General features: G+C 44.8%; 1 protein-coding gene across 3 annotated transcripts; it reads left to right on the forward strand.

Annotated features, from left to right (window-relative positions):
* Nucleotides 1–23,597: 23,597 nt before the first annotated feature.
* KEL (Kell metallo-endopeptidase (Kell blood group)) lies at nt 23,598–58,200 on the forward strand. Of its 3 annotated transcripts, none has more exons than XM_073312597.2 (18): nt 23,598–23,947; nt 32,671–32,860; nt 34,493–34,696; nt 35,550–35,674; nt 36,613–36,759; nt 39,132–39,197; nt 41,617–41,805; nt 42,464–42,609; nt 43,054–43,180; nt 43,976–44,086; nt 46,581–46,679; nt 47,262–47,339; nt 47,840–47,943; nt 48,594–48,704; nt 50,839–50,906; nt 51,282–51,448; nt 52,588–52,683; nt 54,016–58,200. In XM_073312597.2, exons 1-18 carry the CDS (start codon nt 23,702–23,704, stop codon nt 54,190–54,192), a joined length of 2,451 nt encoding a protein of 816 aa, XP_073168698.1. In that variant the 5' UTR covers nt 23,598–23,701; the 3' UTR covers nt 54,193–58,200. The 3 variants fall into 3 exon arrangements, with proteins under 3 accessions (XP_073168698.1, XP_073168708.1, XP_073168717.1); XM_073312607.2 differs by having other exon boundaries at nt 23,858–24,096; XM_073312616.2 differs by lacking the exon at nt 23,598–23,947 and having other exon boundaries at nt 32,724–32,812; nt 34,493–34,542; nt 41,617–41,826.
* The last annotated feature ends 13,670 nt before the right edge of the window (nt 58,201–71,870 follow it).

Consider the following 71,870-nt stretch of genomic DNA (forward strand, 5'->3'; position numbering starts at 1 on the left):
TCCAGATGTGGCCTTACCAGTGCCGAATAGAGGGGAATAATCACTTCCCTTGATCTGCTGGCAGTGCTCCTACTAATGCAGCCCAATATGCCGTTAGCCTTCTTGGCAACTGGGGCACACTGTTGTCTCATATCCAGCTTCTTGTCCACTGTAATCCCCAGGTCCTTTTCGGCAGAACTGCCGCTTAGCCAGTTGGTCCCCAGCCTGTATCAGTGCATGGGATTCTTCCGGCCTAGCAGATCTGTCCCTGGCAAGCACGGGCCAGCTGAGTGAGATGCCTTTCAGTGAGTGTGAAGGCTGCAGGGGGGAGTTCTCCAGCTCAAGTAGAAAATGCAATCAGTAATTGAAGACATCAGGCTGTCTCTGCAGTTCTGAGCTGGCAGAGCTCCAGAACCATAAACAGACCAGAAATTCTTCCACAGTTCAGTCTCTAGAATCCTTCAGAATTCTGTTATAAAGGAATGCAAAATTATAGCCTGGTCCGCAGTACAAGGATGGATGTGCATTGTAACCAGGCTGTGGCATTCTCATCTGACCTGCTTATAGCAAATGCAAGCAAGCAGCACCCACACAGCAGCAGCTTTTCTAACCTTTAACTATGTGTAAATGATATTTGTGTGTCTACATGCACCCCACTGACTAAAAGGGCATGTGTCAATGTACCCTGGGACAACCTGGGTACAATCCTGTAGTGAGCAGGGAGTGCACAGAGGACAGCACCAGTACCATATGGAGCAATACACTCTGGGATGTCTTCCTACTCATGCAGCAGGGTAGAGCTGGTTGGGAAATGCCTTTTTTCCACTAAACATTCTGACAAAAACACAATTCTTCAAAATGTAAAATTTTCCTTTTTGTTGAAAAGCTGTTTTTGACCAAAAAAATTTTGATGAATAAATTTCGACCGGCAGCAGGGATGAGATAAAGGAAAATCAGCCAAATAGGTTTCACAGACACATTTTGTGTGTGTGTGTGTGGGGGGGTCCATTAACACAGCAAAATAACAATGTGATGAGCCATTTACAGGAAGAGACATATGCCTCCTTCTGCCTCTGCTGTCCTTGCTTCTATCCCCCCCACCTCTGACTTGATCTCCCTCTACTCCCCTCCCCCCCCCCCCCCGTTGCCAATCCCTCTGCATTTCAATCATGTTCTTTCCTCCTTCTCTTCCTCGCTGCCAAGGTGCCAGAAGGGAGTCACTGAGTGCACAGCGGAGACAGGATCCCTAGTCTCCATCCCCGCATCTAGCCCCACAGCAGCCACAAGGACCAATTACAGGAAAAGTCCTGCTCGGCCCCAGGCTAAAGCATGCTCAGTGAGCTCTGGTGAGGAAGAAGGGTAAAAGAAGTTTTGCGCCAGAATGCTGTCAGCCTCTACCCAGCAGGAGTGAGCCTCCCAGCCCAGGATGACAGACTCGGGCTGATGGGGTTTGCACTAACTCTCTAAAAATAGCTGTGTAGACAATGCTTTGAAGTTGCAGGCCAGGTTGGAGTTTGGGCTTTGAAGCCAAACCCCTGTTCCTAGGCTTCAGTGCCTGAGCCACAGCCCAACTCACAACTTCAAAGTGCTCTCTACAAAGCTATTTTCAGAGCACTAGCATGAGCCCTGCTAGCTCAAGTCAGTCAACCCAGGCTGCGAGGCTCGCTTCTGTAAGCTGTGTAGATATATCCTAAGAAACCACATGTGCAAATGATGGTTTCCAGAAGTGTTTAATTTGGGTGGATTTTCACAGGGCTAGCAAAAAGCAAATCCTTTTCACTATATTGACCCCTTTCCTGCTACCTAATTTCAAATCCCTGCTTCCAATTGGGGATTAATTGGGGATTGGTCCTGCTTTTGAGCAGGGGGTTGGACTAGATGACCTCCTGAGGTCCCTTCCAACCCTGATATTCTATGATTCTATGAAAGCATGGAGGCTACTAATTTTACACCAGTGTAATGCCCATGTGTCACTCCTGATTTCCAACAGTGTGAGGGCAGAATCAGGCCCCATTCAAGGTAAATTCAATAATGCCTGTAAAGTTCTTTGAGGTTCAGAGGTGCTATAGAAACACCAGTTGTTATAATTAGTAGTAGTAACTTCTATGGCTAAGTTTCCAAGGTCTCTGTAACTCTGAGAGCAGCCTAAGGACCCCAGGCTGAAGAGCCAGACCACAGAGCCAGATAACAATAAGTCAAGTTACTTCCCACAGCCAATACTTTGCATGAGACATTGGCTGTGGTCACAAGCCACTACATTGGGGGTGACTGCAGAGCTGAATGGCAGGAAGTCAAGAGATTGTCCAGCACTCGCACTCTGCAGTGGTGACATAAGCCGCACTAACTGTGGTCCGGAGTCACCTGCTCACACATCTCCTCTCCTGGGGCACCGTGAAGAATTAATTTGGATAATGATATCCACCTTGAGATTCCTCCTACTCTGCCTTCTCTCTGACGGGGACCTCATGGCAGAGGGTGAGTCTGCAGCTCTGATCAGCCAGTTACATTGAATGCAGATGGTACTGTGCTTGCTAGGGAAGCATGTTGACTTCTCTGGTTTCCTTTCAGAAAGGTGGGGAAGTTATAATTTTAGCATGAAAAATTCACATTGGGTGGGAAATGTGTCAGTTTGGAAGACAGTGGCCTTGTCTGCATGAGAAAGATCCCTGGGTTTAACTTAACATATAATTTAGATAAACCAATGCAAAGGGCTCTTATTTCAGTTTAAAAGTAGTTTATATTAGTTAATCTTAAATCAACTCTGATTGCTGAAAATCAAGAAAATGTCAGTTTTGGAAATTTTGTTGAGAACTCAAAAATTTGTGTAGCAAATTAAAAAAAATTGTAATAAAAAAGTTCATAGGGAAAAAACATTTCACAATCAACTGTACTGGACATACTCCAGTGTGAACACTGAACTGCCCTATTAAGCTTTTTATTGAAAACAAAGATGCATTCACTAAGCTTATGCTTCCTTATTCACTCAGTTCTAATTGCTTTTGATATTTTGACCTTTAAATAGTAGGGAATGTGCAGGGGTCCAGAAACTGTGGAAAATTGGAAAGAATTTTTTTAGGATATTATTATTTTGGAAAGACTCTATTTGTTACTTCTTAAAATGGCCACATCATTAATAATAATTCGGATTTGAGGTTTTTGTTGCCTTTCCTGTTATAGAGAAGACAATGTGATGGATTATATCACATTTACAATTTTAAGCTCGTCTTGTTTCTCTAACTTTTAGTGGCTTTTAAATCAGACAGTAATCGCCAACCCCTACTCTCTGGCCATGTTTTCCCAGACAACTGCTGGCAGATTGTGTCTGACTCCTAATTCTGAAGCTGTAAACTCAAGGTGAATGAAATGGAATCCATTAGAATCACAGAATCATAGAACTGGAAGGGACCTCAAGAGGTCATCTAGTCCAGTCCCCTGAACTCAAGGCAGGACTAAGTATTATCTAGACCATCCCTGACAGGTGTTTGTCCAACCTGCTCTTAAAAATCCCCAATGATGGAGAGTCTACAACCTCCCTAGGCATGCTCTTCTTTTCATCTCACTGATCTGTGGGAGAGATCTCTCTCTCTGCATATTAGGCTCTTACTACCACATTTAACCTTGCATACTGGTCACATAATAATTAATAATACTTTGCACGAGGGCTGTCAAGTGATTAAAAAAATATTGCATGATTAGTCACACTGTTAAACAATAACAGAATACCATTTAAATATTTGTTGATGTTTTCTACATTTTCACATATATTGATTTCAATTACAACACAGAATACAAAGTGTACAGTGCTTTATATTTATTTTTGGTTACAAGTATTTGCTCTGTAAACAAGCAAAATAAATTGTATTTTTCAATTCACCTAATACAAGTAGTGTCTGTGTCATTAAAGTTGAACTTACAAATGTAGAATTATGTAAAAAAAACTACATTCAAAAATAAAACAATGTACACTTTTAGAGCCTGCCAGTCCACTCAGTCCTACTTCTTGTTCAGCCAAGACTCCTTGGGGGAGAATTGTGTCACGAATTTAATTAATACATATTTTTTTTAAATGTGCATCATCAGCATGGAAGCATGTCCTCTGGAATGGTGACTGATGCATGAAGGGGCATACAAATGTTTAGCATATCTGGCATGTAAATACCTACAAAAGTGTCATGCAAATTCCTGTTCTCACTTTCTGGAGACATTGTAAGTAAGAAGCAGGCAGCATTATCGCCTGTAAATGTAAACAAACTTCTTTGACTGCGCGATTGGCTGAACAAGAAGTAGGACTGAGTGGACTTCCAGGCTCTAAAATTGTACGTTGTTTTGGTTTTGGTGCAGTTATGTAACAAAAAAAATCTGCATTTGTAAATTGCACTTTCATGACATTACTTGTATGAGATGAATTGAAAAAAATATTTTATCATTTTTACAGTGCAAATATTTAATCAAAAATATACACTTTGATTTCAATTACAACACAGAATACAGTACATATGAAAATGTAGAAAAACAGCCAAAATATTTAATGCATTTCAATTGGTATTCTATTGTTTAACAGTGTGATTAAAACTGATTAATCCTGATTAATTTTTTTTAGTTAATTGTGTGAGTTTACTGCAATTAATTGACAGCCGTACTTCATACCTATACAGGAGATTTTTTTACTTAATTTCAAAACATTTTACAGTAGTGGATAAACATAATTATCCCCATTTTCCAGATGCACAGAGAGGTTAAGTGATTTGCCCAAAATCACACAGTGATCGGAATGGAAGTGAGGTCTCCTGTCCACCAGTTTTGTGCCCTAGCCACTGGAGCATGGTGCAATAGTTTGAGATGTGTGTGAGCTTAAAAGGATGGGAGTGCAAGACACCAAGTGATCACATAGTGGCAGAAGACTGTAAGGGAATAATGAAAGGTGGCTACCAGCCCTGAGAACTACTTCAGTTCAGGTTACCTATATATAAACTGACAGGTCACTGGTACGTTGGAGAGTGTGAGAGAATTTCAGCCCTTGGAAAGGAGTACATTGACTCCTCTCATTGATTCTCTTCCCATAGATATTTCTAGTGTGCGACTGGTAGGTGGAGACAACCCCTGCACTGGGTGGTTGGAGGTACTGCATGAAGCCACCTGGGGCACAGTGTGTGATAAGCACTGGGATGCTCATGACTCTGCGGTGGTGTGCAAACAGCTGGGGTGTGGATCTGCATTGGAATCTCCATGGTTCAGCTTTGGACCAGGCTCTGGTCCTGTGTGGCTGGAGGCCACATTCTGCTGTGGTACTGAACAAAATCTCTCCGACACAGGGCCAGTCTCAATCTGCAGTACTTGTCCCCAACCTTGCCCTTTCTCCTGCAGATATCTCTGGTGTGCACCTGGTAGGTGACCAAGGCCCCTGTGTAGGGCGTGTAGAGGTATTTCTCCATGGCAGATGGGGCACTGTGTGCAGCCTGGGCTGGAGCACCGCATCCTCCTCCATCCTCTGTGGCAGTCTGGGCTGTGGATCACCTCTGGAGACATCATCTATGCCAGCATCAGGCCACTCATTGGCACTCCATGGCCTACTCTGTGGCCCTGCAGACCACAACATCTCTCAGTGCAGCTCATGGCTGTCAGAGAGGAAGCTCCACGCTGATGTGAATGCCGTGGTGGTGGTCTGCTCAGACCCAGGTATGACTCAAGGTCTTGTCTTGATCCCACCCCTGATCCCTGTGGTTGAGGAACCCCTTATTCTCCCCAGTCCAAGGCAAAGTGGGCTTGCAGAGGGTAATTGGTGATGGGGAGAAAGTGGGAATGATTTCCTGAGTCCATTAGCCATGAGGAGGGGAACATCACCAGGATAGTAAACCCTTGTGGGAGGCATGTCTCTCTCCTTCCTGCCTCCCACCAGTGGCAGAAAGCCTATGGATTTAGTGTGTAGGTGCTGAGTGGTGCTGGTGGTCTGTGATCTACAAATGGTCAGACAAGATGATCTGGTGGTCCTCTATGACTCTATGGAGGACTGTAGGGTAGCAGAGTAAGCCTGGGAGAGGGGAGTCTTTGGGGAAGGGATCTGAGAGCTGGGGGTGGGGCGAGGCAGGAGTTGTGGGATTGGGAGAATGGCTCTAATCTGGCTCTTCACAGCCCTGGAAACCCTGTGGTTTGGGTTCTTTGTGTGAAGCATGAGGAGGAGGGAGTTTTAAAGGAGTGAGGGCTGAAGGTTTGCCAGGGCTGAATTTTTGGATGCAAATTTTGAGTTGAGTGAGAAGACTTATGGGGGTAGTTGAAATTTGGGGTGAAAGGTCCAAGTTTTTGGAGTGAGAGTTTTGGGTTAGTTTATGCTTGCTTCCACCCTGTCCCTGCTTTCTTAGATGGAGTTTTCAAAGTGAAATTATTTAGCCTGTGTTAGTTTGCATGGAACGCTAACTGATGGCCCTTGGATTTGTCCTGCTGAGTCCTGTCCCGCTTCCTGTTTCCCCAGAGAATTTGTCAGTTGGTCCATCCCGCCACCATGTCTTCTTCTTTTGGAGCTCCTGGATTTTCCGTCTGTTGATCGTCATGGCTGTGTTTGTATCCATTCATCTTGGGACCCACCTGCTGCTTGTCTCCCAGAAACAGAATTAAGATCACAGTCAAGGCTCCTGGGGGGACTGGAAGCTCAGAACAGTCAGGGGATGGGATATGGAGCTTTTCACCTCTTGGTCCCCAGTTTCACTATAGCAGCGGGTCGGGAAGTCTGGGTATCTCAGTATGATTACGGAATGGAATATGACTAAACCATTTTGCTTTGAGTCATGGGACCCTAGGTTAGTAGAGCTGCACAGGGACTAGAATTTCTGCTCTGTGAAAAATTTGTTTTCATTCTAAATCAGAATTTTCCACAGAACACAACTAGATGTTTCATTTCAATAAAAATCAAAGTTTCATTCAAATTTTGACTTTTAAGAGAAAAAAATTTGATACAAAACACTATTCTAAATTAAAAAGTCAAAACATTTCATTGTAAAAATGCTTTTACATTTTATTAAAATGAAATTTTGTCCAAACTGACATGTTTCCACTGGAAGTTTCAATTTTGACAAAATAGCATTTTCAAATAGAAAAAATTCTGTTGGATAAGTTTTGACCAACTCTAATCATGGGTTAATTCCCTCAGCAGCCATTAGATTCCTATAGACCTATAGATACTGTGACCGGGATCCTAGTGGGGGCCAGCTGTGGTCACTCAATTAGGGTGGACTGCAAAGAATGGGGCAGACGATCCCCAAAAAGCTGGTGGATATTCCAATACTTAGATTTACCAAGCCAACATAAAACAGCTTCTTTATTACCTCACTGGTTACTCCAAAGTCCAAACACAGTTCTCTTAAAGTGACCCAGTCTCAGGCCTCCATCGAGGTACCTAAGTCAAACATGATGATTTCCGAAAAATCTTGTTTCATCAAATTAAAGAAAAGGTTCTACCAATCCCAAAGGATCGGACACATTACCTCCCAGGTTAATGCATGTTTCAGATCTTACCCAAATACATGCTACAACCAATTCTTATTAACTAAACTAAAAATTAAAAAACAAACAAGCAAGAGAATGGTTAAAAGATCAATATACGTACAGATGAGAGTTCAATTCACCGAGGTCCAGATTCACAGCAGAAATCTTCTACACTTTCCACAGTATGCATCCGATGAAGTGAGCTGTAGCTCACGAAAGCTTATGCTCAAATAAATTGGTTAGTCTCTAAGGTGCCACAAGTACTCCTTTTCTTTTTGCGAATACAGACTAACACGGCTGTTACTCTGAAAACAGCAGAAATGGTGAGCTTTGTAGTTTCAAAGAGCTCCTTTAGAATTCAGTTCATAGGTTATAATCCAATGTCCAAATATCACATTAAGGTCATACCAGCATAACTGGGACCTCAGTCTTGTGACTCAAAGATGAAGTTTAAGCAGATCTGAGATAAACAGGATCAGGACCCACGGGTCTTTTTATACAGTGTTCTAGCATCCTGGGTAAACAGGCTTTTGATGTAACCTTTTGCTTTCTAAACACCAGTAATTAGTTACACAAATTAACAAAGAGAAATTTATCCATTATCACAAACTTCAAAAAGACAATGACAATGACATATAGACAATGACATTATTTTACCCAAGATTCATCCAAATGTTAATATTCCCTTTTGATCTCTGAATCAGTAGTTACAGTGACAGACAGGAACTGTCTGTTTATGGGTAGCATCTAAGATACACACAATTAGTATTACTTCTAACAATATAGGTTTGCATTTCAAAGTTCTAGCCTATTTATGGCCCTAATTATCATTTGCATACCTTTCTAACAGGACTAAGTCATTCAGCCTGCAAGCTGTTTAACCCTTTCTATCCATGCGTCACACATATCATTAGCAAATATGAGGTTTTATGAGGCCAGCTGGAGGAAGCACAGAGTGAGAGAAGGCGGGATGTAGTTTCTAAAGATAAAGAAGGCTACTCCAGGAAGCCAAAGCCAAAGCGTTTTGTGTCTTTATCTTGGTTAGTAGACGAGACACAGGTTCTCAGAGCAGAGACTATGGCAGTTTTATTGAGCATGGCCAGATAGCCCAGTCTGCAGCATCACAGCTCTAGCAGCCCAGAATACTCCAGTGCAAGAGATCATTTTGTGCACTTTACATGGATCCTCACAGTCTTAGCTTATCACCTTTCTTTCCATGCAATACCATAGCTGCACATTTCTTCCTGACCACTGATGATGGTCAATATATGCCGAGAAGCATATACTGGTGGCCTTGTAATTGTTATCCTAGCTAATTTAACTGCAAGTGCTGTTCTTTCTAGGTTTAAAGAAATTTTGACTCTTCCTAAATTAATTGCCTCTCCTACTTTGAGTTCCTTCAGTACATTACATTAAAATTTTATTTCCTTCCCCCCCCCCCACCATTTTCACTGTTTTCTTTTCATTGCCAGTGGCATTTTACACTTTTGCTCTTTTTAATCTGTTAATCCTGACTCCTTTAAATCCCCCCTGACATATATATGCACATGCAAACATCTCTCATTTTTGTTGCCCTTCTCCAAGCCTGTTTTATTTCTACTATATCTACTTTTTATAAATGAGCAAGCCTGGATGAAGTAGTCAAAGGGTTTGACCCTAACTCCTTCCAAAGTCAATGGGCGGTTTGACAAGGAATTCAATGGGTGGAGGTTCCATTTTAAAGTCAGGATACATGCTAGTGAGGCCTGATTTTCAGTTTGCTCTTAAAAGGGCCAGTTACATTGGTGTCATTTTGTAGGTCACCTCCATGGTCTGATCCTGAGAGCTGGTGAGCACCCTCAATTCCCATGCACTTCCATAGCAGTTGGGAACACTCAACAGCTCTCAGGAGGCGGTCAACACCTTAGAATCATAGAATCATAGAATATCAGGGTTGGAAGGGACCCCTGAAGGTCATCTAGTCCAACCCCCTGCTCGAAGCAGGACCAATTCCCAGTTAAATCATCCCAGCCAGGGCTTTGTCAAGCCTGACCTTAAAAACCTCTAAGGAAGGAGATTCTACCACCTCCCTAGGTAACGCATGAGGGGGGATTTGATAGCTGCTTTCAACTACCTGAAAGGGGGTTCCAAAGAGGATGGATCTAGACTGTTCTCAGTGGTAGCAGATGACAGAATGAGGAGTAATGGTCTCAAGTTGCAGTCGGGGAGGTTTAGGTTGGATATTAGGAAAAAAAATTTCACTAGGAGGGTGGTGAAGCACTGGAATGGGTTACCTAGGGAGGTGGTGGAATCTCCTTCCTTAGAGGTTTTTAAGGTCAGGCTTAACAAAGCCCGGGCTGGGATGATTTAGTTGGGGATTGGTCCTGCTTTGAGCAGGGGGTTGGACTAGATGACCTCCTGAGGTCCCTTCCAACCCTGATATTCTATGATTCTATGATTCCAGTGTTTCACCACCCTCTTAGTGAAAAAGTTTTTCCTAATATCCAATCTAAACCTCCCCCACTGCAACTTGAAAACCTTGCAGAATTGGGCCCCAAATGAGTGACTTTCCCCTACAATTTTGCTGCACCCAGAAATCTCCACTTGCACTTGTTGAATCTCCACTTGCACTGTATGTATGTGCAACTGTTCAATCTCTGGGCCCAGTTCTCCTCTCAATGAGATCAGTATATCTGCTTTGACTTCAGCATTTATTCCTGATTTACACCTGTGTACTACATATCCTTTGTTTCCTACAGCATTGTTTTTCAGAATGTCTCAATCCAATTAGTTATACCAGAGTGTGACGGTTTATGCCCCTAGGGTCAGGGCAGTGAAGTCTAGTGCCAGAGTCTATGGAGCAGCCCTTATGTGTGTAGGGCTTGGGGGGATATTTTGGGGGAAGACATCTCCAAGTGGTCTCTTCCCTGATTCTTTGTTTAATCACTTGGTGGTGACAGCATACTGTTCAAGGACAAGGTGGAATTTGTGCCTTGGGAAAGTTTTTAACCTAAGCTGGGAAAAATAAGCTTAGGGGGTCTTGCATGCGGGTCCCCACATCTGTACCCCAGAGTTCAGAGTGGGGAAGGAACCCTAACACTGTGCATTTACCAATTTTCCAAAAATCTTTTCAAGGGAACAAGTGTTTCAAGAAAACAATTCTACTCTGAAAAATGATTCCTTGTAAATGGCATCATGGGGCTTCTTGTTTATTGGCTCTCAGTGACTCCAGATCCAATGGGCTCAGTTTACAGGTAAAAATATGTTTATTTCTGATGCCTGGGCTCTGAGAGTCAAACTGAGCTCTTTCCAGCTCAGACATCAGCACCACAAGTAAGGGGTCTGCAGGCTAAATTCTGCCCTGTCACCTGTGCAGCCCTTTTGCCTTCAATGAGTTTGCTCAGGTGGAACTTAATGAATAATTCTGTTCATAGAATCATAGAATATCAGGGTTGGAAGGGACCTCAGGAAGTCATCTAGTCCAACCCCCTGCTCAAAGCAGGACCGATCCCCAATTAAATCATCCCAGCCAGGGCTTTGTCAAGCCTGACCTTAAAAACTTCTCAGGAAGGAGATTCGACCACCTCCCTAGGTAACGCATTCCAGTGTTTCACCACCCTCCTAGTGAAAAAGTTTTTCCTAATATCCAACCTAAATCTCCCTCACTGCAACTTGAGACCATTTCACCTTGTTCTGTCATCTGCTACCACTGAGAACAGTCTAGAGCCATCCTCTTCGGAACCCCCTTTCAGGTAGTTGAAAGCAGCTATCAAATCCCCCCTCATTCTTCTCTTCCGTAGACTAAACATCCCCAGTTCCCTCAGCCTCTCCTCATAAGTCACGTGTTCCAGTCCCCTAATCATTTTTGTTGCCCTCTGCTGGACTCTTTCCAATTTTTCCACATCCTTCTTGTAGTGTGGGGCCCAAAACTGGACACAGTACTCCAGATGAGGCCTCACCATTGTCGAATAGAGGGGAACGATCACGTTCCTCGATCTGTTGGCAATGCCCCTACTTATACATCCCAAAATGCCATTGGTCTTCTTGGCTACAAGGGCACACTGTTGACTTATATCCAGCTTCTCGTCCACTGTAACCCCTAGGTTCTTTTCTGCAGAACTGCTGCCTAGCCATTCGGTCCCTAGTCTGTAGCGGTGCCTTGGATTCTTCCGTCCTAAGTGCAGGACTCTGCACTTGTCCTTGTTGAACCTCATCAGATTTCTTTTGGCCCAATCCTCCAATTTGTCTAGGGCCCTCTGTATCCTATCCCTACCCTCCAGCGTATCTACCTCTCCTCCCAGTTTAGTGTCATCTGCAAACTTGCTGAGGGTGCAATCCACACCATCCTCCAGATCATTAATGAAGATATTGAACAAAACCGGCCCCAGGACAGACCCTTGGGGCATTCCACTTGATACCGGCTGCCAACTAGACGTGGAGCCATTGATCACTACCCGTTGAGCCCGACAATCTAGCCAGCTTTCTATCCACCTTATAGTCCAGTCATCCAGCCCATACTTCTTTAACTTGCTGGCAAGAATACTGTGGGAGACTGTGTCAAAAGCTTTGCTAAAGTCAAGGAACAACACGTCCACTGTTTTCGCTTCATCCACAGAACCAGTAATCTCATCATAGAAGGCAATTAGATTAGTCAAGCATGACTTGCTCTTGGTGAATCCATGATGCTGACTGTTCCTGATCACTTTCCTCTCCTCTAAGTGCTTCAGAATTGATTCCTTGAGGACCCGCTCCACGATTTTTCCAGGGACTGAGGTGAGGCTGACTGGCCTGTAGTTCCCAGGATCCTCCTTCTTCCCTTTTTTAAAGATGGGCACTACATTAGCCTTTTTCCAGTTGTCCGGGACTTCCCCCGATCAGCATGGCCAATGGCTCTGCAATCACATCCGCCAACTCCTTTAGCAGTTTCGGATGCAACGCATCCGGCCCCATGGACTTGTGCACGTCCAGCTTTTCTAAATAGTCCCGAACCATTTCTTTCTCCACAGAGGGCTGGTTACCTCCTCCCCATGCTGTTGATGGTGCACAAGAAGGAATAGACTCCAGTTTCCTCTCATTGAGCTGTGCTGGCTCTGCAGGCAAACATGAGTAAAAAGCAGTAAATATCTGCCTTGTTATTAAATTCAGCAGATTTTACTCTGAATATCCCAAAGGAGCAGGTCTGTTGGGTAGGAAGGGAACATTTTTACCTAATCACTTTTCACAGCAAAACTGCACTTCAGATCATATATCATGTGATATTTTCTCTGGCCAGATGCAACTGTAATTGTAAAAAAAATAACTGGAGAGTAGACACTACCTTTTAGGACTGTGGGTAGCTCAGTTTCTAGCACATATTTGGGTAGGTGGTGTACTCTGGAGGACTAAGTATGCGGTTGCAAGGAAGGATTCCTGAGTTCTAATGCAGGTCTTATGACTGACTTGCTGGCCTTGGGCATGTCATTCACTTCTCTGCCTCAGTTTCCCTGTCTGTAAAATGAGGATAATTATTCTTACTTGCATACATCACAAGTATGTGTGTGTATCTTGAAATCATGATGTCTTTCGTTTCTGTGTAATGCACCTTTAAATTGGTGAAATCTGTGCATTATACAACAACATCCATTTTGTATTCTGAGTGATTCCAGCCTATTATAAGGGAGATACATACACTGTGCTTTCCTTTGCAGGGATCTTATTTTTGTTCTACCGTGTTTTGTTTTCCCATAATCTAAAATAAAAGTCGTTCAAGGTTTGCTTTTTTGAATAGGAAAGCAGCACCCCAGAGGAGTGTTGGCAGAATTTTATAGAATCACAGCTATCATAGAAATGTAGGGCTGAAAGGGACCTCAAGAGGTCATCAAGTCCAGCCCCATGCTCTGAGGCAGGGTCAAGTAAACCTAGAGCATCTCTGACAGGTGTCTGTCCAACTGTTCTTAAAAACCTCCAGTGATGGGGATTCTACAATCTTCTTTGGAAGCCTGTTCCAGAGTTTAACTGTCCTTATAGTTAAGAAGTCTTTTCCTAATATCTAACTGTAGTAATGCAATGCCTCACCAGTGCAGCATCTCCTGCTGCTGGTCCAGGAATTAGCCCTTTCCAGCCTTCGGAGCACCCTCTGCAGGCCAGTGTCTTGCCTCCCACTGGCCCCATGTCCCTCCCAGACCCCAGTGATCTTTACCCAGTGGTTCTGCCCCAACATTCTGGGTGTCCCCTCCCTGGGGAACCCCCAACCCTCTAAACCCACCTTGCCTCAGTGGCTACTGCCAGTCGTCATCTAGCCCCCGCTCACTGGGGCAGACTGCAGTGTAATGGCCACTCATCATTGGCAAGGGGTTAGGATCAGCTGCCTCTGCCTCTGCCTCTGCCTATTCCCAGGTTGCCTGTCTGCAGCCCCAGTAGGTAGGTCTTCACCAAGGCCTGCAGGTTGCCCTGGCTCTGGCCTAGAATAAGCCTCCTTCAGATCCTGGCCCCTAGCCTTCTTATAAGGGCCAGCTGGGCCCTGATTAAGCTGGCTACACCTGTGGTCAGCTACTCACTCAGCTTTTCCCAGCAGCAGCCCTCTCCAGAGCTGCTTTTAACCCCTTCAGGGCCGGAGCGGGGTGACCACCCCGCTACACTAACCTAAATCTCCCTTGCTGCAGATTAAGCCCAGTACTTCTTGTCCAACCTTCAGTGGACATAGAGAACAACTGATCACTATCCTCTTTATACTAGCCCTTAAGATAGTTGAAGACTGTTATCAGGTCCCCCGTCAGTCTTCTTTTCTAAGACTGAACATGGCCAGTTTTTTAACCTTTCCCCATAGACCAGGTTTTCTAAATCTTCTATCATTTTTGTTGTTCTCCTCTGGACTCTCTCCAATTTATCTACATTCTTCCTAAAGTGTGGCACCCAGAACTGGATGCAGAATTCCAGCTGAGGCCTCACCAGTGGGTAGAGCGGGACAATCAACCCCTGTGTCGTACCTATGACACTCCTGTTAATTCACCCCAGACTATTAGCCCAGAGGTCCCCAAACTGTGGGATGTGCCTCCCTAGGGGGGGCGTGAAGGAACATCCAGGGAGGATCGGTGGCGACTGTGCCAGCCCCCACAGGAGGTGGGGAGAGAGTGCCACGCAGCCCATCCCTGCCCCAGCTCTGCTCCGGTCCTGCCCCCAGCTGCGCCTCTGGCTTCTGGCCCTGCACCTGGCCCTTTCCCCAATCTAGGTGTGGTTCTGCTCCTGGCCCTGCACCAGCCCCCAACCGTGGCTGTTGGCTGCGGCTCTGTTCCCAGCCCATGGCCGAAGCTGGGGGAGAGGCTGGAAGTGGAGCCGCACCTAGCCGCAGGACTGGCTACCGGCCCCCACTGCAGCCCAACTGCAGCTGCGCTCCTGCCCCTAGCCTCGACCCCTGGCCGCAGCCAAGCTCCAAGCCCCATCCCCATCCCCAGCTGCAGCCCCAGCCTTAGTTCCCTTATCCCTGGCCGCATCCCACCTGCCCCAGAGCCACAGCCCTGCTCTCAGCTCCAGCTTTGGGGAGGGCGGGGGGAGGGCACAGACAGGTTTAAGGGGATGCAACCCTCAAAAGGTTGGGAACTGCTGTATTAGCCTTTTTGGAGCTGCATCGCGTAATTAGCACCTGAACACAAATAGCACTATACAAGCTCTAAGTATTATGATTAGCTTGAGTCCTTATAACGTCTTGTGTGAAAAGCTTAAACTCAGTATCACGTTTGCGAACTCATGTATACACAAACGAGAACTCAGTGGATCTAGCCTGAAGTGATGTTATAATTAAGTCAGATTCGCTCTTAGAAACCTTTCCCAATTCAGCAGTAAAACCAGGCATTAAAGTTACTCAGGCATTCTCAGTAGGCAGAATTACGCCCAGGGAAAATGACAATAATAGGAAGAGGTAGGTGCTTTACAATTTCTATCTAACACCTTCTCCTATTACCTGCACCTTTGATCTCCTCCCTGCCTCTTGGCTTTCAGCTCCAATCCTCTCTATCTCCTGCCCTCCTTTCCCTGAGGCCCTGAACACCCTGATTTTTCCTCCCTCCCCATGATTATCCACCCCTGCTCTCTTCCTGGCTCTCACATATTTCCTGCTCTTTTCTCTCTGCATCACCTTCCTTCTTCCTTTCCTCCTGTCTCCCCTTCTGCCTCCTTCCCTCCCCCCCCCACCATCCAACCCTCCAGTCTTGCCGCCCTCCAGTCCTTTCCCCTCTTTCCTGGCTTCCCCTGATCTCCCCCACCCCTCTCCATTTTCACCCTTACTTCTGGTTTCTCTCCTTTCCATGGATATCAGGCTCCCTGATCCAGCTTCTGCCTCTTTCATACAAACTCAGCTTCCTGGCCTAAGTGTGCTCTGGCTCCAGGCTGGATTGGCCATTTCCTTCTCTCCAAAGGGCCCACAGAAATGACACTATTCCACCCTCCCTGCCCTAGTCCTATTGTAAGCTTGTCTGCCACCTCCTCTGCTATGAGTTAGACTATCCCACTATCCCTCCTTGACTTGAATGCTAGAGTTTCCTTCCCCTTTTCCCTGCCATGGTTGGCTAAGTTTCCCTGCCATTTGAGCATGGGGAGCCTCATAGGCTTTCTGTCCTCATTCATGGTTGGAGATGAAGAAGCAGGTGGAGGAATGAAAGTAGAAGAGATAGTGTACATAAAGAGGGAGGGAAGGTATGGATAAGGGGTTAAGCAGGGTGCCAGCTGGGCGTGTCACTGAATCTCCATCAGCACTCTCTGCCACCGATGGGCTCTGCCACCTACTGGCTGGTCAGAATGGAGTGACAAAACCCTGAATCAGAGTAACAGTAAATTGGTTAGTCTCTAAGGTGCCACAAGTACTCCTTTTCTTTTTGTGGAAACCCTGAATGGCATCCTCAGTCCTGGCCTATTGGTAAGAGGTGAACTCACCCTGCCCATAGGGTCATCCTTCCACCCTCCACAGTTTGACAGCCTCATGCTGTCTGTGTGTCCTGACTCTCCTCACTCCCCCCACTCCTCCCTTCTCCAGATGACAATGGGATGGTCAGCACTCTTGCTAGCTCTAACAGTATTTGGTGTTTTGCGCTATGTCTCAGCTCCTAGATTCAAGCAATTACTGGAAAATCTCAGCTTTCATATAAAAATAGAAGGAAGTTTCTAGCTCTCATGGTTGCAGAGAAAAGTTTGAAAATGTGAACCCAGTGATCCTGAAAGGCTCCAGAACCAGAAGACAAAGAAACCAACATTTAAAAACAAACAAGCAAACAAAAAACCCTCCTGTTTTTTATGGCAAATTCATAATTTTGTTTCAGAGGAGCAGCCGTGTTAGTCTGTATCTGCAAAAAGAAAAGGAGTACTTACGGCACCTTAGAGACTAACCAATTTATTTGAGCATAAGCTTTCGTGAGCTACAGCTCACTTCATCGGTGGGAAGACTGCTGTTGTATTTCTGCTATCCAGGCCCTCATGCCAATGGGCCAACCCTTTCCCCTGACATGGACAGGCTGCAGCATTATAACAGAACAGAGAACATTCTACGATGTGTTATATTAGCATAATTCACACAACATGTGCCACAGTTTATTTTGCTTGCAGGACAGCCCTGCACTGCATCCTGGGGGCCCAGAGAAGGGATGGGAGAGGAAAGGAATGCAAGGCCTGCTTAAGAGTAGAGTTCTGTACATGGAAAAGGAAGAAAGCCAGTATTGCCATTTCTACAACTCCTGTCACAATCATGGGCCTCAAGGGTTCAGAGCTGTCCTCTGCAGCTCACAGATAAGCTGATAAATGTTCCTGTGACGTCCCCGCTCTGACACCTCTGCCTCCATCAGTGGCCATGAGAAAGTTTCCAGGGAAAAGCATTTTGTCTGCTCTTTCAGTAGCTGATAAGGTGTCTTCGAAGAAATTCATGAGTTAGCAGCAAAAACAACTTCACGTACACAGCACCTTTCCTCCTGAAGGATCCCAAGCTATTTGCAGGCTATATAGACAGTACAGGCATCACTCCTCCATCACAGTCACACTACACAACAGTATAGGGCATGAAGTGCAGAAGAGTTCAATATCCAGTGGAAATATGGACAGTTGAGAGAGATACATGGAGTTTGGCAAGGACACAGGGCTTAACATCCCCTACTCTTGGAGAAAAAACACCATTGAATCTTTAATTGCCAAGGGCCGCTTTATATCACATTTAGATGACTCACAGCACCTTCTTATTGAATTACTAATCACTCTCCCTGCAATCCAGGACTATGCTAGGGCACACACCCCTACTGAGTCACCCTTGGCAGTGCCCACTAACTCCATTCTGGGGCATTCGGGTCAGTGCTGACTCAGAGGGGAGAGCACCCCAAACTGAGCCACCCATACTGCTGCAACACAGCACCCTCTAGTGCCATGCTTAGTCATTGCAGTGAGCACTGACAGAGGGCTGAGTGGTCTCTGTTGAAGAAATGGCACTACTTCCTGAAGCACCCTAGATCTCCGTGGAGGTCTCCTATCCAAGAACTGTTGAAGTTCAGCCCTGTTTAGCTTGTGAGATCTGAAACAGCTCACAATCATCCAAAATGGTCTAGATACTGTACCACGGAGAATACATAGCAGGGTCATAATAATAGGAATTACATTTCTCCCACTGGTGGGGCATACGTTAAAAAAAGCCTATCAGTGCCTAGCATCTGGTTAAGAGATTAACTTAAACAAGTTAACTCCAGTCTCATTCTCTCATTGATGTTTTCCAATGTTGATTGTTGGCCAATTCACGTTTCATAGTAATTTTAAAACCAAATATGTTTGGGGCCTCATTTTCAGAGGGCCTGAGCTGCAACAGCTCCCAAGGACTTCCATCAAAGTTGCAAGGCTTAAATTCTTATAGATTATTTATCAGGGCCACCCCCCCACACACACACACACATACGATAAAAACTCCAAGGCCCATCAGGGATGGGGGCATGGTCAGCGCCCTTGGCTTCAGCTGCAGGCTTGTGGGGAGCTCAGGGCTTCTGCCCTGCGACAGAGTGGTGGGGCTAAGGGTTTCTGCCCTGAGGTTCAGTGGGGTTCTGGGCTTCAGCTGCAGGGCAGGGTGTCTCAGGGCTTTAGCCCCATAGGGGGTAGCACTGGGTCTCAGGACCTCAGCCCTATGAGAGACACTGGGCTTGGGGCTTTAGCCCTATGGGAGGGCGCTCTGGCTCGGGCCTTCTGCCTCATGAGTTTAAAAATTTTTACCGAAGCTCTACTCTGGACACCTCTGGCTGAATTTAAGCCCTGCAAAGTTGTAAATGTTCAGCAACTCCGAAAGCTTGACCCCTGCTTCCTTTACTCTGTGTGTGTTTTTAGATGGTTTTTGTTGGCAGCTATTCCTCCATCTGAGCTTTCAATGTACTAATCAAAATTTTGTTTTTCAAGGGTGTGGGTGAACTTCAAGGAAAGGAGATAAAATGTTATTTAAAAGATAGGGCCTAAACAAGCATCAAAATTTCTGGGTCAGGAAAGCTGAATCTAGTTTGCTGAATAGCAGGAAAATTGATCCTATTTAGCAAACCAAATTATTTTAAATTGTATCATGCCCAAAGCATTCTAGGCACTTTACATACAAAAACGGAAATAAGGTCTGCGCCTCAAAGAGCATACAAAGCCCAGCCCCTACTAACTGGAGAGAAGAGAGATAAATACTACTTTATGAGTACATTCCTTAATTTTAGGAGGCTCTCAGGTACCTCAGTTACAGGCAGCATTTAAGTAGCTAGCTAGATATGTAAACAGTTAGAATAAGTTTTCTTCTATCCTCTATTGATGAACCGGGGGAAGAGACTTTAGGAGCAGACTGTATTTGCATAGACACACCTGATTAGCAGAGAGACCTGCTTTGCGAAAGTAATCAATTTTGGCTGTTTTGGGTTAATATGCACTTTAATCTTGGACCTGGGGATAATGAAATGTTATTATCCTGATTGTATGATGAAAGGGCAGCAGAACTTAATGTGTCCTAATTGAGGGGGTTACCCTCACTTTAACCTCACTCTCTTACCTCGCTCATTAAGCAGGGAGTAGTGAAGCCAAATCCAAGGGAAAGTCAGAGAGGATTGGAATGGGTGTTCCTACTGGGTGATGTGGTGTTACTTAAAGAGCCTGTACCAGTTGATACTCCCCTCCAGTGTCTAAAGACAGAGCTGATCAGACTCAAAGGAGAGTCCTTGTCTCTGCTCACTAATTACTCACTAGAGGTGAAATCACTGATGGCAAGGTCTAGGGCAGCACTTCTCAAACTGGGGTCTGTGGACCCCTGGGGGTCTGCAAGGGTACTCCAGGGGGCTTGTGGGCCCCACTGATCAACTCCTCCCCCTCCCTCCCAGCGTCTCCTGCGAACTGGAGAACATCTGTTCAGTGGCGTGCAGGAGGCGCTGGTAGGGAGCGGGAGGAATGGGGACGGGGTGCACTTGGGGGAGGGTGTGGAAAGAGTCAGGGAAGAGGAGTAGCAGAGGTGGAGCGGGGATGGGAAGAGGTGCAATGGGTGATGGGGCCTGGGGCTGATCGGGAGGTTTGGGGATCCATGAAAATTTTAAAATCAAAATGGGGGTCCTCAGGTTGCTAAAGTTTGAGAACCGCTGGTCTAGGGGGTTGAACCTTAGACCTTGCGTAGAGACAGTATTGCACTGAAATACAACACAAAGGATACAGCAACAGTAAGGTTCCCAATGAAATCACTAAGAATCACTACCCAATGAAATCACTAAGAACTGGACTAGGTAGTGGAATCATCACAGCTAGATGCAGAGGTGGCAGGCAACAGGATAGACAACAGCGGTAGCAGTGAGCAGCAGAAGGGGCATTGCTCAATGCCCCCCTCAGGGGTGGGAGCTGAACCCACGTGAAAGCACCCCTGACTTCTGGGACTTTGCTGACTTTGGACAACTGACTGTGAGTGAGGTGCAGCATGTTAAAGGGACATTTGTCTGTCAGGCTTTCACTCCACCAGGTGAGAAATTGAGGCAAAGGACACTGCCCAAGATATTGTGGGGAGGTGTTCACTTGTAGTTTGCATATTTTTGAATCATTATTGTGGTGTTTTCCCAAATTAATGCTGCATTTCCTTTCCCTTGCAATAAAAGTTTTCTTTTGTTATTCACAGACTCCTGTTTGCAAGAGGGGAAGTATTGCCTCTTAGAGGTGCCTGGGATGGTATTTAGTTCTCCCAGCTTTTTGTGTGGGGATGTTAGGATATAGATATTCAGGCCTGTCGGTAAAGGCCTATACTCTAAGAATTTAGGTGTATTCTTATCACTTAGCTAGTTACAGAGATATAAAAGAAAGAATCAAAATCACTGTCTGCTGGTGTAAGAGTCTTCTCTGACTGTGACAGTCTGAGGCCCTGTTCTTAGGCCTTTGGTTAAGCAGCAGAGGCAGCCATAAGCTGGGAAGCGAACGGTCACATCCTCACATTCCAAACTAGCCACACTGAAATAAAGTGCTATTGGGCTGTTAGGAATACTGTCCTGTCCTGATAATGCCTATCGCCTCCAGAGAAAGGGAAGTGCCTAGAAGACATAAAAGGAAACTTAGTTTGATAGCATCCTGTTTGGTAAGAACTCACTTATCAATCGACGCAGCTGGGAAACCCTTATGTCTTTATAGATGTAGTTGTGAAATCCTCTCTTCTGTATTGTTTTGTCATTATACTTCCCACTTTGCTATTGTTTATTTGCATGGTCTCTGTCTGGTTCTGTGATTGTTTCTGTCTGCTGTATAATTAATTTTCCTGGGTGTAAACTAATTAAGGTAGTGGGATATAATTGGTTGGCTAATCATGTTACAATATGTTAGGATTGGTTAGTTAAATTTCAGTAAAATGATTGGTTAAGGTATAGCTAAGTAGAACTCAAGTTTTACTATATAGTCTGCAGTCAATGAGGAAGTAAAGGGGGGAATGGGAAGAGGGAATGGGGGTGGGGAAGTTGGAATCATGTTTTGCTAAGGGGGGGAATGGGAACAGGGACACAGGTAAGGCTCTCTGGTGTCAGAACTGGGAAGGGGGACACTGAGGAAGGAAACTGGAATCATGCTTGCTGGAAGTTCACCCTAATAAACATTGAATTGTTTGCACCTTTGGACTTTGGGTATTATTGCTCTCTATTCATGCGAGAAGGATCAGGGAAGTAAGCGGGAAAAGGAATAAGCCCCTAACAGGGGGCTTGAGGCATTTCTGTTTTGCAATATTAACAGGAATCTCTAGATATGGAACCTGGCCCTTGTTGCTGCCAGCACCACCAGGTGTAAGCAGGGGTGCTAGAACAATTTGTATAGTGGGGGTGCTGAAAGCCATTTAGCCAAACTCTAAACTGTATATAATGGAAACCACTTCAAGCCAGTGCGTGTGGCAGCACCCCCAGGACCCCTAGTTCCAGCACCTCTCAGACCAAGGGTGACAGAGGGACAGAGTCAGAGAGCAGATAGAAGTGAAGAAATTTGGCTAGTTTATTCACAGATGCTTATAGGTGTCATGGAAGATTTATGTTTTGAAAAGGGATATGAAGGAGGAGAGGATGGAATGGGGGACCTATGGATGAAGAGTACAGGAGTGTGAGCCCCAGAGTGAAGGCACAGAGACAAGTGTGGCAGAGGGGCATGAAAGGATCAGCTAGACACAGCTTGGAAGGGTCAGGGAGCAAAAGTAATCATGAGCTGTGCAGTAGGTAGAAGTTAAATTGTGCAGGGCCTTGAAGGCAAAGACAAAGAGCTTGAATATGAATATAAATACTGCTGTGATTCATCTTGCCAGTTGTCTGAGAGAACACATACCAAAGTGAAGACATGGGCATGAGGGTCCAGGCCACCTGTCAGGAGAGCCTTATCAACCAATCTGAGGACAGATTGAGTACCTCAGTCACATGATATAAATCACTCTGTCACTTCACAGTTATTCTCCCTACCCTGGTTGGGGACAATAGTTTATGTTGCTCAGGGGATGACAGAGGCTGTGCTAAATAAAGGAACCACGAGGCTGAAGTGGGTTACCTATTCCCACCCTATTCAGGATCCTGGTTCATTGTTCAGGGGCTCCTAATTTAAATAAGTAACTGGTGGTTTGACATAACATCTCTCAGGTCACACCAAGTCATGTGTCCCTGTGTCTGTCAAATGGTTCTGAACATTCTGAGACATGATGCCCTCAGTCTCAGAGACTTGATTTGGGGTGACCCAAGAGCTATTTTCTCATACACAGCTAGATGCAAATTCGAGGAGCATTTGTAAAATGAAGGCTGAGCTGGGGGTGACACAGGATAAAACACTGCACAAAAAGAAAACTTCTACAGGGACCTCCATGTTCCAGGCTATTCAGAATCATCAGATGGATATGGAAATGTATGACTTGGGGTGACACAGAAGTACAAGGAACTGGGGATAAGTAATTGACTTCAGCTTCATAAGGGATCAATATCCTTATCTCATAATTATAAAACTATGAATCTGCATGTGCACGTCACGGATACACAAATAACCTCACTTTAAGATCTTTTTTGGGGGGGCGCTAATATTTGGGAAATTTCTGAATGCCTGAACTGGAATCCAAGCCTATTTGTATATCCCAAAGGCAGTGTGGGAAGACAATAGCACATTCATCTGGAGAGTCTGTCAGAGTGGAGTGGTGAGGGAGGACCCTGCCCCTGGACCTCTGCTCAGGTCTAACCTTTCTGTAAACTCTCACCCCCCCCAAATAGGGCCCAGCCACCCCTCTGTAACTGTCCTTCCCTGTCACTGAGCTTTAGGGGTCTTGAGGGAAGTAACCTAGACTCCCACTCCACTCATGAAACCTTCAAGGGACCACCAGCTGGTTTCTCTAAGCAGAGGAACCACGCCTCTTAAATCCTCCCAGGAACGGTCTTCAGGGAAGTGGGCTGCTGCTATTTTGTACCAAGCTGGAATGCACACAGGGTGCACCTGCCACCCTGGAATGTATACTGGGTGCAGAAGGAAGAGAATCAGAATTCCATTTCTTCTCCTGCTGGAAATAGATACTGGTGCTTTTGTAGAAGCAGCAGGAGAAGCACATCTGGATTTTTGCACCTTCTGTGGGTGGAGGAGCACCAGAATGTGCTCCTCATTATAAGTGTCATTATCTTGGAGGTTAGCAGAGGCCTCAGGGCCCAAAACAGCAGGTTCAGACAGGCAGTTAGAATATCAGAGCAGGCATGTGGAGTGGAGGGAACAGCAGGGCAGCTGGGGTAGGAAAGAAGAAGCGGTGAGTTGGCAGGGGGAAAAAATTGCATATTTGTGACCAACATGGGTTCCTGGCATGGCGGAGAGGGGGCAGGTCCACAGGGTAACTCAGACAGATAGGCTGTGGTGGAACCTTGTTCCCCCAAAGGGAAGGAGAAAGCGAAAATGCACTGACGGGGGAGGAACGGGTATCACAAGGAGAAGGTGGGCGGGGAGTTGCAGAAATGTATCCATATCTCTCTCTCTCGGCCTCTTGTTTTCTTTAAGGGTGTTTTTCAAAGCCCTTTTTCTCATCTCCTCCTCCTCCGAGCACTCAGCCAAGGTGGGAAAGAGAGACTGTCTGTGATCTGAACTGTGTTCTTTACCAGCTCTTGGGGAGGAGTAGGGCATAAACAACCTAGCAGCAGCAGCAGTAACCATACAGGGAGCAGGAGAGTCTCCACAATGAATGGCATAAGGACGCCTCAGCAGGTAGGGAAAGAGCTCTAGTCCCCTATTCATATCATTTAACACACTTGTGCTCCCTCTCTTTTCCTTCCTTTCTATGTCTCTCTTTCACTCTTATCCTGCTCTGTGCCCTAAGGGGGGTTGAACAGCTGGACTCAATCGCACTTGAGAGTTGGGGTACAAAAGCACTTGCACAGGGCCCAGCACTAGGGGTTCAGGTTCCAGCATGGGGATCTACAAAGTTTGAGTTTCAACTTTGTTTTGGATTTGCCTAATTTACACATAGATAACTCCTGGCCCTCCCTCCCTGCTGCCGGTGAGACAAGATATCAGAGTTTTCTGTCTCTATATTTATCTGTATCCCCTGCTTTGCCCACATTTGTCTCCATATCTCTGTATCAGAGTGAGTGAATTTGCAGGGGAGGCTCATTTTGCACGATTCCAGTTGGTAACTGCTGCTAGAACCACCAGCTACAATTCAGAGTCATCCGAGTGGACAGTTTTGTCTTGGAGTTGCTGTCCACAGTTAAAGATTTTAGAAAACTGGTTCCCACTGGTGGCCATTTTGAGGTTATACTGAGACCTAAGTGAACAATTTGCAACAAATAATGTATCTGATGAGGTTTTTTTTATAGTATCCACAATATGTCCACACACAAATTGCAGAATTCCAGATACACTCTTTATTCAGAATTATTTGCAATTTTTTTCAACATTTTTTTTTTAGTGTGAGCTCATTCTTCAGTTGGAAATATTTGCAAATTGAAAATCACATTGTATTGGCTAATTATATGTCATGTGGTTTTGTTTCTCTTTCCTGACTAGATGTCTTATGTAATTAATCAACATAACTGCACATTTATAATCAAATGTACATTTGCCAAGCAGTGCTAATTTGGTTAAATATATAAGATCCAAATGGAACAGAAACAATACCATATGAGTTATGTAACTAATCAACATAACATTAATTTCAAAATGTCTATTAGGTTATAATTAAAGCTGTTGAATTCAGCAAAAAGCAGAGTTCATAAGCCTTTGTTTGTATTCTAAATTGCTGTTCCATTTGTTCGTGTTCATACCCATTTTTATTTTCTGTTCAGACAAATGGGGTTTTGTTGGCATGTATATTTGGGGAATGGCTGTTTTACATACAAATACCCACATTCTCATGAGAACAAGAGTAGTTGTCATTCATTATTTCAATTTTTTATTGGCTGTTTTTATGCTTCACACTTTTCAGTCTTCCAGGCCAGGGTTCAGCAAACCATCTCTGTTCAGCAAAGCACTTTAGTCTATGCTTCACTTTCAATGTGTGCTTCAATCCCACATTTTCCAGGGATTTATGCACGTGCTTAAGTGCCTTGCTAAACAGAGATGGATTTAAGCATGTGCTAAAGTGTTTTGCTGGATTGGGGCTCCAAATCTGAGAGGATAAGGTCTTTGGTGCAAGTGCATCCACGGAAATCAGGCCCAGATTAACCAATGTGCACTGGGTGCACTTGCACAGGGCCCCCCATATCAGGTTTTGCCCAGTTGCCCCTCCACTATGATGGAGGGGTGTTGGGGCCCTCTGCACCAGGTTGCAGCACCACTCAGGTTTGGATCAGCCAGTCCTCTGTCATGATGGAGGAGGGCGCTGGGCCAAATCTGAGTGGTAGTGTGACCCTGGGTGCCAGGTCACAATGCCTGGAGCAGGGAGCCGGACAGAGCCCCGTGGGACAGAAACCGCTGCCCGGGTGGTGAGTGTGAGGCAGGCTTGTTCTCCAACCCACCCACTTCACCCACCGCTCCCTGGGACCTCCCATCTGCCATGGGACAGTATTAGGATTGTAGTGCTGAGGTGGAGGGTGCTGCTGCTTGTGGCCAGTGCTCCCGCAGCAGGGCAAGGAGGAGAGGCATTGTGCCTCCCATTGAATCGGGAGACTACATCCACCCCTGCATGTGATTACTGTGGCAAATCATGCCTCAGGCCCACTGAATAGCAAATGGTCAAAGTGAACAGTTTGTGAACAACCCAATGGCTGAAAATAATTCATTCAAGTTATTTAGAGAATACTTACAAATAATAGCTCTGATTCACCACTGCCTTGCACCTTTTGTTTCATCATTTACACCCATACTAACTGAGTGCAAATTAGATATAAAATGCTACCATTCTGCTTTGGTAGTGTTTTACACCTGCTTTGTGCTCATTTTGCACAAGTATAAATGTTAATGACAAGGGAGAACCAGGCCCAGTGAATGCATAGGCAGAAATCTGTCACAAACAGAAAAAGGGCTAAATTATTTGGAGAATTTATTTGCAACAAATAATTCTACTAGCTTTAACTGTAACAGTCTCAGTTCATGTCCTCTTAGTTTATAAATCACATGGTTGTTGTATCAACCAGACAAGGTACTAACAAGCTTCAAGAGGACTTTATTTTCAAAGTGGAAACCTTTTTACCAAGCTGCTTTTGCACCCTCTCTAGCTCTCTCCCAGCCTCTCAACTCCTCCCCCCTCCTTCCTGTTTCCTGTCCTTTCAGACTCCCAACAGCCCGTGCTCCCAATTCTAATAATTACAAACAACATCTAAACACCACATTTCCTCCTTTCTTAAGAAACTCTCTCAATTAAAATAAACATTGTTGTTCTAACCACAGGAACAAATATGAAACACGACACTATATTGTTGGCAAAAATATTACACTGAAAACACTGTAGATACTACATAAATCGTCTCTAGTCCAGACAGGAGGTCGTCTGGGTCTGACAGGCCGTCTCTCAAGCCCTGGTTCCAGTGTAATGTCTTGTGGTGTTGGTATTACGGTGAAGTCATCCACTGCAGACTGGGTGTTGGCATAATTTCCTCTTGGTGGATAGGCAGGTGCAAGATAATAAGCATTCCATACCCACCCATCAGAAAGTCAATCGGTGTAAGGTCCTTTCTTCTCCATGATTTTAAGAGGAGCTGTGAATTTATGGTCCCCTTTGCATAAAATTCTTGGTTTTCGTATTCTAACAAAGGAACTACACTCAAACTTTGGTTCCTTAGCATCTCACTGCTTGTCTGTGAAAGCCTTATACTTTGCTTGGCTCTGTTCAGCTGTTTTTCTCACATCGTCCTTGTTTGGGGCATCAGGTCTTGCCTTTAACAATCCAGCAATGTTCAGTTTAGTTTTCATCTGTTTTCCACGCAGTAACTCTGTGGGTGATCTTTGCGTTGTGGCATATCTTGTAGCCTGGTATGCTTGCAAGAAAATCAGTAGTGAAGGGTATCCACAATCGTCCTTCCAGTATAGCCGTTTGCATACTCTCTTTCAAACTTCTGTTAAACGGTTCGATTTCCCCATTGGCTTGAGGGTAATATAGGGATGACCTTCTGTGTAAAATGTTCCTCTGTGCTAGAAAAATTTCAAACTCCAGGGAAGTAAATTGACTACCATTATCTGAAACCAGTTCTTTGGGGTTACATTCCCTGCTAAAAACTGAAGAGAGGAACTTAATTACTGTATCAGAATAGATTTGCGATGTAAACACAAATGTTTACTGTTTACTCAGGCCATTTACTGAAATAGTCTATTAAAGTCATGGCATAATGGCAGTCAGTTGGAGCAGTATCAAAGGGTCCTACAATGTCAATTGCCACTTTTTCCCATGCAGATTCAGGAAGAGGAACAGGCTGTAATGGAGGGGTACATATCACTGCTGTCTTATCATGCATTTGGCAAGTGACACAGGATTTTATGAGTGCTTCAGTTTGAGAGTCCATCTGTGGCCACCAATCCAGATCCTGTAGTCATTGTTTGGTTCAGACAATTCCCTGATGTGTATCTTGTGCCAGGTGTATGAGTTTTGACTGTAATTCTTCTGGCACAAGGAGCCAGTGTGTACCTCGTAGCACACAGCCATCAAACAAAGAAAGTTCATCCCGAACTCTAAAATAAGGCAGCAAAACTGAGTAGATGATTTATGTAATTAACCTACGCACTGTAAATTCCAAATTGTGTATTTTACTCTTAAATAATCAGTTAGAAATTAGCTTCCAGTGACTATTCAAGCATTTGGGCTGACATGGCAAATTTGGCAAGAGTTGGTGTTAGTAAAACTTGAGTGCCTGAATTTTCATGGGAAGCAAATAGGATTGTGAACATGGCTGAGTCAAAGTACACCTTCCCCTTCAGACTAATATTCTTAGAAAATTGTTTCCTTGCTTTGTTCACCTCTAGATATATCTTTGCTTTAAATTCTTTCTCTTTCCTCTCCCTCCAACCACCAAGAATTTCTCCCACATTCAGCACTTCAGTATCTGAGCACTTTACAAAATTATCATTACCACAAGACAAAAGCTTCTTCCTTAGACACTCTGGGTTGTTTTTTTTCAGCGATTTCCTCTCCTCCTCTATCATCCCCGTTATTGCAGATGTGGGGAAAGATCAGCTGAAGAAACAAGTTTTATACTTTGCACTAAGAGCTGTGAGCTCTGAGCTTATTTTTCATGGGAAGTGAATTCTATCCGCTTGAGACAACTGCTGAAAAAGCTCTGCCTTCTCCTCTCCCAGGATTAATTCTCCAGACTAACATTTTCATAGTTCCTTATTAGACATCTATGGAGATGGACAAAGATCTTTTCTAGCACTGCACTAGTTGAAATTATGGGCCAAAGATTCAGCAAAAAAATTCAAAAGTAAATTGAACAGTTTTGTTTTGTTCAAAATTTTTCACATTGTTTTCAATTTTTGAAAAAAAAAGGGAAAAGAAAATTACTTTTGAAAAAATGTGTTTTGAATTTCTGGATTCCCCGCCCCCCATATCAGTTTTTACTTCTGCCCATTTTTTAAAAAGGCAAGGGGGTGTAAAAATGCGGGGGAGGGGAGTGATTTTCTCTCACTATATATACACATTTTCATACATTTCCTGTAGTGAATCATTTAAATAGAGATAGTCGGGTTTTTCCACGTATTTCTCTAACTTCTTTACCTTTCCTATCCCCCTTTTTCAGGGGAAGGAAGTTAGGAAGTAAGTAAAATTGAGAGAAACTGGGAAATTTCCAACTATTTTGAAATAAAAAATTCAAACGTTTAAAAGTTTTGGATATTTTAACATTTGTGTTTAGAAATATATTTTTTATATATTTATTCACCAAAAAAAATGAATTAAACCCTATTTTTGGAGTCACACACACGCACACACACACACACAAGTGTATCTGCCCAGGTGTTTACTTGGCTTGGCTTGATTCTGTGTCTAACCTTAAAGACTGAAACAGAAAATTTGAATTTGGCCATTTATTCTGTGAGGAGCTCATGAAGTAAGCAGAGCTTTTGGGAGATCTGCTTTTATTGACATTGGAGCTTACCTTAGCCCTGCTGCACTGCCGAATGGACTTTTAACGGCCTGGTCAGCGGTGCTGACCAGAGCCACCAGGGTCCCTTTTCGACCAGGTGTTCTGGTCGAAAACTGGATGCCTGGCAATCCTATCTTTATTAACATATGTAACCTATAAATGACAGGGTCCATACCCCATTTGCCCATGCCCATCCCCCACCCTGGAATATCCAGTCCCCACAACATGGAGCAGCACTGGAAATGTGACCCACTCCTCAGTCTCCTGTAAACCATTCAGACTCCACACTCCTTCATGAATTGAAGCTAGTGATGGCTTGGAGGTGAAAGGCTCTCTATCCTCTTCCTCAGTCTCCTCCAACCAGACAGCCAGTTTACCCACTCACTCCTCTCTTACCTGGAAGGGGCAACCTGCACATGATAGGCTCCATATCCCATTCCTCAGTCCCCTGTAAGCTATCCAACTGTCTTGCACCCCACAGCTTCAGGCCAGATTGGAAGATGTAAAAGCTTCCATATCCCATTGCCAAAACCCTTTGAGTATCCAGACCTACCTGAGCTGAGACCAGACTGAAGCCAGAGACTATTTGAAAAATTCTGTAGATCAGTGGCACCCCTTGCCCCCTACAGTTTCCCAGAGACATTTTATCCCCTTTGGACCTAAGGTCAAGGGTAGTTAGTTTGTGTTGGGCCATGTGTATCTAGCCATGAGAGGCAGAGGAGGCATTCCCCCATTCTGTATCTTCTTCCCACAGCACTAAGGGAGGAGATCAGTGTCCTTCTGAGCAGACCCAGGACATTGTTATTTCAAAAGTTGAATGTCATTCCTTCAAACCCAACATAAAATACAGATAAGCTAAATCCAAACGCTATTATTTAGGAAATATGAAATGTTTTAGGAACATTTGTTCTTGTCATGATCTTCACAGCACAGACCCTAAAATCTCAGCTTCTTCGCATTATTCAGAATTGTGGGTTTGGAGGGAGCACTGTAAATATCCGGTTTGTTTGCTTGCTTGCTTGCTTCTTTGTTTTAATCACTGTTCTTTAAACAGAGGCATTATTTAATAAGGAACATATTAATACACTTTATGTAGGGTCTACTGTGAATTATAGATTACACAGCGAATGAAAAGTCATATCTTGCTGCTTCCTGTCTTCTTATACCACAACTTTCAGCATTTGAGGAGATATAAGTACCCTTCAAAGACCACAAGACCACAGTACTCCAGGATTTTGAACACCTTGTAATCAGGCTGCCAACCTGAAAAACAGAGAAACATATTGCAGGGGCAAGGAGGGGGCACAAGGGATAGTTTTGGAGGGAGTGAAGGAGTTGCACACAGAAGAAAAGGGTACCCACTCCTCTCTGTTCTTAAGCCATGCAAATTCTCCCTCCCTTTCCACCCCCTCCCTGAGACTGTCTTCACTTTTAGAGTAAAACCCAGTGTGTGTTACCGTCACAGTGAGGTGGAAGAAAACCATTTTTCTTCTTTTTTTGTGTTTGGTCTGGTCACTTTCTATGTTTTCTACCCTATATGTGTAGGCCCAGCTCCTGTGTATTTGATTTCCTTTCTCCTATTCCAAATCCTGCCTTAATTAGTTGGGGGCAGATTTTCAAAGGCACAGTTATGCACCCATTGAAGGCCAATGGGAACTGGGCACCTAACTGGAATGTCTGCCTTTGAAAATCCCACATTAATGATTGTGCTGCCTTTCAAGGATGTAAAATACTAGATGTGCTAAGCATTATGGCCCCAGATCCATAAAAATATTGAGGCAGGTTCCTAAATTCCATTGAAATCAATGGAAGTTAGAAGCCTCAATACCTTTGTGGATCTGGGGCTAGAACCCTGCTTTTTGCTCTTCTTCTATTCAGCTCTGTATAGGATCTTATATCATGCTCATCACTATAGTGTGTGAGCAGCTTCCAGCAGAGATAGGAGCACTTTCCAGCAGTGCATTAAGCAGCGGGACTAACGTCTGCCATGTCTGGTTAGTTCTCTTATATTCTCACATGGGGAGAAGAGTGTGTAGGAGTGTCATAAAAATAAAGGGAAGGGTAACCACCTTTCTGTATACAGTGCTATAAAATCCCTCCTGACCAGAGGCAAAACCGTTTTACCTGTAAAGGGTTAAGAAGCTAAGATAACCTCGCTGGCACCTGACCAAAATGACCAATGAGATGACAAGATACTTTCAAAGCTGGGGGGGAGGAAGAGAACAAAGGGTCTGTCTGTCTGTGTGATGCTTTTGCCAGGAACAGATCAGGAATGCAGTTTCAGAACTTCTGTTAGTTAGTAAGTAATCTAGCTAGAAATGCGATTTCCTTTTGTTTAATGACTGGCAAAATAAGCTGTGCTGAATGGAATGTATATTCCTGCTTTTGTATCTTTTTGTAACTTAAGGTTTTGCCTAGAGGGATTCTCTATGTTTTGAATCTGATTACCCTGTAAGGTATTTACCATCCTTAGTTTCTGGAGGAGTCCATTCCACGCTCTCAGATCAGCCCCTGAGAAAGCTCTGTCTCCTGCACCAATGACCTTATAGAATCATAGAATATCAGGGTTGGAAGGGACCACAGGAGGTCATCTAATCCAACCCCCTGCTCGAAGTAGGACCAATCCCCAATTTTTGCCCCAGATCCCTAAATGGCTCCCTCAAGGATTGAACTCACAACCCTGGGTTTGAGCAGGCCAATGCTCAGACTACTGAGCTATCCCTCCCCCTTCTGTTTCTATACCATCTCCACATTCCTCCTCCCCCACCTGGTTTTTCTGTTATCTTTTCTCTGCTTTTATTATGATTATTGTTTATTATTAATCATGTTTATGGCAGTAGTGCCCAAGGCCTAGATACAAACACAAAGCAGCTGCTGGTCCCAGCCCAAAAGAGCTTACAGTCTGAACAGACCAGAGAGACACAGGGTTGGGGCAAGGGGGTAAAACACAAGCAGAATGAACAATGGGATGGCAGCATGTTAGTGCCATGATTTTGGGGGAGGATTTGGGGAGTCAGCTAAATGGAAAGAAAGGGAAGGATCGCTGCAGTTGGTGAGGAAGAGGTGCAGAAACTGCTGTTGAGGGTTCTGCAAGGCATGGATAGAAGCAACTGGGGAACTGGTACAATTAGTAATGTCTCTGGTTACCACCCCTCCTGTGTCAATACTAGTTGAACAGGTGGAGCTAGGAGGGCATGTGACCTGGTGTGACTTTAATAGGAATGTTTCTCTCTTCATCTCCTCTCTTTTCCTCACTCCCCCTTTTCAGGCCTGTGAGGAGGATCCGAGAGAGGCTTCAAAGAAAGGAAGATGGCTCCGGGGGAAGAGCCTGCTCCTGTGTGCTCTCATGCTCAGCACTGTCCTTGGGTTTGCATTGCTTCTTGCCTACACCATCCTGACCGGTGGCCTGGGTACAAGACATGACAGTCCTTCTCCTTTCCCTCACACCCGACCCACCAGTGAGACCCCTTCCTCTCTCCTCTCCCTTCATTGCCTTTTGGGCTGAGCATCTATGCTAGGTCCAGGCCCTGGATGATTCCTAAATCTTAGGAAAACAAATGTCTGAAGTAAATAAATTGTAATAAAGAGATATTGCCCTACCCCTCTCCAAGCCCTCCCTGCCATGTGAAGGCCTCCTCACTCCCAAGCTCCCACACTTCCCAACCTAGTGTGGCCTGGCCCAGCTTCCATGAAGAGCAGCATTGCACCTTCTAAAAGCTATTGTATTACAGTACTCTCATCCCCTCTCTCTTACCCACAGCTTCTGTATCCCTGAGCAGTATTGGTCTGTCTGTAGGTGACCCAGCAGAAATAGGGATAAGTCTGGAATTTGGGGCTGGGGCTTGGAATTGCCCTTCCTTTCCATCCCTGAATTCATAGGCCCGTCTTAGTTTTCACAGATCCAACCAATGGAATCCTTGTACTAATAAGACAATTAGAGAGTTCCTGTCAGTGGCAGAGCTGGAAATAGAGCCCAGGAATCCAGATCCACAAGCAGTCCACTTTTCTAACCACTAGACAGATCTCTGCTATAAAGGATCTATAAATATGAAGAGGCCAAGTCATACATATCCTGTTCCCCAGTTTACTTATTTTCCCCTTAGCTGGCATTTCCTTTTAACTCCTCTCCTATCCTTTCCCCATTTGTGAGGGCTGGGGATACCCTCACTATAGACCCCTAGAAGGCTGCATTATTTCAAATCTCCCACCTTTTCCCACGTACATCATACCAACCAGCGATGGTCTGAGCCCTACTTGTATATTATACAGAATTTGTTTAGGTCAGTTTCCTATGTCTCAGACAATGGCCCTTCCACCCTTCACCTTGAGACATTATGCTGCAGCCTATGGCCTTGTCTAGACACAAACATCCAAGGGTTTAACTAAAGATGTATTATTATTTTGACTGAAGAGTAGCTTATTTCAGCGAAGAACTGACTTAACTGGAAACCAACATAAACCACTCTTAAAACAAAATAAGAGTGTCTACCCAGGAGTTTACACAGGCTTAATTAAATCAGTTTTTAAATCAACATAAGTTGGACTGGTACAACTTTCCTCTGTAGAAAAGGTCTGACAGATTTCACTTTTGGGAAATGCTTCCTGATATATCATTGTTCAGGTTTCTCTCTTTTCCCCTAGCTATGCCCTTCTCTTCCTCTCTGGTGTTTACACCCTTCCTAACCTTGTAGTGGTTATCATGTTCCCTTGGGGTCATTACTTGGCCAAACACCCACTGACACAGTGAATGTGGTAAGAAGATGGAAATAGGAGAAGTTCGCTGATAATCAGCTTTGTGGCCGCTTGGGTTGTGCCAAGATGGGACCTCCTCCCTGGGGTGACCCTACAGCCTTTATTTTAATGGCTTCCCTTAATTGGTACTTATTGTCATCCATCCACAGTCAGACATAGGATAACACTTTATCCTCTGTTCAGCAATCGTTTTTCAAAGAATCCAACACTGTGCCAAAAGCATAGGATTTTTACCACAAATAAAACTTCAAAATAACCTCTTTCCTATATTTTCATACAGTTGTCCTGAATTTCCTTCACCCTGCTAATGATGGCTCCTGTCTTTGCTTCTTGCCCAGAACCTTGTGACACGGAGGAATGTCTCATGCTCCTGGCCAGACTCCTGGAGGTGAGAAATGCCACCATAGACCCCTGTGAGGATTTTTATGGCTATGCCTGTGGCAACTGGGAAGCCAACCACTTGCGCACGGAGACTATGGAGTCATCAAATGTGTTTGATGTCCTGCTGGAAGAAAACCAGCTGATCCTGAAGAGGCTCTTAGGTAGGGAGGGGAGATGGATGGTGTATGTACTGCCAGCATCCTCTTCAGTCAGAGATGTGATTACTGACATACAACAGTGCAGCCATTCCCAACAGGGACGAAACCCAACCCGTCACCTCTCTGTCACTGCAACCACAAGCATGAGCCCCAGCATGCACCAGTATGGGACCGCACCGCTGGGAATAACACCATCCCCGTCACCACAACCACCAACATGCATCACTACAACCTTCCCCAGAAAATGATCAAACAATTTCAGTCACCATAGACACAGTGACAACCACATGGTCTCTCACTACAGCCCCTTAAACTCCAAATCATTTTCCTGACATCTCACACCACCACTGTTGAAGTAGCCATGCCAATCAGGCAGCAATACAACCAACTGTGCATTGACACACAACCACCCCCATGTTATCTCCCTGTCATTGCCACCAGAGCTATAACCATCCTAGATGGGAACATAAAGCTCTCTTGGGATTCTCCAGTGCTGACTTGTGACTGTATCCCTCTGTCTCGTAGAGTTCGGATGTGATCATGTCTCTCATTACTCTCTTGGCCCCTAGAAACTATAGCAGAAACCTCCTTGCTTACAGCTGAAGCTACTGCTTTGGTTTAGGTGATTGTGAGTTGTACTTTTTAGTGTGGAAAATCCAGATTTGATCTGCACTGGTGGCCATGGCGTTTCTCTATGCAGCTCCAGTATGCTGTATTTTGTCATGGCTTATCAAACAAGCTGTAGTTCCTGCTTCAGGATGCACATTACCTCTTACCCACCCCACCTCCTCACCTGATGCGGCTTCTTGCTCTTTAATTTTTGGCTTGTTAGCGTTGTGTGCTTTCCTTTTCTCAGAGGTTCCACAGCTCAGGGTTGAAGGCTCAGCCAAGGGAAAAGCCATCCAGTTCTACCACTCCTGCATGGATACCCAACAGATAGAAGCAGAAGGGGCTCAGCCCTTGAAGGAGCTCATAAATCAGGTGATCATTGTTCACACTATATTATTTCTGAGCATACGTATACCCTTACACTTCAGAAAAGAGTTCTACCAGGAAAAAGGATAGAAAACAATAGGGGGAAAGGTAATCTGCTTCATTATTTGCTCCTTCATTATTGCACTTGCTAGCACCAGGTCATTGGCGACTCAGGTGTCAGTGATGGCAAGTTGGTGGCTTCTGCCCATAGAATGAGTATAATTTGTAAATGAGGAGTCATAGCCTAATTTATAACTGACGAGACTCCATGGCACAAACAGCATTTCCCTAATAGATATGATGGGCCCAACGCTCATACTTGGCTGCCTGATTTCAGGCCCTGACTATGTATTTATTACCTTAATGTCCGTTCAGGCTAGTGCAGCCTTGCAGTTTCAGAATTCCTCCCATCCTGAAGGCAGGGATATTTTTCTTAACAGAAACTCAGTGTAATTCAGTAAGATCCAGCCTGCAGGATAGGAAACTCCCTGCAAAAAACAGATGGAATTTTGGGGCCCAATGAATGTACGATCTGATTTAAGCACCTAAATCCCCAAGTATGAAAAATGAGCCCTAACTGCCCTGCTTGAGGGTCACAGTGAAGTGTAGACACTTTCCTTTCATCCCCCTCTACCTTCTTAAGTCACCTGTGGCCATCATGTGGCTTTCTCTCATCCTCTTGCCCTCCCCTGCCCTGTATGGCAATTTTATGTCATTCCATAAAGATAAAGTGACAGGGTCACTTTAGGGTCACAGAGTGAGTGTGAAGATTTTCATGGGTTCTTCCCTTTCTTCTTCATTATTTATACTGATCCTGAACCTTGGCTGTCATATTCATCATGTTCCATGGGGTGGAATTTGGAAATCAGTATCCAGCAGCTGTTCTTGCTTCTCTTTCCACCAATGGTGATCAGTAAGTTCTCTGTTTGTCACTCTTTCCTCAGGTTGGTGGCTGGAACTTCACAGGCCCCGGGAAACAAACCGATTTTAACCAGACCCTGCAAACACTCATGGGCAAATACAACACTTTCCCCTTCTTCAGAGTATATGTGGGACCCAGCTCTTCTGACCCCAGCACCAATATTATCCAGGTGAGAGGATCAGCAGGAGATGGCAGTCGGAAAGGACAGAGTCAGAGCAGTACCTATTGGCCTTTAGGATCAAACAACTGCTTAAGCTACTGCGAGTGGAAACTGGACATATCTTACGAGTATTATAAACACATTAGCTCCATAAAAAGATCTCTGCAAATCTATGCAATTAAAACAAACAAGAAGAACTGTTTTGCCATGCAGAGTGTAATTAAGCCGTGGAACTCACTGCTGCAGGATATCATTGATGCTATTAGATCATTGAGACTAGAAGAGGATTAGGAACTTTCATGAACTGAACCAACACCAGCAGTAACACTATGTAAGGGACAAATTGTTTTGGTCATCAATCCTCATGAGCTGGGAGGCCAAGGAGTCCTCCTTGCTCCAGTTGTATAATATTACATAATAAGGTATGCTGTGGATATTTTAAAGCCTTTGTCTGTCAGAGACTGGAGACCAGATACTATTTTGTACCAGTTCATTTTCTTACATTTTCCACTAATTTCTTAATTTTGTAATTACTTTTTTAAAAACAACAACCTTTATCATTCATTTCTGGAAATTGAGCATATGGGGAGTGGGTTAGGGTGAGCACATGCAGATAAAGTTATTTCCCTTTCTCCCACCCTTTATCTGCCCTTGTCTAGTTATATAGTAAGCTGTCTTAGAAGGGACTGGCTCTTGTTATGTGCATAGCACAATGGGGCCCTGGTCTCAGATGGGTCTCTTGGCATCACTTATATAAACAAGTTATGAATTTTTATTTATTATATGTAATAATAATTAGGGCTGTCAAGTGATGAAAAAAAGTAATGATTAATTGCATTAATTGCACAATTAATTTCACTGTTAAACAATAGAATACTATTTATATAAATATTTTTGGATATTTTCCACATTTTCAAATATATTGATTTCAATTACAACACAGAAAAGGTGTACACTGCTCACTTTATATTTTTTATTATAAATATTTGCACTGTAAAAACAGTATGTTTCAATTCACTTAATACAAGTACTGTAGTGCAGTCTCTATCATGAAAGTTAAACCTACAAATGTAGAATTTGATGTACAAAAATAACTGCATTCAAAAATAAAAAACAACAATGTAAAACTTTAGAGCCTACAAGCCCACTTAGTTCTACTTCTTGTTCAGCCAATCACTCAGACAAACATGTTTGTTTACATTTGTAGGAGATAATTCTTGTTTACAATGTCACCTGAAAGTGAGAGCAGAGATTTGAAGGGCACTAATGTAGCCAGTGTTGCAAGATATTTATGTGCCAGATGTGCTAAAGATTCATATGTCCCTTCATACTTTAGCTTCAACCACACTATTCCAGAAGACATGCGTCCATGCTGATGAGTTCTGCTCAATAACAATCCAACGCAGTGCAGACTAACGGATGTTCGTTTTCATCAGCTGAGTCAGATGCTACCAGCAGAAGGTTGATTTTCTTTTTTGGTGGTTTGGGTTCTGTCGTTTTTGCATCGAAGTGTTGCTCTTAAGACTTTTGAAAGCATGCTCCACACTTAATCCCTCTCCAATTTTTGGAAGGCACTTCAGATTCTTAAACCTTGGGTCGAGTGCTGTAGCCATCTTTAGAAATCTCACATTGGTACCTTCTTTGCATTTTGTCAAATCTGCAGTGAAAATGATCTTAAAAACGAAAAACATGCTGGGTCATCATCCGAAACTGCTCTAACATGAACTATATGACAGAATGCTGGTAAAAAACACAGAGCAGGAGACGTACAATTCTCCCACAAGCAGTTCAGTCACAAATTTAATTAACACATTATTTTTTTAATGAGCATCATCAGCATGGAAGCATGTTGTTTGGAAAGGTGGCCAAAGCATGAAGGGGCATACAAATGTTTAGCATATCTGGCATGTAACTACCATGGAATGCCGGCTACAAGAGTGCCATGCAAACATCTGTTCCCACTTTTAGGTGACATTGTAAATAGGAAGCGGGCAGCATTATCTCCTGTAAATGTAAACAAACTTATTTCTCTTAGCGATTGGCTGAAGAAGTAGTACTGAATAGATTTTTAGGCTCTAAAGTTTTACATTGTTTTGTTTTTGATTGCAGTTATGTAACAAAAAAAATTACATTTGTAAGATGCGCTTTCACAATAAAGAGATTGCACTACAGTACTTGTATAAGGTGAACTTAAAAATACTATTTCTTTTATTTATCATTTTTACAGTGCAAATATTTGTCTCAATAAAATCAGTTTATGACAATCGTAAGCTGCTTGCAGACAAATTTCTTGAACAGATAAAGAAACAAAAGTCATTGAATACATTATCTCTAGTGTTTCTGGTATTAACTAAGTGTTTTTCCTTCATTTCGTTCCTCAGATTGACCATCCGGAGTTTGAGATGCCACCAGAGAGTGACTACAATGAAAAAGCAAATTATCCCGAGGTACCATATCAGAGGCTGGGGCAAGGCAAAAAATGCCTACTGGGTTAAGGGATCTACTTTGAAATGTCCCCTGATTTGGAATGGTTTGTGAGTGGTGATCACATGGGCTCAGTGTCGGATGAGATCATGGGGCTATTCTAGGGCTTGTCAACACTAGGACAGGATGGGGGTGTTTTGGAACATTTTTAGCTAACAGGTTTTTAAGTCGTGGTGTAGGAAGGGCATGTTGAAGTTTTTTAATGTGTTAGCTTGTCAAAGGGAACATGGCTTACAAAAAACTTGTCCTGATTATACTAGGACTTTATAATCTGTTAGCTAAAATGTAACGCATTTCATCCTAGCGTGGATGAGAGCCCTTGGAATCAATCACCTTTGAATTCAGTCCAGAAAATCCAATTCCGTTTAATCATTTCATCTTCTTCATCTTCCTGAACTGGATCAGCTGAATTGACTGCAATTTACTGAGTGTGGGTCTTTCAGAGATCTTAAATACCAAAGTTCTGTCTTCCCACTGTGGATATTTAAGATCCCCTGATAATCCAAGTAGAAACAGGAGTCTGGTCTGCTATCTCTGTCCAAAATTTCCATTCTGTTTGACTCACTGTCTGGAGTGGCTAACAACTGTGAGTGCCAGTCTCAGGGCAGACTGTCAGAAAACAGGGCAGACACCCCAAACTGGTGGTGTATTCTATAATTAGATTTCACCAAACCAGTAACAAATGTGCACTCCTGGATCACTACATCAGCCTTACCATGGAGTCATAGCCTCTCCAGCCTATCTTGCCACCCAGACAAACTGGATTTTATGATAAAAGGTTGTATAATCCAATAATCACATCACATTAGGTTACTCCCAATCCCAAAGGATCAGTCACTTACCCCAGATCAACTCTGGATCTCACATCAAAGACAATGCTGGCAGCCAATTCTCTAGTAAACTAACTAAAGATTTATTAGATAAGAAAAGAAATGAGAATTAATGAGAGGTTAAAGCAGGCAAAATACATTAATAGGTGAGTCAAAGTTTGTAAGTCCAAAATGATAGCAGCTGATATAATAAACTTCTAGTTGCCCAAAAGTCTTTTCAGGGAACACAGATGTTTCTGGGGATCTCCACATTGGACTTTTACAGGGAAGATACCAAACATGAACAGTCAGAGGTGACAATTATTCCTTTGACTCAGTATTTATAGTTTCTGCTCACAGAAGACAATCTGAAGAGAGTCTTCAACCACATGGGCCAGTAAATTTCCATTGTCAAATACAATGGCCCTTGCTTTGAAGTTAGCACTCTTCTTCATTTAAAGAAAAGGAGTACTTGTGGCACCTTAGAGACTAACCAATTTATTTGAGCATGAGCTTTCGTGAGCTACAGCTCACTTCATCCGATGAAGTGAGCTGTAGCTCACGAAAGCTCATGCTCAAATAAATTGGTTAGTCTCTAAGGTGCCACAAGTACTCCTTTTCTTTTTGCGAATACAGACTAACACGGCTGTTACTCTGAAACCTGTCCTTCTTCATTTAGATTTCCAAGGCTCCAATCACTTTTAATGGGTAATTTAGTTACAGGGATATATACAATGTAAGAGGTAATGTAATAGCAAACAATCCTTCATTAGTTTTCATGAAGTTTACACATCAAGTACACCCTCATTTTAACACAAACACCTTTGATCTAGGGTTATCTAGTTACAGGGATATACATAATGCAATGTGATAGCAATCAACAGGTTATAGATAAGCAAAGACAGTACCATTAACAGTTCTTTTGTGTGTTCACAAATGAATTGGCCTGATTACACTCCAATACCTTTGGAGAGGAAGGATAGCTTGGTGGTTTGAGCATTAGCCTGCTAAACACAGGGTTGTGAGTTCAATCCTTGAGGGGGCCATTTAGGGATCTGGGGCAAAAGTTGGGGATTGGTCCTGCTTTGAGCAGGGGGTTGGACTAGATGACCTCCTGAGGTCCCTTCTAACCCTGATATTCTATGACACTCTTTTGATTTCTATTAGCATATGGATGAATTAGCTACAGCCCCGTCCTGAGCTGGCACCAAAGAAAACAGTACCACACTGTTCACTGTTGTTCACTTCTGCTTCATGCAATTAAACAGCTGCCTCCTCTCACCCAAAAGTAGCTGCATTTCAGTGCTAAAATTATCCCTATATTTAAACCATTTATAAAGTGTAAGGGAACTATAAGCTATTATTTCTCACTGATAATTCAGTTTTGTTCACAGGTCCAACAGCCCTACTCAGCAAACCTTGCTCCAGGCAGATACACAGGAACATTGGGATGAAAGGGGTGGTTTGTGGTGATGAGATGGTGGGGAGCAACTCCTGAAAGATTGAGGGTTGGGTGGGATGGCTCAGATCCCAATTCAAAGCTCTTCTACTGGTGATGGGTTTTAAATCACAGGTTGTCCGTGTGTATTTCTCATACCTGATGAAGCTGGGGACATTGTTGGGAGGGCCACAGAATGTTACCTCCACCGTCATCTCCTTCGCCTTGTCCTTCATCTCCAACCTCCAGAAGGAGGTCACCCCACTGCAGGAACGGCAGGAGAGAAGGATGCTCTTCTATCACACCACTATCAGAGAGCTGCAGGTGTGTGTCTTGAACTTCCAGGTGAGAGAGGATGTGTGGCACCCCTTGAAGGAGCCTGGCAAAAATTGCCACTCTCCTGCCTCCTAGAGTCTCCTCTGTCACTGAACTGTCAGTTACAGACTAACACGGCTACCACTCTGAATCAGTAAAAACAATGAGGAGTCCTTGTGGCACCTTAGAGACTAACACATTTATTTGGGCATAAGCTTTTGTGGGCTAGAACTCACTTCACCAAATGCATGGAGTGAGAAATACAGTAGGCAGGTATAAAGATCCATCTTTTCATGTGCTGTATCTTTATACCTGCCTGCTGTATTTCTCACTCCATGCATCTGATGAAGTGGGTTCTAACCCACAAAAGCTTATGCCCAAATAAATTTGTTAGTCTTTAAGGTGCCACAAGGACTCTTCGTTGTTTGAGCTATCAGTGCATCCCCAATCTGCTGAGGTTGTTCTTTGCTGGTTCCAGGGTGAGACTTCCATTCTTCACCCTTTCAGTCCTGGTAACTCCTCTCCCTGCACTGTCACTGCCCCTGAATCTCACTCTGGTGAGATTGGTACCACAAGGGGGCAGACACACATTCCTATTTTCCCCATTCAGTCCTGGGGATAGGCAGGGAAGTCACATTTCAGCATTTCTGTTTGGCTTTACCTTTAGGAAAAGGCACCCACAATCGATTGGCTGTCATGCCTCCAGGCAGCCTTCCATCCTGTGCAGCTGAACATCTCCCAGCCAATCGCAGTGCACGACATGGATTATTTGAAAGGCATGTCACGGCTGATTGAAAAATGGCAGAAGGGGAGGTAGGAGCTGATGTCTGATACCGTAGCCATTGTGCCTTGAGGAGGTGGTGATAGCTTCAGGTGTTAAACTAACCATGAATGGACTTAGTCAGTGTTCAGATGGGAGATGGCCAAGGAAACACTAAGGCACTGCAGGAGGATGACCCAGCAGGGGCTGTTCCCACTTGTAGTCATTAAAGATCCTATGGCACTTTCTGCAAACTTTGACCTGTTTCCTGGCCCAGTTCCAGCTCAGGCAATTATATTCTGCCAAACTAAATTCTTCCTGCAGTTCCAGGCAGAGGTATTGTTAATCATTCCTTGTCTTCGCTGTTAAATGGTATTGCTATTTGAAGTTAAACAGCTGCCACAGTTTACCCAAGATATGAGTGCATTTGGTGCTGGCTGAAGTGTTCCTTATCTATTAATCCCTATAAATGTGCTGCTTTGTGTCTTTTCCCCCAGGGTCCTACAGATCTATATGATCCTCTGCCTGGTTGGAAATCTTTCCCCAGCCCTTGACAGTCGGTTCCAAGATGCACGCAGGGAGCTGTTTGAAAAGCTGCATGGAAAGACAGGGGAATCTGGGATGGTGAGTCAGCTTCCCTTCAGTTCCCCCAACCCCCAAGGGAGCTCTATAGATGCTCTGCTCCCATGGCCACCCCCACTGGCTGCTGCCCCCGATCTCTAGTCATAGAATCATAGAATATTACGGTTGGAAGGGACCTCAGGAGGTCATCTGGTCCAACCCCCGGCTCAAAGCAGGACCAATTCCCAACTAAATCACCCCAGCAAGGGCTTTGTCAAGTCTGACCTTAAAAACCTCTAAGGAAGGAGATTCCATCACCTCCCTAGGTAACGCATTCCAGTGTTTCACCATCCTCCTAGTGAAAAAGTTTTTCCTAATATCCAACCTAAATGAAGTAGAGTTTCTCATGTTGGAGGGACAGAGTGGAAGGACATGCTGACCGTGATAGCAGTATTACTTCCTATTTCCCAGCACTTTCCCCTAGTGATGATGCCATCAAGGAAGCCAGCCCTGTACCTACCGCACCCATGGAGTCCAATCCACATTAAGAGGCTTCCACAAGGACAGGGGTTGGAGAACAACATATAGATGGGCAGGTTTCCCTTTTCTGTCCCTTCCAGCCAGGATATGAGTCCCCTCCACTTGTGGAAGTGAAGAGGGTGAACCAGCCTTGAGTTTTATGGTCATGTTTTCTGAAGTGCTCAAAGCCTTTTAGGGTTGATAAAAATCTAATTAAAATAAATTAAATTCTTGATTTGCTATGATCATTACTACACATGTACACATTTCTCTGTCCCTCTCTTTCTGTGTGTTGTTCTGCCTTCCTCCTTTCTCTCTCTGTCTCTCCCTGCCCCCCAGGTACTGGCCCATCGCTGGAGGAAATGCCTGAGGGACACCAGCACTTTCTTTGAGCCTGTCCTTGCGGAGATGATTGTGCAAGAGATTTTCCCTCAAGAGACAAAGGAACTCGTAGGTATTCTTCTTCCCCCACCCAAACACAAACTCAGCTTCATTTGCTTCTCCTCTTTCCATTCTTAGCTGATACACTGTCAGGGTCTTGTCACTTCCTTATTCCTTACAAATGTCCCATCATTCTTTGGGAGTGAGGTAGGTTATGGGATCAATATACTTATTGCTAAAATAGTGAGTACTAGGACCTCCGTCCTTATCCTCATCCCTTCAGTAACAAAGCAGAGAGTGGGGCCCCCAGTACTCATGTGTGATCCTACACTAACAAACCACTGTGTGCAGCCCCAGCACTCATACAGGACCCTACAATAACAGGCCAGTGCATGCAGCCCCAGAACTCATACACAACCTACAGTAACAAACCAGTTCAGCTCTAATGTTCATGAGTATCCCTACAATAACAAACTAGTGCATGTAGCTCACGAAAGCTTATGCTCAAAAAAATGTGTTAGTCTCTAAGGTGCCACAAGTCTGCCTGTTCTTTTTGCGGATACAGACTAACACGGCTGCTACTCTGAAACCTGTCAGTACTTTCATGTGAGCCTACAATAACAAACCAGTGCATACATTTCTAATGTTCATGAGTAACAATACAATGACAACCAGTATGAACATCATTTATGAACAACCCTAGAACAGTAAGTGCAGTTCCAGCCATCTCATGATAACAAACTAGCATAGATTACCCAGTGCTTGTGAGCAATCCTATATTAACAAACCAAAATGCCAGGGCTTCTGAATGGTTCAGTAATAACAAACAAGTCTGCATACCCTGGGGAAGGGGAACCTTTTTGCTAAGGGATCAGATTTCCATTTCCATTTCCAAGTGTAATGGGGCGGGACTCACCCCTGCAGCACCTCCTGCTGGTCATCCAGGGAATTAGCATTTCCAGCCTCCAGAGCACCTTCTGCAGGCTGGTGTCCCGCTTGCCACTGGGCCCAAGTCCCTCCTCAATCCTGGTGCCCCTTTCAGGCCAGGGTACTGCCCCCTGGCAGTATCCCCACAGATCTGGGTCTCCCCTCCCCAAGGAACCCCCACCCTCTATCCCCACCTCACTCTATGGCCACTGCCAGTCATCAACTAGCCCCCATTCCCTGGGGCAGACTGCAGTGTAAGTGCCACTCATCATCAGCAAGGGGGGTTTGGACCTGCCGCCTCTGCCTACCCTTGGGCTGCCCTCTACAACCCCAGTACCTTTCTTTAGCCTTTAACAAGGCCTGCAACCTGGGGGGTTTCCAGGCCAAAGCTCCCCAGCTCCTTTGGCCTTCCCCCAGCCCTGGTACACTGCTTAGCTCCTAGCAGCCAAGCCCATCCCTCTCCACATCTAGAGAGAGAGAGAGTGTTTGCTCCTGGCCCACTGCCCTCTTATAAGGGCCAGCTCGGCCCTGATTGGGGCATGGCTGTGTCTGTGGCTGGTTCCCCAATCAGCCGAGGCTTGCTGCTTTTCCTAGCAGCAGACCTCTCGGCCACCTCAGCCCTCTCCCAGGGATGATTTCAAGCCCTTCAGGGCAGTAGCAGGTGGCCACCCCACTACACCAAAGTTATTGGCACAAGCACTGAATTTATAAAGGGTTTGCAATGTATGGAAAATGCCATGAAAAAATAACCCAGGGACATGGGACAATGAGAGACTGAGACCTGAAGAGGAAAGAGCAATGAAGAAGCAGAGAAGAGAAAGAGGGAAGAAGGACACAGGAGAGCATGTCAAAGTACAGCACTCAGCACCTTGTAAGGGCAGCAGTGAAGTGAATTTGCTGGGCTTCCTCCAGGGCAGAATATAGGTTCCACTGTGGGAGAAGTGTATGTGTGTGTGTACATGCTTGTAGCGAAGCCCTGAACGGACTGATTGAATCCCCCTCAGATACCACCAGCAAAGAGGAGGGTCAGATTGTGTAATAGAGGGAGTTGGAACTAAATGCATTCTGAATTTTCCTTTAATTCAAGCAAAGGGAAAGTAGTCTAGAATAGATCCCATCCCATGTTAGGAGAGCAGAAGTCTAGAACTGAATGAACAAGGGATTGTGTTTTCCTCTCACCTAAGCAGAGGTAAGGGGGAGATGAGAAGAACAGGGCAGGGTTAAGGGAGCAGTGTATAGGGACAAGCCCATGGCTGAAAGGATATAATGTCTTCTGTAGTTTCCACGGTATGCATCCGATGAAGTGAGCTGTAGCTCACGAAAGCTCATGCTCAAATAAATTGGTTAGTCTCTAAGGTGCCACAAGTCCTCCTTTTCTTTTTGCGAATACAGACTAACACGGCTGTTACTTTGAAACCGATGTAAAGAATGAATTTCTTTCTCACTTCCTGGAAAGAGGGATCCTTACCAGGGCTGGGCTGTAGCTCAATTTGTGGAGCATGGAGAGAGAGTAGCCCAGGACTGAATAAACATGGGCCCCAGTTGCTCCCCTCTCCTCTCAGACCCAGATATGGCATTTTCTAAGGAGCGGCTGCTTTTCTGTAGCCCTGAGTGTATCTCTTTTTCCCCTTGGCAGGCTGAGAAGATGTTCTCTCTGGTCCGAGATGCCCTCCAAAGTCGGCTGGATCAGGTGGAGTGGATGGATGAGCAGACCCGACAAGAGGCCAAGGACAAGGCATGTGTGGAAGACACAGGTCACTGGGGTCTTTATGTCCCAGAAGCCCCTGGAGAACGGATGGGTGTCTGCACCTGCACATACTTTGACATGCATGCTCATGTACATGATCCTACATGGACAATTTTATACATACTTGCTCAACACTTTTAAGTGGATACATATATACCATCATATGCACATGGTCATACACTGACATGTATATATGGAGAAGCTCAGTGTTTATCCATGCGGACCCACAGCTGCATACGTGCCAACATATATGAGCACCAACAAGCTTACACATGGAGGGAGATAAAAAACAATTCCATGGGCTTCATGAGAGCAGCTGCTCTTTATATCAGATATCTTTATATCTTTATATCATATATATTTGGCCTTAGGGCACTGACTTGGGAAAGGAGAAGAGCAAGGGGAGATGTGTTCCCTGGAGAAATCAAATAGGACAGCTCTTATTTTTACAGAGCTAATTTATAAGTCCTACTTACCCTGCCCTGAAACACATTATACGGACATTCAAAATGTAAGGAATCCTCTTGGTTATGTAAATTATTTAATTTAATTTTATTTTAACGATTTAAGGTTTCTAAGCTTCAGGTGGAAATTGGCTATCCAGACAGCATCCTCCAAACTGCTGAAATGGACCAGGAATTCCAGGATGTGAGTTATACAATGCAAACATACCTGTCTTGTTACTGGTAATATACCTGTTCCATACCCAAGGGCACCTTCTGCTGGAGGGGAAGGGAGCAGAGCATACTCCATACAACTAGCATACCTTCTCCTTTCCCTCCAATGTCTTGTTTTGAAAGAGGTTGGGTCTGGAGAAGCTGGGAGATCCAGCCAGTGCTCTTGCGTCTTTGCCTACTCTGCCTCCTGTTACGGAAGGAGAAGTTGGGGGTGGCACAGTTCATCCCCCAAAGAAGGCATGCTCTGCTTTGCTTGTGATAATATCTCCTGCAGTCCTTTTCCACATCTTAGGTTGGAGATTTTGAGGGTTGGGAGAGAAAAGAGAGAATATTTGATTTTTGATTATCCCCATTTTCTGCCCTGTTTGGTGTTGTCTCTTTTGCGCCATCCTCTCTCTGATTCTCATCTCTCTCTTACTCTCTCTTCTGTGTCCTTTTAAATACGCTCTCATTGCCTCTCTCTTTCCTCAGCTGGAGATACATGACAATACCTTTTTGCTCAATGTGGTGGCCTGCCTGAAGGCTGTGAGGGAAAATTTCTCCCTGAGGCTCCTTCAGCCCCACCTGCAGGATAAGTATGTTTCAGCCAAAGGTGGTGGGGGTGATGTGTGGTAGGGGGCAGGTTCTAGGAGGTATATAGGCATTGGAGAGGAGGTATAGGAGCAGCTGATCAGATACAGAAGACGATACAACAAAAACAAGAGGATAAGTCCTCCTTTTCTTTTTGCGAATATAGACTAACACGGCTGCTACTCTGAAAAGAGGATTTGAGATATGGTATAGGAATGGGCCAAGACAGTGGGGAGGAAAGTTGCTCTTGTGGTTAATGAACTGAGCAGAAAGTCAGACAAGTTGGGTTCATTTCCCTGTTCTACCACATGCCGCCTGCATGACCCCGAGCAAGTCTCTTCACCACTCTGTAAAATGAGGCTACTAGCACTGGCCTACCTGACAGTGGTGTGGGGAGGGTACATCCATGAATGTTTTCAATGGTAATAAGTGCCTAATAAATAAATAAAGGCAGATACAGTGTTTGTATTGAACACATGAGGTTCTGAATAATGTGAACCTATAACTCTGCCTCCTCTCTGTATGGGATTGCACTGGGGAGTCCTTTCTCTATGTCACCACCATTCCCACAAAGGTCCAGTAGGGAGAGAGATCAGGAGAAGGTCCCAAGCCATTAATAGTGGGTGTTCTCTCTCCTTTCTTTTTCTGTTTCTAGTTGGGAGGTCTTCCCTTGGTCTGTCCATTCCTACTACTCAATGAGGCGCCACACGGTGGTCTTCCCTGCGGGAATGTTCCGCAGCCCCTTCTTCCACGCTGAGTTCCCCAGGTACTAAGAGGCTGCAAAGCCACCAACATAAATCTCACCCCTTCAGCACACTGGGTTTCCAGCATACTGTTTCACTGCAAAAAGCCAAAAAGCAGGAGGGAGGGTCCTGCTCTGACTGACCTCAGTGGGAATTTGGCCACTGGCTTCAGTGAGAGCAAAATCAAAGCCTAAGTGATTTCCATGTGGGGCTGAGATAAGCCGCTGACGCTGAGTAACCTCAGACTCTTACCCTGAGACTCAGGCGGGCAGTTTTCCTGGCCCTCACAGGCACGCAGAATATATTAGAGCAGAAGGAAAAAAGACATGAGGCTTATCAAGACAGGCTACAAAGAAGACAGTTCCTGAGCCCACCTCAATATTGAGTCACTCAAAGATGGGGATATATTATTTTCTAGATTCCAAGAATAAATCCTGTGAAACCTTTCGGCAATCTCCTGTCCAAAATGTCTTCAAATGGATCAAAGACAACTCTGCTTCCCCTTTATAAAAAGACCACCTCTACTAAGCAACCATTTATTTATTTATTTATTTATTTATTTTTGCATTATGAGGTTTGTGTGCCTTCCTGTGAACCATCCAATAGTACAATTCTGTTCCTCTATTATAATGAGAGCACCTCTGTTGAGCAACCAGTTGTTGTCATTGAGTGGTCATTTGAGACACATCAAACATTGTTTGATGTAATTTTTTGTCCTCCTGGAGAAAGGTTTGCACAGAGAGAATAATCCCAGACTCATTAAATTCCTATTGTACAAAAATAGGCTCTCACTATGGGAAGGAATGAAACAGGTGGTCTGATCAATATAATAATTCTTTTTAGTCTATAGTGAAACTTACACCCCCTATCTGTAGAACACCCATGTGCCCTTGATGACTCATAAAACTCATAACAGGATTAAGAATGGGACACAGCTGAAATGAATAATAGCAAAACAAATATACTTTTCTAATGCTATGTGCTTCCACTTAATGAGTGAGTCACTTCAGAATCAGCAGATCTGCCGCCTGTATCAGTCTGATCAGCCGATTAAATTGACTGTGACGGAAGTGCGTTTGTTACGACTGTTAGCCCAGCAGAGCCAACCATTAAGAGAGAGAGAGCATTAGATTCAGGAGTCAGACATCCAGGGTTGGTTTGTTTTTTTTCCAAAAATGCAGTTTGAGGTTGACAAAAACATTTCACGAATTCATTTTGAATTCTCCAAGTTGTTTCAGTTGAAATAAAAACAAAAAAAATCAAAACATTTTGTTTTGACATTTTTTAAATGCAGTGTTTTGATTTTTCAATACTAAATGACTTTTCATTTTGAAATTTACTTCAATTTTATTAAAGAAACTTTTTTAAAAACTGAAAATGAAATTTCTTTTCAGGTGGAACTGAATGTTTCATTCAGCAAATTTTTTTTCAGCAGTTTGCGGAAAAAAAATTAAATTCTTGTCAATCCTGAAATAAAAGTTAGTTTTGATTTTTCAGAATGACCAGTAAACTGAAAAATCAGTTATACATCCAGCTGTAGTTGCAGATAACCTTTAAAATGTGAACTGAGTGTAACCAGTGCAGTGATGTCTACTGAGTCTGCAGAACTCTTAAAGCAGCAGCTGTTAGAGAGATGCGAGCTGCTCCTATTCACTTCAGTGACCTATTGATTCTGAAATCTAGTAATGATCACTACGTACATGTCAGTGTTCTTTGCTTTTTCATTATTGATCAAGACATGTAAGAAAGGAGAGGGATGATCATACTGTGGAAATTTGATTGTGAGTGGACTCATTCTGGTGTTTCAAATGGGTGGAGCTTGGTTTGTGGGTGGAGTTTGTGGAAGTACCACAACTATTTCTAGTGAAACTCCTGATTAGATTACTATCTTGCACGTCTTTAGCAGACTTGTTAACAAACATCCCGTTGCAATTGTTCACTTGTACAATCCCACTGTCTTTACATTATACATTTACTGAACATGTTGATATGGAATAACAGAGACGATAAGCGTGTAGCCCCTGATACTGGTTTTACATCATCATTTGGCAGAGTAGACTCATACTTGATGGAGCAGGGCTGTACAGAGAAACCCGTGCTTCCCCTGCCTCCTGCAGGTTTAGCAGCTGATACCGCTTTATGTTCTGTGTTTTTCAGTGCTGTGAACTTTGGAGCCATGGGAGTCATCATGGCACACGAGCTGCTTCATGCCGTCTATGATTATGGTGCGTATTGTGACCCATTCAGGGTGCAGCAACATCCCCTGGTTTGAAGTAGTAATAATAACTAAATACATGGTTTCCACTTTCAGCACCCTGACTTTAAAAATAGTTCCAGTGACCCGAACCATTGCTGGTAATTTATAATAGAATCTGTTCCCTCTGCTCACTGTCACAGGCCTCAGGGGTGTGTTCCCTCTGGAGAGCTCAGGGGAGTTCCTCCAGGACCTGCTCCCTATTTAAATGTATAGTGCAAAGGTGGGTTTGGTAAATTCAAAAGACTCAATCCCAGACCATGCTCATTACTGATGGGAGAAGTGACTGAATCCCAGTGGATACTGATATTGCATTTACCTTCTTGGATTTCCCTCTTCTCCACAGTGGTGCCTGAGAGCTGTCCTAGATGCAACAGGGATGCATTAGTGCGGGGTACAGACTGCCTGGTGGAACAGTATGAACGCTACTCTCTGCAGGGCCTGAGAATCAATGGCACTTTCACCCTGCTGGAGAATGCAGCTGACACAGGAGGACTCGCCATCGCTTACCAGGTATCACAAACTACCTGCTGTTCTAGTCTTGTAGTTTCACACAACTCTGCCTGTGCCCCTCAATCCTGCCCTGCAACCCCCTGCCCTGCTATTCTGGTCCTGGGCTGCCCAACTTCCTGTCCCTATGTAACTCCACAAATGCACCTCAATCCAAATTAACTGCACTCCTTGCTGATCCAGTCCTCCACCCCATTCCCTCCTTCCCCCACAGCTCTACCAATGCCCCTCAGTCCTGCCCCTCAGCCCCCTGCTATTCCAGTGCTGGGCTCCTCACACAGCCCTATCAATGCCCCTCAGCCCCCTGCTATTCCAGTGCTGGGCTCCCCTCACAACTCTGGCAATGCCCTCAGTCCTGGCCTGCAGCCCCCCTGCTATTCCAGCCCTGGGTTTCCCACACAGCTCTGCCAGTGAACCTCAGTCCTGTACTGCAGACCCCCTGCTATTCCAGTCCCTGGTCTTTTTTATTCCAAGACGGTTCTTTGTATGAAAATAGGTGACTATTATTTCAAGCTGATACAGGCCCCTGGAAACTAAACTGATGTCCTTCAATTCATTTGTCTTGGTCCTTGATGAATCAATACCCATATCTATGGAGGTGAAAGTACTCTGTAGAAGGAAGTTCCTCTTCAGTTTTCTGTTGCTGGGGAAGTTATGAGGTTTAATTAAATAATGTCTGTCGCATGCCTTCAGATCTTTAGACAGAAGGTACCAGTGATATGAAAAGCATGGCAAGAATTTTTTGAGCATGGGTGACTCAAGTTGAAATAGTTTTTATTAAATTATAGTGCATCAAACAGCATCATCTTCTGACCTTCTGCTGCCACTGTGTGGTATTGTCTGGAATGGGAAGCACAACAGTTAGGTTGATAGGGAAGAGGGCAGGGATAAGCCATCTCAGAGAGCAAGGAGATGGGACGGGAGAGAAAAGGATGCTACACTTTCTCAGTGAGTGGGTGGATGGATGTCTATGTCCCAGCGTAAGAGCTCCAGGGCAGCACCAGCAGGCAGCACCAGCATTCACACTGGGAGGATGAAGGCTCCTGATTTCAGCTCTCCCTTGTGCATTAAACTTCAATGATATTTGTGGGACACAATCTGAGGTTTTTTATTTTAATTTATCTGTTCCTCTTTCCCCACAGGCCTATAAGAACTGGCTGAAAAAGCACAAACAGGAGAGGAATTTACCCAGGAGTGGACTCTCACACCATCAGCTCTTCTACATCAGCTTTGCCAATGTAAAGAACATCCTGCTGATCTTGTCTGTCCCAGCCCATCTGGCCTCTTTTAATGTATCTTCCTCTCATACTTTCTGGTCTGTGTGTCTGATTATCGCCATCTCCCTCCCTTCTGGTCTGAGTCTCTCCCCCAACTTCGCAGCACTGAACTGCTCCCTAGATGCTGATCAAAGGCCTCACTGAAGACCTACAACTTACACTGGGCTCTGAAGCGATAACAGACTGTCAAAGGGACCAAGCACAACAATATCTATCTACTATCCATCATCTAAGGTTTATCTAAGGCAGCAGTCACTGGAATATCTAAGAACCCTTGGTTATGATGACTGATGATAATGAAATAAAAAAAACAAATTATATTTAACTTCCCTGTCAAAAGATAATTTACTTACCGGGGAAGAGTGGACAAGAAGAAATTTAGGTTTGCAGGAAGGAAAAGACAGCAAGAGTGAACCTGCACCGCCACTATGATGGCTTTAGGGAGAGAGCTGATCAAGTATTTTAGTGATGGGGGTCAAGCACATAGATGGATGGATGGAGTGAGATTTTTCAGGTACCTTCCTCTTAGCAAGTTTAGGGCTTATACATAACCAAACCCTTGAGCTGCAAGTGAAGTGCACTTCATAGATCGCTGGTGTTATGCTCTCATAGAGGTTCAGGGAACATAGAGATCAGCCATTGTATTTGACACTAGCTGGAGCTTCAGGGTGCTTATTGATGGTCGCCCTGAGAAGAGTGCAGAAGAAGGTGATCCAGTCCTGAGGCTACAAAGGATTGGGTCACTCTGGTAAGGTCTGCATTAGAGAAGGGATGTGGCAGCTCTAGGACCAGCTGTCAGTGAATGCAGGCAGGATTAACCAGAGTGATCAACTGGGCTTCCAGCAACAATGATGAGTCCAGTATGACCCAGACACTGCAAACCACCTGAATAAAGGCTGGACACTCCCCTCCAAAGAATGACATATTCACAGCACTGCCTGTCCTATAGGTGCTTCCCCTTCCAGCCAGCATAATTTTTGCTTTGTCAGGGCTGTGACTAAATCAACACACTGAAATAAAATAGTGACAAGTTTAGGACAGATAGATATGGATACATGGAAATCTACCCCTCTGCTATGTACTAGGAAATGGCAGTATCCAGGTGTTGATCTGAGTGTCATCCTCTCTCCTGGCACGGTTGTCCAGCATATCTCTCTGTCTCTCCTGTCATGCTCATGTTGCTCAGGAAGGATGACAAGCTGGAACCCTGCAGAACCTATGTGAGGGCTCGTGGGCAAGTAAGCCTTTGGGATCATTCTTAGATGCTGACATGATTGTTTTGTTTCCCTTCAGGGGATGTGTGGGCACCAGAGCCCCGAGAGACTGCGAGCCTTCCTGCACAGGGACCCGCACAGCCCCCCACCACTCCGTGTCCGCGGACCCCTCAGCAACAGCCAGGACTTTGCCAGGCATTTCCACTGCTCCAGCACAACACCAATGAATCCAGCCTTCAAGTGCCACATCTGGTAATCCACATGGAGAAGGAGGGGGAGAAAGAGAGACGGGCAGATGTATGGAGACTGGAGCTTTGTAGAACTTTTCCCTGCTGAAGAATGGCCTGCCCTCACGCAGAGACATGCTGGAACCTAACCAATTCCTCCCCATCCCTTCTTTCTCATCCTTTTTCCCCGCCAACAGGTCGTGGTGGCAGAAGGTTCAGGTCTGGGTAGCAGGAGGGAAGACAGGCTAAACATAGCAGCCAGTACAGTGTGTGCTATTCCCCAACCGCTCCGCATGCCCTGCCCCAGTTAGGCCAAACTTGCTCTTCAGAGTGTGGGGGCGCAGGCTTGCAAGGTCAATAGACAAGCTGCAATCATTAACAACTCGGGGGGAACCTCACAAGTCCCCATGCACACCTCCCACCCATGCCACCCACCCTGGACCACCAGGGATAGAAGAACCTGGTTCTCTCACTCTGAAAGCACATTGGGGTGGGGGGGGAGGGAGAGACATGCTGGTTACTGCTTCCAGATGGGAAGATGAGACATTTAATTAATGTACATTGCTAAAAACCCCAGCTAGATATGTTATGGCACACCTGTCTTAGCACCCCAATATGAGTGGGATGGTCCTGGGATTTTATCTTATTTTCTGCTACTTAGCCTAGTGTCCTGGATCTGACCTGCCTAGCTCTTTGGGATTGTTTTTTCCCCTGTTCCTCTTACCTCTGACCACTAGGGGCCTGGCCCAGTGCCAGCTTGAATGGCAAGCTCAGTTCCATTAACTTCATTGGACTTTGGATCAGACCCTAGATACCACTCCTCCAATGCAGCAGCTGCCTCTCTTTTCTGATTGCTCCCCCTGCTGACTTCTGCCGAGAAGGAATAGCAGCAGCAGTAGCAGCTATGCTCAAGCTTTTTCACACTCAGAAGAAGGGGAAGAGCATGCACTGGCTGAGGGAGAAGAAAGGCTGGAACGGTGGAACCCCTTCTGTGGAGAAGAGGAAGTGGGGAAGCAATTCATGGACAGGACAAGGAGTGGAATCTCAGGAGTCAGTGATGTAGATACAATGTTGAAAGTAATGAAGTTCCACCAGAACCATTGAGTTATGAGGTTATGGGGGACTTCCAGATGGAATGGCGCTCTGGCACGTCACTTGGTCCATAGGGTGGCAATGTCGCTCAAACAACTTTGCCCTTACCCCACTGGGGCCCAGGCCAGATTTGAGCGGCATTGTGACCCAGGTGACACCACTCATCACTCAGATTTGGTCTGCTGTGTGATGTGGGGTGGACAATGGGGTGAGAGGAACTGAAGGGCAGCCGCCAGCCAAGATTAGGAGTTGCGTCCCTAGCCTGGGATGGGAGCGGAGTGCTGAGTTGGGCACTGGTGAGTGGCCTGGAAAGTCCTGGGGGCTGGTGAATGAGGGGTTGAGGGTGTGAGGTGTTGGTGTACTATGGGGCAAGTGGGAGAGGTGGGGGGAGTTGTGGCAGACAACTGAAGATGTGGGAGGTGGTGGGGTAGGATGTGGGCCCAATGCTGGGCATAAGCAACATTTTAGATTTTGGAAGGGAGCCCCTAACCTAGTCCTGCACCAGGGCCTCGTCGTGTACAGTCAGGAGGAAATGGGGTCTGGGAGGGTGTTAGAGATTCCTACTCGTTGCCCCCAGTCACTCCATATGAAGATAACAGACAAGTCTTGTTCCCTCTCACAAAAAGGCATTGGGTTAGGGTGACCATATATCCCATTTTGGCTGGGACAGTCTCTTTTTTAAGCCCTGTCCTGGCTGTCCCGACTTTTTTTTTTTTTTTTTTGGCAAAACTGGGCATTTGTCCCATTGCTCATGTCAACTGATCAGTTAGCAAGAGGAAACTGTACACATGCTCAGTTTTTCCAAAAAGGTTGAGTGCAAACCTTAGCGGGGCATGGAGGAACATGTGTGTGAGGGCGAGCAGCAATGCCAGCCCTTTGCAGGAAGAGGGCTTGGGAGAGCGGCTCGAGCTGGGCCAGCCCTCCACAGGTGGGTGGCAGGGAGTCTTGGGCTGGCTCCACACAGGAAGGCAGGCGGGGGTGGAATAGCTCAATGCTTTGAGCATTGGCCTGCTAAACCCAGGGTTGTGAGTTCAATCCTTGAGGGGGCCGTTTAGGGATCTGGGGCAAAAATTGGGGATAGGTCCTGCTTTGAGGGGGTTAGACTAGATGTTCTCCTGAGGTCCCTTCCAACCCTGATATTCTATGGTGCCTTGGGCTGGCCCCATATGGTGTCCCATTTTCCCTTTGGGAAAATATCATCACCCTACATAAACTTAGCTAGGGCCTGGGCCTGTTTAAGGAAAGGTTGGGATGGTAGGGGATGGTTTCCAGGGTTTATGGGAGCCTCCAGAGTCAGACTAACCATCCAGATTTTAGAATGCTTCTCCAAATACCAAACTGCTTTTCAGGAATTTTTGCTATCCAGATAGGGGAGTTTTGCTGCTGTTATGTTTTTGTGACCTAGTATCGTTGTAACCAAATGTCCTGTAGCAATGCAGTGTAGGGGAGGCAAAGAGTGAAGATATAGTGGATTTCAGGAGCAGCAAGAAAACTGGCATTTAAGAATGTTTGTGTGTTACTAAGAACAGCCTGAAAACTATCAATTTGGAGGCCCTGATAATTAGACCTATATTTAAAAAAACAAAAAAACCTAAAATTCACTAGAATTGGTGAACACACCCCTCCTGCAGCTCACGGATGCCTGGTTTCTTTGTAAAGCTATCTCTGGGAAATTTTTTAAATGGTGGGAGCTGTTTTATTCTGACCATTATACAGTAACTCCTCACTTAATGTTGTAGTTATGTTCCTGAAAAATGCAACTTTAAGTGAAATGATGTTAAACTAATCCAGTTTTCACATAAGATTTAATGTAAATGCGGGGGGTTAGATTCCAAGGAAATTTTCTGGGGGCAGACAAAAGGCATTATATACTGTACGGTACTGTACTGTACTGTGGTTGGAAAGTGCCCCTGGCTTACTCCACACAGGCAGAGCCCGCTGCAGGCAAGGACACTAGGAAGCACCTTCGCAGCAGCAGCAGAAACTTCCCCCCTGAAGAACAGGCTCTGACTTTGCCGGGGAATGCTCCAGGCCCGCCTCTTCCCATCCCCGCTCCACTCCAGGCCCACCTCTTCCCACCCACAATCCACCTCCTCTCTGGAGCACACCGCATCCCTGCTCCTTCCCCCCTCCCAGAAAGTCCTAACAGCTGTTTGGCAGTGCTAAGGACTTTCTGCGAGGTAGGGGGAGGAGCGGAGAAGAGGATTCTGTTCAGTGAGGAACAGCTGTTTGGTGGCAGAGGAAGCGCTGGAAGGGAGGGGGAGGAGGCAGAGAAGAGGAACTTGTGCAATGCTTCCTTGTAAAGTTGCTGCTCTTCCACAGAACCTTACAAGCAGTGGACAGAGCAGGCAGCCAAACCTGTTATAAGAAAACATTGCACAACTTTAAACAAGCATGTTCCCTAATGGAGCAGTGACGTAACTTCGAAACAACATTAAGCGGGAGGACATTAAGTGAGGACTTACTGTATTACCAGTGTGGTGATTCTTTGGGAGTAGATACTGGTATTGGGAATGAGCATCAAAATTAAAGCTGGAAAAGACCTATTAATTGTCTTATGACTGTGACAATTAGCAAGGGTTGTGGAGGATTCTCAATCTTTGGCAATTTTTAAATTAAGACTGGATGTTGCTCTAAAAAAACAGGAATTTTTGGGGGAAGTTCTATGGCCTGTTTATACAGGAGGTCAGACTAGATTATCACAATCATCCCTTCTGGCCTTGGAATCTATGAATCCAGTGCCAGCCAGCGTAGGCCAACACAGTATATTCTTCAGCAGCACTTCTTTTGAAAGACTATTCCACTGTTCTGTTCTCACTGATTAAAGCCAAAGAGAATGTACATGAATAAAAGGTTCCTTACCTGTGTTGTTATTAGTAACACTTTTGACTGAAAAATTATAATTGAAATAATTTTAAAATATTAAATGTACTATTTACTATTAATGCTGATTGATTCATTTTTGAATTTCACTCAGTATGAGAGAATGAAAATAGACTGCTGAATTTCACTTTTTTTCTGTCAGTTTTATTTTCCAGCTCTCAAGCACTAGGTCATTGCTGAAATATCAGAGTTACAAATGCTGCAGGAGAATGTTTAAATCCAAACAAAAATCTGTATTCCTTGGAGTGAACAAAGAAAATCATAGAAACATTTCTACTAGTCTTGAGAAAATGGTGTATATCAAACTCACAGTTTGATATAAGTAATAGCACATATGCTGGTGATTTTCATACATAGATCTCAAAGCACTATACAAAGAGGGTTAGATATCATTATCTTTATTTTACAGATAGGGAAACTGAGGCACAGAGACACTAATGACTTAACCATTATCGCACAGCAGGTCAGTGACAGAGATGAGAGAAAAAAGAAAAGGAGTACTTGTGGCACCTTAGAGACTAACCAATTTATTTGAGCATGAGCTTTCGTGAGCTACAGCTCACTTCATCGGATGCATGCCGTGGAAACTGCAGCAGACTTTATTTATACACAGAGAATATGAAAAAATACCTCCTCCCACCCCACTGTCCTGCTGGTAATAGCTTATCTAAAGTGATCATCAGGTGGGCCATTTCCAGCACAAATCCAGGTTTTCTCACCCTCCAACCCCCACACAAATTCACTCTCCTGCTGGTGATAGCCCATCCAAAGTGACAACTCTTTACACAATGTGCATGATAATAAAGTTGGGCCATTTCCTGCACAAATCCAGGTTCTCTCACCCCCTCACCCCCCTCCCAAAAACCACACACACAAACTCACTATCCTGCTGGTAATAGCTCATCCAAAGTGACCATTCTCCCTACAATGTGCATAATTAAGGTGGGCCATTTCCAGCACAAATGAGATGAAATCCTGGCTACCTTGAAGTCAGTGACAAAACTCCCTTATGATATTAATACGGCTGGATTTCACCCCAGGCCTTCCAACTCTTACCCCTATGCATTATCCACTGCATCACACTGACTCCCTTTAAAAAAAACAACCTAATATTACATATTTAAGATTACTTCCAATGAGAAACAAATGTGGATTTCTGGGGTTTTTCTTTTCTTTTATTTGTTTGCTTCCTGAATGTGTTGGCATTCCCCCCCTCCACCAATATTTTTTCTTTTTTTTTTTACATTGGAAATTCAGGTCTTGTGAGCCATGCTTTTCTTGGAAGCCTCTTGGACTACCAGAGAGCTAGGATCTTTATGACATCAGAGAAATCATGCAAATGAAACCTGATTCATTGAGATGGAAAGAGATATTTTTCTACTCTAACTGTTTAAAACCATTTGTTTGGTTGTTGGTGGTGATGCTTTTGTTTTTTAAACATCTGTTTAACAAACTCAAATACCTGAATAATCAGTGTGAAGCAAAGCTCTTGTAAATAGGGCATACCTTGCCCTTCCTGTATGGGCTGTGAGATCTGAGAATCTACATATCCATGTCTTCCAAGAAAGACCTCTAGCAAAACAGGAAAAACAAGATTTATTTTCCTTTTATTTCTAAGGTTAAAAAAAAAAAGAAGGTGGTGAATACCTTACAGCTTAACTACTCATGAAGTTATTCAGGGACAGCTATTATTGAATAACTCCATGTGTTGACACACCCTTACTTGGATTGTAAACTCTTTAGGTAGGGCTCCCTTTTTGTTCTGTATCTGTACAGTGCCTAGCAATGGAGTCCAGGTTCATGACTGGGGTGCCACCTTAACAAATCCTGTTAGGCCTTTTTTGTCCCTCACAAAGAAGAGCACAAGCCAAATGTTGCTATCCTTTGCAGATCACTCTTAAAGTGTTTACTGATTCCCACACCCGAACTTTTCCTCTGTGTTCCACTAATTCCTAGTTCAGTCACCTCAAGCAAGACTCCCTGAAAAATACTCCTCTTTCCTTTGCATTTATTTCCTTCAGATACTACAGCCTGACCTAATGAATTATGAGCAATATATACTGAGAATGATTCAGCTCATTTTGACTCACTCCATTGTACTTGGGTTGCATGTCTCCTCCTTTGCTTCTTTACAAGAAGGCTTTATAAAGAAAACCTTTACAAAAAATAAGGCTTTCTTTTCTGGTTGGTGTTTGCTTTAGAAAGATCAGCCTGATCTTTCATGGTTTTTCCAGAGGACTTCTTGTGGGGTGTCATAATACCTGTATTCAGAGTAACAGCTGTGTTAGTCTGTATTCGCAAAAAGAAAAGGAGTACTTGTGGCACCTTAGAGACTAACCAATTTATTTGAGCATGAGCTTTCGTGAGCTACAGCTCACTTCATCGGATGCATACCGTGGAAACTGCAGAAGACATTATATACACAGAGACCATGAAACAATAACTCCTCCCACCCCACTCTCCTGCTCCTCCTTAGATAATAGCTTATCTAAAGTGATCATCAAGTTGGGCCATTTCCAGCACAAATCCAGGTTTTCTCACCCTCCGCCCCCCCCCCCCCCCACACACACACACAAACTCACTCTCCTGCTGGTAACAGCCCACCCAAAGTGACCACTCTCTTTAAAATGTGTATGATAATCAAGGTGGGCCATTTCCAGCACACGGTATGCATCGATGAAGTGAGCTGTAGCTCACGAAAGCTCATGCTCAAATAAATTGGTTAGTCTCTAAGGTGCCACAAGAACTCCTTTTCTTTTTGCGAATACCTGTATTGTGAGCTTCCATAGCTCAGCTGAAGGGGTAGACATCCTTTGTCCAAACTGTTGATTCATTGGATTTTAATAAAAACAAAGAGTTCTGAACTATCTATAAACCTTTCCCATCACAATTGCTCAGACTTCAGTCTCTGTTGACTCTAGTAATGTCATCTTTTCTCTACTTATCCAATTTCTGTAAAGTCTTTTAGGATGGACAAGACCTGAATTTCAAATATATATATAAAAAAAGAAGGAAAATAAATTAATAAATCCTTCCCAGGACAGCAAAAGTTGGCACAAGCCCAATTTTTAAAAATCCTTTGCAGGTCAATTTTAATATTTCTCATATGCTTTCTATTGGCTATTTTGGTGATTTTTTTTATAATTGACAGGTTTCAGAGTAACAGCCGTGTTAGTCTGTATTCGCAAAAAGAAAAGGAGTACTTGTGGCACCTTAGAGACTAACCAATTTATTAGAGCATAAGCTTTCGTGAGCTACAGCTCACGAAAGCTTATGCTCTAATAAATTGGTTAGTCTCTAAGGTGCCACAAGTACTCCTTTTCTTTTTATAATTGGTATCTCAAAGTGTATTTAGTTATTTTACTCATAATTTTCATCATCAAAAAAAGATTGTGTTATGTCTCCAACAAACCTATTCTTTATTATTTAAACTGATTCTTACAGTAATCTACATTGGGCTCTGTTTTGACTTTTTTACTCCTTGTTAATCAGGAAAAAAACATTTTCTCTGAAATGTAGTTGAGAAAAATGTTTGTCATTCAATAGTTTCTTTTCCAGCAATGTATGTAACATAATTGTGTAAGCCCTTTACACTGCTGCTCTTTCAAAGACAGAAACATCTTTAAATATGGGACATTTTTGGCCATTACAGTGTCTGACTTTATTACACAGGGCATAGTTGGCCTGTGGAACTCATTGTCTCAACATATTATGGAGATGCAGAGTAAAGTGGGATTCAAAGCAGGTTGAGATGTATCTGAGTAAGAAAATATCTGCAGGGACATTGGATAGGATCAGCTCTTATAAAGAATATCAGACCTACTAGTTTATGGATCAAACAAACACTAACTGCTTGCATTAAGAAATACCTTCCCCTGTAAGCACATGTTTGTATAGTTATGGTGGACTTTGCAGCTTCATGTGAAGCATCTGGTAATGGCCCCTGTTGGAGACAGAATACCAGACCAGAGGGACCAGCTGCTGCCCTTTGTGTAGCAAGTTCCTTTCACTCATTCTCATGTGAACAATCCATGTCATTGGTTTAACTATTAACCATTAAGTACCTACAGGGTGAGTCACTGCGCTGGTGGACCGTTAGGTATTTTGGCTGCCACACTGTAGAAACTGGGTCTCTGTCACCTTAGCAGCACCAGGTGAGAAAGGAATTGAGACTGTGACCCATAGGTAGGTCACCAACATGGCAATGCAGCGCATAAGCCCCTTTAGAGCCCCCTGGCCCAGCTCACTGAGGAGTGCTCTGCTCTGCCATAAAAAGCAGATGGGAGACAGAGGATGGAGATCCTGAGATGGGGAAGTCTGGTTTATAAGAGATTCCACAAGCTTTGGATTGAGGGTTTATTGCTGTTCTCAAGGGAGTTGGGAGATGAGCCAGGTCTGGGTGATGGGGAAGGTGCCTGTTGTCGTCACTTGGTCTCACAGGTTCCCTGGGGTGTGGGTAGTGGGGAAAAGCACTGCTGCCTAGTAGGCAATCATGAAACGCAGGTAGACATTCAGGTTGTCTTCATCCATGAGCATGGCAATGATTTCTGGTTCTATGTCACGCATAAAAAAAAGAGCATGATGCTGCCTGTGTTCAAGGAGATGGCCAGATCCAACAGCAAATCCTTCACCACTGCGTTCCTCAGTCTTTGTGCATCCTCGTTCTGCACCATGTCAATCACCTCCATGCCTTCCCCTGTTGACGAGGCCACAAAGGTTTCTTCCATTTGCTCCCAGCCTGCAACCCGAGAGGGGGAATAAGCTCTCCTCTCTGCCTCTCTCAGTCCTCTCTGCCTCTTTCACTGTCCATCCTGTCTGTTCTCTCATTCTTTTTGGTCTCTTACTGCTTCTATGTCTGTCTCTCCTCTCCTCCCACTCCTTTCTCCATTCTCTCCCTCAATTCCTCCTCACCCCATCTCTATGCTCTCACTCCTTCACTCCCTTCTGTACTCAGTCCCCTCCAGCTCCCTAACTGCTTCCCCTCCTGTTCCCTTTTCTCTCTTCCGAACTCCCTCCCCTCACTATCCTTCCTCTCCCTAGACATGTCCCCTTAGCCCATCCCTCACCATATTGTTGTCATAGCTGCCAAATTCTATGTAGCTCCTTGTGTGACATGCTTATGGATTTGTGTGAAGTGAATGAACTTTTTCTACACCAGCAAAATCATCTAATGCTAATAAATGAAAGCTAATGCTAGTAAATGAATGCTACACTGTCATCCGAGGCTATGAAGGTGCTCTCACCCACCTGTGACCCAAGATCATTATAGATGGGGAAACCGAGGCAAAGAAGAGGGATGAGACTTGCCCAAGGTCCTACCGCAAGTCAGTGGCAGATCTGGCAATGGAACTCAGGAGTTCCAGGCCTGTGCATGAGCCACATGACCCTACAGCATTTTCCCTCCTCCCTTTCCCTTTCTCAACAACAATCTCTCATCTAGTCCCTCCTACCTTTATTTCTTCATGGTTGGCCCTCTCTCTCTCTTTGGTCTCTCCCATCCCTTTCACCTCCCCTTTTCTGCCTTCCCTCTTCCCACAGGGATCCAGTGCCCCTCTCCCAGAGCCTTTGCTCTCCCTGAACTTGTGAACTCTGGTCCCATCTCCCTCATTGCACAGAAGGCTGCTGGAGGTGGAATGTGCACAAGCTCACAGCCTGCTCACTTCTCTCTCCCCAAGTGAGGTAGAAAGCAGTGGGGCCAAGTGAGGGTGGGGCAAGGGGAGGAAGCCTTGGATGCCTGTTCAGAGAAGGTCTGAGAGCAAGCCCTGCTGGGAAGGGGAGCTGAGCGGATGAAGGGGAAACCTTGCTCCCTGCCTATGAGTGGCATTTCAGCTGGCATGAGTGAGAAAATGGCAGGACTGTATCATTTAGTAATTATATTTGTAACACCGACACTCCTGGATGGGTCAGCAGCAGCGGGGAGCAAACCTGAGACCTCTGGATCTTAATGCAGGAGCCCTCTGCTGCCTGAGCTAAAAGACAGAATTTTCAGCAACAGTTGCAGCAGGCTTACCAATTTCTAGTTGGCCTAGCCATCCCTAGAGAAGGACAGAGTGCCAGACTGGGTATGCATCATTTACATATCATAGTACCACTCAGAGGCCCTGGTCCAGAGTAGGGCCTTATTGAGTTGAGGCATTGCACCTATAGATAACTAAAAAACAAGCTCCTCTGAAATCGCCTCTCTTTATATGTACCCTTCCCTTATGCTGTCACTTCTTATCACCTTTCTTCCCTCCCCATCCCATTCCTTTTTCCCTCTCATTCCTCTTTGCCAACCCCATTCCTGCTTTTCTATCCATTCCCCTCCCTCTTTCTCCATCTCTAGCTGTCCCCTTGAACCCTCCCTTTTTTTTAAATCCTCACACTCTAACCCCTCCTTCACCACATCCTTTCTTCCTTCCCACTCTGCCATCTTCTCAGTCCATCCTCTCTCCTCATTGTCTCTCCACATAGGAAAGCCAGAGACAGCCTCTCTAACCTGGTGGTGAGCTCCTTCCCTCAAGCTTCCTGTCCTTGACTCCATGGAGCATGGTCTGGCTTTTTGATGGTATGAAGGCATCAGAGAACACCAAGAAGTGGGTGGCCAGGAGTGCGGCCAACAGATGGATGGTGTACCCCAGGGAAACCATCAGGATTGGATCACCCCTCCTCCACCTCTCCCGTCCAGCAGGAGATGCCTGTACTCATTGCCCCTTGAATTAATGAAGGACCCAGGATCCTCCTGGCAGACTGACTCCAGCTCAGGGTGGGCTATGACATCACTAGGCCCTTGTGACATACCGTGATGTCATACTCTGTTGTGCATCTGCCCTGTGAACTGGGGGTGGTGGGGGGAGGAAGAGTCCCCTTCAGAATGGAGCAAGGACTCACTGCTAACAAGAACCTAGAATGTGGAGAGAGTGGGAAAGCACTTTGGGAATCTGTCAGATCATGATTTACTTACAGCAAAGACTGTACAAAACTAAAAGGGAGGCTAAGGAAATTGGGCTAGCAAACTCTAAGACCATAATTAAAGGGAGACCACTGATCTGAAAATCACACTTCACTCTGAACATGTTGTACCTATGATTGTTACAAGTTTCACTTCATACATTATAACAGAAACAGACTTCACAAATCATATTTGTCTCTGTTTTTGTGCCAGGGGGAAGGGATTGTGTAGTAGTTTCCCTGTATTACCAGTTAGCTAGAATCCCTGTTGTTTGTACAGATCTTTCACACAGCGCCAGTGGAGAGAATTCAGAGTAACAGCTGCGTTGGTCTGTATTCGCAAAAAGAAAAGGAGGACTTGTGGCACCTTAGAGACTAACCAATTTATTTGAGCATAATCTTTCGTGAGCTGCAGTGAAGTGAAGCTGTAGCTCACGAAAGCTCATGCTCAAATAAATTGGTTAGTCTCTAAGGTGCCACAAGTACTCCTTTTCTTTTAGTGGAGAGAATCACATTTTTAAAAATAGGAAAATGTGCTTGTAAAACCATAAAAAATGTGAAAGGGACTCAGGGGCAGAGGTGGGATCTAAAACTACATTCTACTTAAGAAGGAGATGACTAGATTTCAAGATGCTTTAAATAGAAGCATATGCCCTAAAACAGCCTCCAGATGGTGCTCTAGCATCATCAGTGAAGAGACACAGCTGCTGTTATTGAGTAGTTTTATATTATAGATGAAAAAGTTATTTTAGGTCATGTCTTGTCCGTCACTTCTCTTTCCCCCAGCCTCTAGTGGATTGTCCACTACAGTTTAGCGTTCAGGTCTTTGTCTGGACCACAGTTATATGTCTCAAGTGATGGGGTTTCCAGAGTGTGGCTTGGGAAGCAATTTTCTCTAATCATTTTCAGACTCACGGTGTAACCACAACTCCATTTGCCGTTAGGAGATGCTGACAAAGTTTGTGGAATTTTAAGCAGAAAGTTTTGCACCATCATTTATAGGCTGGTCCTCTGCCCTTTGCCCTCCCGCCCCTGCACATTTTCTTATTCCTCCTATTTGTTTCACATTTTCTACCTTTCATCTATTACTATGGGACAGGCTCCTGGGCTATTTACTCTTTCCTGGATATAACTGTTGGGCAGTAGCCAGTTAACAAACTTATCTGTGTCAAACCCAAAGTAATCTTACACTCTTTCTTCGGGGATGCTGCTTCTACTCTCAGGTATTTGCTTCTTTCCTGGGTGCCTGGGTTTTTTAGCCTTATGCTCAGGATACCATTTCTTTCAAGCCTAGGAATTTATCAGAAGACTGAATGGGCTGGAATATGATTTTCTACATCCTGGGATGTTCTGCGGCCATCTCCAGATTCCTGACTGGGACTTTGAAACAATCCAAAAAGAGACTTGCCCCAGGTAATCTTTCCCTGTTTCTACCATGAGCCCAGGCCATGCTGGCTGGGACAAGACCAGGAGTTTGTGGCCAAATGTTCACAAAGGCTCAGCACAGTGAGGGCCATTAGTGCCACAATAGGACCTGCAGTGTGCTGAGCTCCCTTGAATATCTGGCCTTTAATGAGTGCTGTATATATGTCCTGCCGTGCAGGTGAGACCAATAAAGATCACTGTTTATGAATACCACTATCAAGTCTCAGTGCCTTGATTCAAGGATACTCTAGTACACAAGACACCACAGGTTCCATATGATCCCCAGATATAGGCAGTGCACACCGGATGGCTCAAGGGGAATGAGATTGGGCTATGGAGTTTTTCATTTCTTGATCACTACTTGCAATCAACTTGTCCCTGTTTAAAATGGGTGCAGTCGCTGGAAAGGTAACTCCCAGGAGCATGTTCCCTACAGAGACCCCAGGGGACCAACTGGACCCTGTTCCCAATTTAAGGATGGTGTAGTGTGTATCCCAGTGGTCTATCCCTATGGGGACATATTTATTGTTTAAAGGAGGTGCAGTACCTAGGGAGCTGAGTCCTAGGTTAGAAACTCATGGGCCCATGTCATAAATATAAAGGGAAGGGTAATCACCTTTCTGTATACAGTGCTATAAAATCCCTCCAGGCCAGAAGCAACATCCTGTTACCTGTAAAGAGTTAAGAAGCTCAGCTAACCTGGCTGGCACCTGACCCAAAGAACCAATACGGGGAGAAGATACTTTCAAATCTTGGGGTGGGGGTGGGAAGGCTTTTGTTTGTGCTCTTTGTTTACATGGTTGTTCTCTCTTGGGACTGAGAGAGGTCAGACAGAAATCCATCTTCTCCAACCCATCCTAATCCAAGTCTCCAATATTGCAACCAGTATAGGTAAGCCAGGCAAGGCGGATTAGTTTATCTTTTGTTTTATGTGAATTTTCTCTTTGTTAAGAGGGAGGTTTATTCCTGTTTTCTGTAACTTTAAGGTTTTGCCCAGAGAAGGATCCTCTGTGTTTTGAATCTGAATACCCTGTAAAGTATTTTCCATCCTGATTTTACAGAGATGATTTTTACCTTTTTTTTTAAAAATAAAATCCTTCTTTTAAGAACCTGACTGATTTTTCCATTGTTCCAAGATCCAGGGGTTTGGGTCTTTGATGATTTTGTAACCAATTGGTTAGGATATTATTCTCAAGCCTCCCCAGGAAAAGGGGTGTGTAGGGCTTGGGGGGATATTTTGGGGGACGACATCTCCAAGTGGTCTCTTTCCCTGATTCTTTGTTTAAAACGCTTGGTGGTGGCAGCATACTGTTCAAGGACAAGCCAAAGTTTATACCTTGGGGAAGTTTTTAACCTAAGCTGGTAAGAATAAGCTTAGGGGGTCTTCCATGCGGGTCCCCACATCTGTACCCTAGAGTTCAGAGTGGGGAAGGAACCCTGACAGCCCATGAAACGGGAACAGGATGATTGTATTATCTTCCCCTGATTACACAAAGGTCTGGCCACTCTGCTTTCACTTAACCCACAGAAAAATGAATCTGGCAGCAGAGCAGACACGTAACTGAGATAGCACTAACCCATACAGAGGTGCTGTAGAGAGTGATAGGACTTTGGGCTAATGCCAGCACTACTTAAAAACAGTTCTTGACTGAGCAAAAAAATCAGGAAGTAAAATTCCTAAAAATAGAGACTCTGTGCAGGGTGGAACTGGGGGGCACCGATTGGTGAGGAAGAGGCAAGTTGCCTTAGCAGCCGCATCAGAAAGAGGTGCTCAGGCACCACCCTTCCAGCACTTGAGTGTATATTGCTCTGACTCTATGCTCCCATCCCCAGATACAGGCAGGTACTCTCGTCGGAGGAAGCTCAGGGTCTGTAAGGAACTGGGAGGCATTGGGGCAGTGGGATATTTTTGCCTAGGCCATCAAGCTAATAAAACACTCAGCACAGCGAAATTATGAGTGAGGCAATACACACAGGGGAGGAGCCTGGTAATTTCATAAGGCTCCCAAGCAACTAGTATGGTGCAATCCAGTGTTTTCCCACATTTTGAAAGCTGACTTCCCCCACCTCCCCCTTCAGGAAAATGACCCCAATCATGGTCTGTTGCTAAAGGCCTGCCCAGCTTCTGCTCTGGTCAGCTAGTCCTTCATGCCCATCCCCACCCCCATGTTTGGGAAATGCTGGTGTCAATCTTAGCAATATGATTCTTCATAGTCTTTCCTACATGCTGTGATGAACAGCATTCTCCTTTGGCAAATCTCCCTTGGTTCATCATAGGGCCCCTGCCTGGAAGGCTTTAGCAAGTTCACCAGCCAAGCCCCCTGCTGTGGAGGGTTAAGTTATCCCTCCCGCCTGTAACCTCCTCCAGAGATCTGCAGCAATAGTTCAGGTCCAACCATGTGCTCAGATGCACAACTTTAACTCTGACCTTGTATTTTCTCCTGTACAGACAACACACTGTAGATGGTTCCACTACTTGTCTGTGTATAGCACCAGGCCAACTGAATGTTTAAACTTTTATATATATTTTTTCAGTGAAAGGGATATGGGTCAGCTGGGATGTTGGGATCTGGATTGAACAGCAGGTTGTTCAGAGGTGGGATTTTGGTTTGTGTCCCGAATGAAACCCTAATGAAAATAAGTATCAGAGAGACTTTAGCGATGTACACAATACCACTTAAGTTGGCAAAATTTATGTTGTTCAGGGGTGTGAATATTCCACCTTCCCGAGTGACATAAGTTACGGTGGCCTAAGCACCAGTGTGCACAGCGCTATGTCAGCGGGAGCGCTTTTCCCACCGACATAGCTACTGACGCTTGTTGGGGATGGATTAATTATGTCGATGGGAGAGCTGTCTCCCACTGGCATAGAACGGCTACACGAGAGATCTCCAAGCAGCACGGCTGCATCAGTACAGCTGTGCCACTGTAAACTCTCTAGTGTAGGCATAGCCAGAGTAAAAAGGGGAAAAGGGAAGAGTGAGAGTGGGGGCTTGACTACACTAGGAAGTTTTACCACTTTAGCTGTGCCAGTATAATGAAATCCACTCCACCTCACCCCTAAGTATAGATATAGTTATATTGGTCTAAAGGTGCTTATACTAGTATAGCTGAGACCATGTATGCACTAGGAAGGCTTTACCAGTATAAGAATACCAGTGCACTATACTAGCCAAGTGATCCTAGTAGGGATGCAGCTTATGTCAGAAAAGCTGCACATTTGTGAACATAGCTTCTACCACCCCCCCACCCCCCTCCCACGTGAAATAAGCTATACCTATAAAAGTGCAGATCTGCTGCTATAACTTTTGCCAGCACAGCTCAGTTGGTCAGGGATCACACCTCTTCACACTCCCTGAGCAACCGAGCTGAGTCAGCAGAAGTCTGTAGTCTAGAGTTGGCCTTATTCTGGTTCAGTTAGGGGAATAACTTGTACCAGTATAAGGCCCCTTCTTACTGAAATAACTGTGTCCACACTAGGGGCTTTTATTTATACAACTAGTTTGGTTTAAAAAAATCACCCCTTTAATCAAACTAATTATACCAATAACACTTTTAAGTGTAGTCCAGGCCTAAGAGAATGAGACCAGGAGACAGGGAGAGGGTGTGAATCAGAGGAGGGGGGGAGGCAGGAGAGAAAGGAGGGGGGGCAGGAGAGACAAGGTGTGGAGAAAGTGAATATGGAAGTGTTATTTACCCCTTCACATAACACAAGAACCAGGGATCACCCAATGAAATTAATAGGGAGCAGGTTTAAACCGAACAAAAGCAAGTATTTATTCACACAACACAGTCAACCTGTGGAACTTGATGCCATGGGATGTTGTGAGGGAGAAAAGTAAAACTGGGTTCAAAAAAGAATTAGATAAGTTCCTGGAGAACAGGTCCATCAATGGCAATTAGCCAAGATGGTCAGGGATGCAACCCCATGCTCTGAGTGTTCCTAACCCTTTGACTGCCAGAAACAGGGACTGAATGACAGAGGATGGATCACTCAATAATTGCCCGGTTCTGTTCATTCCCTCTGAAGCATCTGGCATGGGCCACACTCAGAGGACAGGATACTGGGCTAGAAGGACCATTTATTTGCCCCAGTATGGCCGTTCTTATGTTCTTAAGTAAAGAGAGAGAGGTTAGCAGGTGTGTGTTGGAGTGGGGAGGGAGGGGGTGAAAGCCCCCTGGCTCTGACATTGCAGTGTGAATGGCCATTCTGCATTGCTGGCTTCCCTGTCTGAGCTAATTGTTCTTTGTACTCAGAATCTCCTCACGCTTGGACTCCCCCAGCCTGCGCTCTTACAGATTGCAAGGCAGATTAAACACCACTTACCATTTCTGAACTAGGTCGGCTTCCCCCGTGCCCCTGGAAACCTCACCGCACTCTTCCCCCTCCTGCAGTGGCAATAGCCCCATTCTGCTAATATCAACCCTGACTCCTACAAGCTACCAACCCCGGCCCACCCCCGCTCTTCACCATCCAAAGCCAGAAACAACTGAATTTCTGTGCCCCTTGCAATGGAGTCTAGGTGCAGCTCCTATAGCCCTTGCAGAAGGCAGCCCCAGGTGCGAGAGAATAGCCTGACTGGATCTAGGGTTGCCAGTCATCCAGTTTTCCACCGGAACATCCAGTCGAAAAGGGACCCTGTGGCTCTCGTTGGTACCACCAACTGGGCCATTAAAAGTCCAGTTGGCGATGCAGCAGGGGCCCGGGGCTAAGGCAGGCTCCCTGCCTGCCCTAGTTCCACACAGCTCCCAGAAGTAGCTTCCAGGTCCCTGCAGCCCCTAAATGTATGGGCAACCATGGAGACTCCGTGCACTGCCCCCACCCCTTGGGAAGGCTCTGCAGCTCCCATTGGCCAGGAACCACGACCAATGGGCGCTGCGGGGGTGGCGCCTGCGGGTGCGAGGGCAGTGTGCGGAGCCTCCCTGGCTGCCCATGCACCTAGGGACCGCACTTCAGGGACCTGGCAGCCGCTTCCTGGGAGCTGCAGTAAACACCATTGGGACCCCGCACTCTGAATCCCCCCCACATTCCAACCCGCTGCCCCAGCCCAGTGAAAGTGAGTGAGGGTGGGACAGAGCGAGCGACGGGGGGATGGGGGATGGAGCAAGTGGGATTGGGGCCGCGGGGAAGGTGGGAGGAAGGGGTGTTTAGTTTTGTGTGATTAGAAATTTGGCAACCCTAACTGGATTCCTGTGCCCCCTAAATGGATTCTGGGATAAGCTGCTTAGAAGAGAAAGGAGGAATGAAGCAATGAAGTAGCAATGTAGGAATGTAGCAATGAAGTAGGAGGAAGCCCAGGACAAGGGCATTCAGGGGGTTTGCAGGTGACTACATCTTTCAGGGCTCTACCTAGCAAGTGCTCTCTGACATGATCTA

This window comes from Lepidochelys kempii, chromosome 1 (genome assembly GCF_965140285.1).
Source record: "Lepidochelys kempii isolate rLepKem1 chromosome 1, rLepKem1.hap1, whole genome shotgun sequence".
NCBI classification, from domain to species: Eukaryota; Metazoa; Chordata; order Testudines; family Cheloniidae; genus Lepidochelys; species Lepidochelys kempii.

Coding starts and splice junctions, on each gene's coding strand:
- KEL (XM_073312597.2), top strand. CDS start 23,702: ATGGCGGAGAGGGGGCAGGTCCACAGGGTAACTCAGACAGATAGGCTG. Junction 36,760..39,131: donor CCAGCACCAATATTATCCAG/GTGAGAGGATCA, acceptor TTCGTTCCTCAG/ATTGACCATCCGGAGTTTGA. Junction 47,340..47,839: donor TGGACCAGGAATTCCAGGAT/GTGAGTTATACA, acceptor CTCTTTCCTCAG/CTGGAGATACATGACAATAC.